Raw genomic sequence first — 72,089 nt, 5'->3', positions numbered from 1 at the left:
CTTTTGAAACAACTTTTTTCACAGTTTTTTCTCTTAAATTCTTCATTTTTGTTAATTGCCTTTCTTGATCCTTTTGGCACAAATCTAATCCCCTAAGTATCATTGTATTTTGGCCAGAGAGAACAGAAAGCTCTTTTCCATCTTTGATTATTATTCTATTTTCTTCTCACTGCATCACATTTATGGTGTACGCTTTCCAGTCAAACAGTGAAGCTGAATCCCATTAACACTTTTAAACCCAAAACTTGTTAAGGGTTCCTCCTTTTGAGGTTTTCTCTATGAAGCATCCTCACACCTCATTGAACTGAAGACACAGCTGTAATTGTCAGCCTACCCCTGCACAACAAATAGAACATTATGAAAAACAGGTTAGAGGAAAATATAACAGAAATTATTCATTTTTAAAACCATTTTTTTTATTTGTTTATTAGTTGTTTTTTCTTAGCATTGAAATAAAACATTACTTGCCTAAAATACAAATAAGATAAAACATTGATTAGTAACGAACACAGAGTCATTTTAATAATCAGATCTGACCCATTCTCATGCTGCAGAAATGCAGTAATTGATAAATCATGGTTTGTATTTTTTTAGTCTGTTACTGGATTTTCTTCAAAGTATATGCATATGTAGTAATGTAAGAATCAGACTTCCTGTTATTTTCAGAACATCCTGTTTTGCTTTGTTGCTTATAGCCATAGGAATATTCCCATAGATGCCGCCTCTGGCCATTGGAAGGATGTGTCAACATGGCCACTATCTTCGACCGGGAGAAGCCGTCTCTGTTTAAAGCATTAGTCAACAGAGGTAGAGGTCTATCAATGATTAAAATCACTATGACTCACACACCTACATGCATACATATACTGAATTTGTTCTACAATACTCCTGGTGATTAATATTCTCTTCAATTATACAGAGGATAAAGCACATGGACAGTTTATTTAAAGCACTTTGAGTTAGTCTTGTACATGAAATTTGGTATACAAATAAGCTTGCCTTGTCTTAGTTGTACATCATAGGCATTAATATGCTTCAAAGCCTAGCTGTGAAACATTTTGATAAAAAAATAAATCTCTTTAACCACAAGCTGTGTACCATGAAAAGTACTTTTTAAAAAAATCTATAACTAGCATAGTGTTTCGCCACAACAATCTGACATCTCTGTACCTAAGTCCAGGAAGTGTGTCTTTCACAGACTGACCTCCCTCCAAATTATTCTGCAAGCCTGTGAAAAGATATTTTTCAGTTCTTCTGAAGTGTTTTAACATTTACCCTCAAGCTCTTGTAGCAAGTCTTGAAAGTTGTTATGAATTCATGCCTCTGCTCCATGCTTCCATAGTACCACTTTCACTCATTGGGGCAAAGTGTGATACAGTAGGATCACCAAAAGAAAACACCCAGGAAAAAGAAAATATTTGTCAAAGATTATACAACAAGGGATAAAAAATGTCACATATATGAATGTAGCGATCTGCATTATCTAATAAATTTAAAGTTATATTGTGGTAACAGACTAACTTATTCTTATCCATCAAGCTCTAAAGCAGACAAGATACTGGACCATCAAATTACAACAGAATGAAAGTGATATATTTATTTTGCCAAATGTTTTACCCTGATCACAGATTAGATAACGATCAGTCATAACCGATGATTAACTCTCCCACCTGGGTCTGCCTCTTAGGTTTCTTCGGGTCTTGCTCATGTCCCATGGTGACACATCAATCTAAAGAGAGATTTGAAAGTTTAAAACGCTGACAAATTAGCTCCTTTGGGTGATAACTCAGTGAGACTCCACTGGGTCCCATGAGTAATTAGCATGCATGTTAATGACAAATGTTAGAACATATACCTGCATATCTAATCAGTAATGAACACAGGCCATTAGGATGAGAGAGATGTAGCGGCTACCATAGTCCAGAACCTGCTGACAGCAGAAAAAGATAGAAAACACATGAGAAATGATAGCATGGGCTTATTTTAAAAAGCTCAAAACGCTGTTGGCACTTTCCAGTTTACAGTCCAGTGTTTCACTGCACATATTGTCTTTGGAGACTTTGGAGTGTACAGTCACAGTAAATATCAAAACTGGTCCTACAAACCAGCATAACAAATAAACTTAATTTCTTTTCTGTCACAATTTCATTATTTAACAAATGTTTTTACTATTAATTCACTTTAAATGCATTTCTAATCACATATTGTGACATACTCTCTAGACATGTATTTCACAAAAATGTGTAGATGACATGACTGATTAATCTTTTAACCACAACCATTTTAATCAAAACTGATCAGCGAGACAACCTATGTCAGCAGGTAATGGTACGTTCCGGTTCAGAGTGGCTGAGAATACGTGACTACCAGGTAGCTGGCGTTCCAGCTGCACCAACTTGGGAAAAAATGGACGCCCAATGGACGTTCCAAAGACAACTGGAACGCACAACAAGGTTTTGCAGGTATAGCTGGCGTTAGCCTCTTAGCTACAGATAGTTAGTTGCCCAGAACCATGTTTGTGAGTTCCTTCTGTAACCATTGAGTTAACAAAACAAAACACTACTAGGGCTTCCAAGATTAGTTGTTTAGTCAAGAATGCATCAAATATCAAGTACTCAGTGACAAATTTAATAATCAACGTCATTGTTTAGTGTTTTAAGCTTTGTTTTTCTCTCAAAACTCCTGCTGTACCTTCCGCTGCCTTATATGCCTGTCTTTGATGCAAATGTGTCGTAGTGGCAAACGGGGTTAGCCATGATGTGACTGGGAAAGTTATGACCAAACAACAGTATCATGGTGAGCCGTCAGTTGAGGTCGAGAGTTTTGGAGCATTTTATAAAAAAACATGAAGAGCAGCATGTGCAGTGCAAAATCTGCAAGGTAGAACTTGCCTTCCATGACAGTATGATGGCGATGCACTAGCATCTTAAAAGGAAGCATGTTGTGACAGATTTACTTTCTGACAAAGAGGGACTGTTGTCTTTGTAAGCTAACTGGCTAATGTCAACAGTGAGCTACTTACTGGTACTGATAGTGGTAATGTTAACAATAGTGATGCTGATTTTTATTACTCTTAGGACACGCTATGTTTGCTGTAATGTTGTAACAACAGTTTAATGTTTCAATAGGAAATGTGATAACACTAACATTTTGTTTTATAACTTTACATTAGTGTTAAAAAATGTGTTCCTCTTCAATGGACAACTTTGTTACCGAGCTAACAACATGTACACCTTTGCAACTGTGAGAGAACCATGATAACCCTGTCCATGGTTGGAAATTAAAGAGATGATCAAGCAGTTCAACCCAGAATACCATGAAAACTACCTACCAGAACAACTTTTAAAATTCAAAGTGAGCTATCATCTTAATTGTCTTTATCGTTAGAAAGCACATAACACTTAGAAATAACACTTCACGCTGGAAGCTAATGTTTGTTATTTAAGGGGACTTTAAGCTACAATTTACATATCTGATTAGTCGACTAATGGGCAAAATAATTGGTGATTAGTCGATTATCAAAATAATCATTTGTGGCAGCCCTAAACACTACCAACACAGCCTTCTAAACACACACTTCCCCAAGTCATTCAAGATATTTACTAGCCAGATGCAATAACTTTAAATGGTTTTCCAGGTGATTCTCACCTGGAAAACAAAGGAGAAATGATAGCACAGGAGACGTGGTCTCTGCTAAACTAAACTCTAACATTTTATAAGCAAACCAGTAACTCACAGTCTCTGCATGCTGTCTACTAGCGCAACATCATTACTGCATCTGTCTAAATAAGCCAGTGTCAATAATAAATTAAACACATTTTTAGAGAAAATCACCTTTTATTTAAAGCTCAAACCACATTTGAAAAAAAAAAGATATTACACACTATGCACACATTGGTGGGCATCACACAGATATGGTCTCTGCACCGGATTGTTAAACCAAAACAGTCCCTGTAGACCAGCCTGGTCCTCAAGGGCCAACTATCCTGGAGGTATTAGATGTTTCCCTGCTGCTAATGAGCCATTAATTTGAGTCAGGTGTGATGAAGCAAGGAAAACATTGAAAATCTGCAGGAGAGTGGACCTCGAGAACCGGAGTTAGGGATCCCTACTGTAGACTAGTAGTATGACTACTTTAGATATGAAGTTAGCCAATGTGATCAGGTAAAAGCAGATATGTTTATAGTAAAATGTTGCTTTATTTAACTATAATGGAACTCAAAGTGTCTATATACAGACAGAATATATGACCAATACTCACTTTCGAACTTGTAGGAATTCACAAGTGTAAAAGAGTGAAGCAGTCTTGGTATAGCCACTAGCCTTGGAGAGTCCATTAGCTAACGCTCCGTAAGTGACGGGTCAGTGAACTGTGAGGGCAGCTGTAGCTCAGGAGAAAGAGCAGTCTGCTAACTGCAAGGTTGGTGGATCCATTCCAGGCCTACCCTGACTGCATGCCTAAGTGTCCTTGGGCAAGACACTGAACCCTGCATTTCCTCCCGATTTGTCTATCGGGGTATGAGTGTGTGTATGAATGGGTAATTGTGACATGCAAGTGCTTTGAGTAGTCAAGCTGACTAGAAAAGCGCTATGTAAGTACAAGTCCATTTACAATTTACCAATAAAAAAGATCACTGTCCAGTAGGAAATGACTTCTCAGAAAACCCTTCCACCCATGGAAGAAACACAAGTCAGGGAGCGCAAAGGAGAGAGTCAGGAATTGTAAATGCAAAGATGGCAGCCAAAGCAAAACTGATCAGCGAGAATGAAACAGAGGACATGGATAACAAAATGTATACTGTCAAACAAAGAAAACAAAGACTTTACGCAACTGATAGTAAGTTTCACTTTTGAAACAACTTTTTTCACAGTTTTTTCTCTTAAATTCTTCATTTTTGTTAATTGCCTTTCTTGATCCTTTTGGCACAAATCTAATCCCCTAAGTATCATTGTATTTTGGCCAGAGAGAACAGAAAGCTCTTTTCCATCTTTGATTATTATTCTATTTTCTTCTCACTGCATCACATTTATGGTGTACGCTTTCCAGTCAAACAGTGAAGCTGAATCCCATTAACACTTTTAAACCCAAAACTTGTTAAGGGTTCCTCCTTTTGAGGTTTTCTCTATGAAGCATCCTCACACCTCATTGAACTGAAGACACAGCTGTAATTGTCAGCCTACCCCTGCACAACAAATAGAACATTATGAAAAACAGGTTAGAGGAAAATATAACAGAAATTATTCATTTTTAAAACCATTTTTTTTATTTGTTTATTAGTTGTTTTTTCTTAGCATTGAAATAAAACATTACTTGCCTAAAATACAAATAAGATAAAACATTGATTAGTAACGAACACAGAGTCATTTTAATAATCAGATCTGACCCATTCTCATGCTGCAGAAATGCAGTAATTGATAAATCATGGTTTGTATTTTTTAGTCTGTTACTGGATTTTCTTCAAAGTATATGCATATGTAGTAATGTAAGAATCAGACTTCCTGTTATTTTCAGAACATCCTGTTTTGCTTTGTTGCTTATAGCCATAGGAATATTCCCATAGATGCCGCCTCTGGCCATTGGAAGGATGTGTCAACATGGCCACTATCTTCGACCGGGAGAAGCCGTCTCTGTTTAAAGCATTAGTCAACAGAGGTAGAGGTCTATCAATGATTAAAATCACTATGACTCACACACCTACATGCATACATATACTGAATTTGTTCTACAATACTCCTGGTGATTAATATTCTCTTCAATTATACAGTCATTTAACAAAGGCTTTTCTTCAAAGCGACTTCCATCTGAGGGTAAGCACAAGCAAGAAATCAAATAAGAGGGGACAACGTAATTAAGTGGTGGTCAGACTGCTGTGAGTCTTGGGCATAAATGCATGCAGTTTATTTAGAGTTGAGTTGTGCCAAAGATGATAACAACAACAACATAATTATTAATATTATTAAAATTATTATTAACATTGTGAATAATATTATAAATATTAATATTAATAATATTTACATTATTAATAATAATAATATTAATAATAGTAATAATAATAATAATTTTCTTTATTTTACCAGCCTAAGTGGCCACTTTGTATTGCAGAGATAATTTTGGTTAATGAAGTTTATTATATATAGTCCACTCACACCCCAAACGTTTAATGTTTGCACAATTTATTCTGAATACAGAAAATTTCTGTTTGGGAAATAATGTTTGCAGAATATACATTGCTTCTCCTCAATGATTTAATTTCACACACAAAAACATTACATGTCCCAACTTTATTTTCTTTATTTCTCATCACTTTTTGAAAATATTGCATGTAACTTCATCCAGGTCCCATCATTTCTCTATTCCCTGTCACTGTGATCACTTATATGTCATACTGTAGATCTGATCTCCAAAGAAGCCACCACTTTCTCCATGTGACTGCCCTATAGGGCAATCTGAATCCTGAGCAAATGCCTCTGCAACAAAAAAATGTGGATATTTAAAAGCAAGACATGCAAGAAAAGAGACTGATGTGAGACATCAGGAGTGACATATATTAAATGTTTTTTTAACACAGACTCAGACTGAGGGAGGGGATATTTGCTGGCCAACAATTGTTTTAAGGGAAATGGTTTAATAAGCTCCCGTGATATAAGGGAAACCCATCCCATTCCATACATGATAAAAAGGCACAAAGGAGCTCATTAAGAGCTTCAGTCCATCCCTGCTAACCTGCCATCTCCTGCCCTGTCCTGCTCTATCCACATCTCTAAATGAAGGACAGGACTTGAGCACTGCATCTCTCTTTGGGCAGTACATGCTAATGAAGCTCTGAGGGAGGAGTTTAGGTGGATGTTTGTTGGCAATGCTGGTGTCTAATTGCTTGTTCAGTAGAAAGTAGGACTTTTGATGGTTAGCATCAAGCACTTTGATATTTTGAGTGTGTTTCCTTCTCAGGTGGGTCATAATAAATTTATGGTGCTTGCAGCATGAAGCTCTGACACAAACATGGACACTGCACTGTGGTAATGGAAAGAGACAGCTGCCATCAGCAGTGAAAAAGGAACACAAACAAGATTGTCCTCATTATTGCAAAAGACTTGTGAAAAAATAGTGCAACTTTCCTCCTTTATCTAAACTTTTTTTGTTTTGTTTTGGTTTTTTTTTAGTACTTTTATGTGAGGCAGGGTTCATGGTGATTTTTTTCCAGTTGAAGGTTTCTTTCCACTTGTGGCTTGCAAACACATTTAATTGCATGTGTCATATGATATTCAGAGGCTTGTGGTAAATTGTGAAGAGAAAATTACAGTTTATCATTTTAAAGTGGGTGTTTTATTGTTGAGTTTTTTTATACAGTATATTATGCAAGCAAGGGCCTTTTCTTTTATATAGAAACTGTTATCATATGGACCTCAGCATGTACACTCTCACATAGAGGTCAATGCTGCTGTTTTGAAGAAACTTTTAAGATATTAAATAAAACATTATTAAAACTTAGTTCCCATGCTCTTTGGTGAAATACAGTCTGTCTAATAATTTCCTTTATCTCATTCTTTCATCTGATGTTTAAGTATGCCTGATTTGACCATAACATGATTGTGTAATCCATTAACCAGTTAATATGATCCATTGTAACTAGCTGGTTTTTATTATGTGTCATTCATTTCTTCACATAATATACACAGTTATAGACACAGTATACATTTAAGATTTTAATATAACTTTTCTGACTTTCTAACGTCCTTTTTTTTTTAAATATTTTCATTCTTTTTTTTCCATTTGTCTTTTCTTCCCCTGAAGAGTAATAATGAGGACCAGGGTGTCACCCAGATCTGTTCCTAGCTGCCTGTAGGGGAAGTTCACACTAATCAGGCTGGTGTGAAGGTATTACCCTTGCCTCTGTGGTTCAATTGCCTCATTAAACACTTCATCTGATGGGTACAGCCAACCAGAACCTTAAGTCTCTTAACTTTTCCTTCTTCTTTCCTGAATGTCCCTCGGCATTCACAAGCTCTGTAGTCCAGTAACCAGTTCATGCAGTGGACGGAAGCATTCCCCCAAAGCCCCACTCTACAGTGATGTGTTGAACATCTAAAGTCTTCATCTAAAGTATTATAATGAAAGGTAAGATTTAGGCATTATTGAATTTACAGAGGTTTCCACACCACAGATCAGACAAGTATTATGTTTTTCACTATACATTAACATCTGCTGGTACTACATTAATCACTGCATCTTTAATGTGATGGCTGCATATGATCAAATAAAATTAATCCACTTGGATAAGCCGATTGTAAATGCATTATTCACAGACTCAGCTTGTCTGATTAAACTGTTTAATTATTCTGAGATGTCAGCAGCAGCACTTGGACACAGTCCTCATCCCAACTGAGATCCACAAAAGACGAAGAAATGACGGTGAACAATATTTTGCAGCTCAGATGAAATATAATGAAATATAAAAAGAATGTGTGGCAGCCTTGATACTTATGTGGATGTGTTGCTAACAGGAAGTATATCCCAGCCCTTAAGAGTAAAACTACTGAACTTTGGCAGATTTTTACTATTTAACGCCCACTAACAAAGTCAAATTCAGGATCTGTCTTGCATCCTGTCTCTTCTCCAAATTTTTTCCATTCAAAAAAAGCTTATTCAATTTTGATTTTTGTCTTAATTGTTCTGTCACTTTCTCTCTTTTTTTCTTTGTTTCTTTGTTGAATCAGCCATTGTGCAAGTCTAAAATGACCAGTGTGTTGATACCCAGTTGCTGGCGTGTGTCACGGTACCATAAAGCAAAACACAGCTGTCACAAGTGAGAAAAAAAGTCTTGGGGTGCTGCAGGGCATTGACAGATCCAAGAATGTGCATAATGAGTCATCAAAATGAGTCAGATGCACAGGGTTTTAAGGTTGGAAAATTAAGTATTGTTGCTCTAAGATTCAGGCAGGTTTCGGGCTGTTTCTATTTTAAGGAGGATGCACAACATTTAAACACATTTTTCTAAAACTCAGTACGGGTTTTAAATGGTTAAAAGAAACAAATCTTTAGAGCAGACATAAGGAGGACATACCGTAGATATGTAGCTACACAAATGCAAAGTTATGCTTCAAAAGATAACTGCAACTCTTAAAATTTAGGGAACTCACATACAGACAGTTGCTTAAAATTTAGAAACTCAGTTTATCAGATTGATCAAAACGTGCAAATAAAGAATGTCACCAAACCACCAGAATCTAACATCTACAATGGTTTCCTGATCAAAGAAGAATAAACACAGACATTTGAAATGAATTTTAGCTGAGGTTCAGGTGAAGTACCCAACCTTTAAGACTCCCCTTCCAATCATATTGTTTACAAATGCCTCCCGGCCCTCTGCTTCTGCATCCCCTTTGCCTCTCAGTTCTAAGGTCAGCAAGTCTGAGAGCTTGCCACTGATTGCTAAGAATCCTTCTGATTGATTCTATCCTATCATCATTGTTACACCTTTGATAAACAATTATTTGCATGTCGTTTATAGTGCTGTCCTTGCTTGTGAATTCAGCATTGAAGCAGTTAAAACAGTCCAGCAGTATGATTGTCAACAGGAACATATTCTATTAGATTGTGATAGCTTCCAGAAGCAACATAACAAAAGATGTCCTTGCTGTAATACTTTTTTTTTTTTTTTTTGCACAGGACGACTGCATGCACATTGACTTTTAATTAGTTTTGACTTCATGTCCCTTTCTTTATAAATTATGAGAGGCTATACTAGAGAAAAAAATGTTTTGGATGTGAACAAGTCATACAATGTTTATGATTAAATGTTTCACAGCACATATGAGGGGGGGTACTAAACCTATGTGGAAGACAAAGGGCAAACTTTCACCCTGTAACAGTCTATGGGGATAAAGCAGTAACCCCCCCCCCGCCAAAACGCTGCTGTGTGTAGCGGTGTATTTACTTTAAATGGATCAGGAGTCAAGTGGCTGGATTAATTTGTTGGAGTGCTGTGGGAGTGCTCAGAGTTAGGAGTGCAACAAGAGAGGAGGAGTGGAAATGGGTGTCAGAGGATAAAGAAAATAACAAACTGTGGGAGGTGAGAGGTAGATAAGCTTGGGAAGAGAAAAGACAGACAGACTGAAAGCAACACAAGTAGGAAGAGGACAAGTGAGAGGGAAAGAGAGGCTCTTTGACAGGCACTTGTCCCCGGAGACTTCATATCTGCAGGGGGCATCTTTGACTTGATAATCCTGCTCTTCGTCACCTATATCACCCTGAAACCCTCCTCTACACACACACACACACCTTCATCTCTGCAACCCTTCCCATGAGACCGAAGCACTACCTGTCACTGTGCCTATACCTCCAGGCAGCTTGTGGGGCAGGATGGCGAGGGGTGGGAGGGAGTTGACACTGTGCCCGACTAAGAAGTCACCTTTCGGGGATATGAATCTTAATAAGGTGAGAATGAAGGGGGGCAGAGGAGGAGGGAGCAAATGCATGCTGCTGTTGTTGCAGTATGTGTGTTTGCCTGTGTGTGTGTGACAGATGGGGAGTCGCAGAGCTCTGACAGGCCCTCTATGCTTCCTGGCTGCCAGATTATTTTTGGTAATTTATAACTATTGTTGCTTAAAGGGCCTTTTATTTCCAACGGTTACTGATCCAACACTCCAACAACAGCTATGGAACCGACTCCAGCAGACTATGTCTGCTTATTTGTGTGCTTATGTTTTTTTATGTATTTTATGCATCTTGTGCTTGTTTTTGTATGTAAGTTTGTGTTGGCGGTGGAAATGGGGCACTAAGGATGGGAATACTCTTTCTCGTAGAAATCAGTCTGTGAGATTGTGTAGAAATAAACAAAGTAGCTGAAAATATGCTGTAGTTTATGTGAAAACATGAACAAAGAGACCAAAATAATAAAATCTCCTGAGTTTAAGTGATTTGTTTATTTGAAACTACTTTTTAATTGTATGAAGCACAGCACCAAATTCAATCTTGACTGACATGAACTGCTTTATTTATGCATCACTGGCTTCCTCAATACCCCAACCACCTCATATTAAGATCGTGATACTGATTTTTCACAAAGTATTTATTTTCAGGTATATGTTCAGTCCATCCTCCCAAAAAAACTAATGATACAGAAATGTTTGTAGTGTGTGTCAGTGTGTAATTTTCTAACCCCAGCCATGTTTTTTTTTTTTTCTTGTTTTCTAAACTTAATCGTTTTTATTAATTGTAACTCTGCACACACAACACATCAAACATTGAAGCAGATATAATATGGCAGCAGAAGACCACACTGGGTATCTCGTGTCAGCAAAGAACAGGAAAATAATGCACCATTAACACAGGCTCACCAAAATTATACAAAAGAAGATTAAAAGAAGAGTGGTCCAATGATATTTTTGTTTCAGAACAAGCAGATGGTAGAGACAGAATTTGGTGATGTATACATAATAAAAAAATATATAAATTGTCCCCTTGCCCACCGTGGGCGGTCTCTCATCCATCCAAGCTCGGGTCCTCTACCAGCGGCCTAGGAGCTTGAAGGTTCTGCGCAGTATCTTTGCTGTTCCTAGGACTGCACTCTTCTGGACCGAGATGCCACTCTTCTAGTTTGGGGGTTACTGCCGCTGGGTAGCTCAGTGAGTAAGTCACTTTCACGTAGGGTTCACATCCCGGCCGGGGCAATTACCAACACCTAGTGTGGGTCCTTAGGCAAGACCCTCTGCGCTACTGCCTACCTCATATGATGAGAGACAAGGGAACATGAGACATACCGGCTCAGACGTCGCCCGGCCAAACAAGGTCTGCGTCAGGTGCTGGGGAACCAGAGCACCCTGGCGAGAAGTGGGCCACTGGAACAAGTCGGAAATGGACAAGAGGCAAGAACAAGGCTCTACTGGTCAGAGGGGTAACATGCAGAGAATGTGGGAAATATGTATATATATATATATATATATATATATATAAGCAAGGAAATCAAATAGATAAACCTTTTGACATATCAGTTGCATCTTATCTGAACCATCAAAATGTACTGGTTAACACACAACTGGTGGTCTTTAATCATTCCAACATGTCATGCAGACGTTGGTCATCCCTGCATCAGTGTGTTCTTACGTAAAATCAGTGTCCTGGAATCAAATAAATAACACAGTCATTGGTTAGTGCATGTTCTGCTATTCCATCTTGTCCTCATACACTGTTTTGTCCTAATTACTATTTCCCCTGGTAACTCAGAGGTGCATCAGTGGCTGATCAATTTTGACCCAGTATATAACCTTTGCAATTTCAAACATGGCAAAATGTTGTGGAATCAGTCTTTTAGCCATTGTGGTGCCTGATCTTCTTACTGACTAATCATGTCCTCTTTTTAGTCATGCATTATCAACATGTTCATCCTGCCTGGTACCAGCTTTGCTTACCTGCAGACCAAAAGCTTACTTGAATAATAAAATTCAAGTAAGAAGCAAGGAAAGAGGGTACATGGTACCTTTATGTGCAGTGCTTTTAACAACTGGATTTGAGTTTGAGACCATGAAACAGCAACAATTTAATCCGGACCATGTTTTTATAAATGTGTTCTTTTCTTTAATTTTAGTCACATAAAACGATCCTATTGAGTTCAGGCTTTGCAAATAGAAAATATTAGAATATTTGGAGAAAAATGTTGATTTGCAAAAACAATAAAGGCTTATAATGTATACTTTTAAATTCGTTGTCAGATACATTAAAAACTAAAAACTTTAGATAATTAAGTGCTATGTTTACTCATGCTAGAAGTAGGTGCTTAACTAAGATTTTTGCAAAAGCAAAACAACAAATATTCATAAGGTTTTAATAAATCAGTCAATCAATAAATAAATAAATAAATCTAAAACAAAAGCTGAAGCTAATGTGCATAATAATGTAATTCCAAAGAAATGTAATATTCCTTACCATAATTTTGCATGTGATCACAAATCAAGCAGGTAGAATTGCAGGAGGAATAGTTAGATCAACAGAATTTATCCTCAGTGCACCACATGTCTGTACCTCATTTCCATGTTACATTAACTATTTGTTGTTATTATTGTTTGAACCATAGTGGTGGACTGAGCAATAGACAGAAAGCCAGTCAGACATTCAATCTCTTTACAGCCAAAAGTTTTCCAAACAGGACCAACTTCCCAAGAAGTGATCCACATTATAATGCTGTCAAAATTATTCCAGTCGCATATTATACACTATCCTGTTCTGACAGATGTAATGAAACCCAATTATCCCACTCCTCAATTTGCTTCCCATTAGTGTTCACCTCCCATTCTCTGCACAAATTCCCATCCTGCAACAAAACATTTGAATGACAATGGCACAGTCCTAACAACATCCACATGGCTCACATTGAGGCACACTGTTCATGCTCTTCTCTCATGCCTTTCTCACCCTCTCTCCTTCCCACATGTTCTACTTTCTGAAATGGACAGAAAGGAAAACAAAATGACAGGGTTTCATATCAACGCTGTGATACCCTGAGACTATACAGGGAAATGACTATTTCCACACACAAAAGGCTCCATTACTGCCAGGTGACCTCTCGTCATTGTGTTCCTTAACCCACGAGTTAGACGCTCCAGGATCTGCGCTTCAGAGTATGTGGCACCAGGTGTGTGTGTGACCGTGCAGTGTAATTGCATTGGTACTAAAGCCCGTCATGGAAAGGAATGGAGAATGGAGAGGAATTCATCCTGTCATTCATACTGTTTTTCCACAATCTTTTTTTGTGTCATGTTTGTAATGACTTCACAGCCTTCTAATTTTAAAATTTAAACTTTCAGCTTTGAAAAGTTTCACGCTTGCATGGCTAATTATATTTTTCCTTCGTCCATTCAGACATACTCGCAATCACCCACAATTACCCTAGATTATTTTTCCTCAACAGCTAAAGGACTATTTTTCAGACTCAGGATGGCTCTATGATTGGAGGGTGTGTAGCAGTCAGTGAACAAGTGCTTCTTTACATGCTGACACAACTTTGGGTGGTGCATTGGTTTCATTGTCCTAGTAGATGGTTTCATTGGCTGCAACAACGAAAATGAGGATAAAATAGGAATGGCCTAAACAGGAAATATAAATAATTCTACTTGTATTAGTACATTGTTTCAGCCAGATGTGATGAAGTTAAGAATTAGTATAAGTCAGTGTTTTTACGAATCCTAATCCCCTATGTATCGGCCCAAACTATCGGTGGATCTGCTTAGTCTGTGGGACTTAGTTCGACTGAGCAGGGGATTCAGAGAAATAATGCACCTTGGGGCTGCTCTGCGATGAGGGTGGCTCTGGGTCTGGCCCTGTCGGGGGCTGTGGGGGCCAGCGGTTGAAGTCGCCTCGTGGGGGGGGGTGAGGCCACTGGTGGCGCCTGGGTTGGTGGGCGTCGGTCCTGGGCCAGGCTATTCCGGGGCGGGCTGGGCGGGGGTTCTGGGCTCTGGTGCCTGGGGGTGGTCCCCCTCCCTCCGAGGTGGTGGGGTCCGTATGTGCTGGGGGTCTAGGCCTGCCTGGATGTGCTGCCATGGTGTGGGTTGGTGCATGCCCTGGTGTCTGGTTGCCACCCTGGGACCCAGGGTATTGCCTGGGGGCAGGAGGGGTGTAGGGGTTTGAAGGAGGGCTGAGTGGGATTCGGGGGATTATAGGGGGAGGTGCTGGGGTATGAGACAGGGATGCTTGTATGTTGTGTGTCTGTCTATGCTTTGGATGATGTTTGTGTGGGTGTGGGGGTATGTCTGTGCGCGTGCGCATGCATGTGCTAGGATGAGTGGGAGTGTGTAAGATCATAGGTGAGTAGGTGGGTGGGGAGGGATGACATGACCCTGTGCTGGGGCCTGGGTGGGCCTGGGGGTGGTGCGCCGTTGATCTGGGCTCTCCCACTATTCTCCTTCCGCTCCTCTCATTCCCCCTTGGGTGTCTGGTGGGTGGGTGTCTCCTGGGGTTGATGGCGGCTCGTTGGCTGCAGTCGCTGCTTGGCCTGGTCGTAGGAGGCGGCTGCCTCTGGCCTGTCTTGCCCTGGGGGACCTCCTGGGGAACGGGGGTGCCTAGTGCTGCTGGCAGCTCACCATCCAGAGGGAGGTTCTCTTCCCTTCGGACTTACATCCCTGGACCCCGCTTCTTCCCCACTCTCTCTTTCTCTCTTACATGCACACATAGACACACACACACACACACATAGGGATTTGGGAGGCGTGCACGTCATGCGGGGTGTAGCCGGGGGGGCCACCCAAGTGGCTTCCTTAGCTGCACCCTGTGGCGACTCGCCTCTCGGTTTAAATTACACTTAGACATCAAAACACCAACACAACACACAAACAACTTCTAGGGAGCGTGTCATGTGGTGCATGGAGGGCGGGAGTGGGGGGCAGTGCCCCAGTTTTACTTGCAAAAAACACACTCACCACAAACAGTCATGAACGGGGGGAAGGAGGAGGACAATAGGGACACCTCACACCTCTCTTCCCCGGGGCGCTGCCGGGGGCAGGTAGGGGAGGTGGTTGCCCTGGGGGCTGGAAACCGGGGCGGCTGCGCTGATGAGGGGGATCTTGGGGGATGCCCAGTCGGCCGCATCTGGGTGGGAGGTGATGGGAGGTGGCTGGGGATGGCGGTAAGGGCTGGGGCTCGCCATTCTCTGGTCCACCGGGATGTCTCCCACAGGGCATGGTGGGAGGGAGGGGGGCTGGGGAGTGAGAGTAGGAGGGTTGTATGCTGTGTGAGTGTTTATATTGTGTGGGTGAGGGTGAGGAGGCATGTATGTGTTATATGTGTTATATGGGGTGCAGATTGGAGTAGGTGTGGGGTGGGGGGAGGGGGTTGATGGCGCTCTGGTTCCCGGGGTGTGCGGATGGAACATCGGGGTGTGTGGATGGAACATTGGGGTGTGTGCTGGCCTACGCCGGGTGGTTGTCTGGGGGGCCTGGTCCTCCTAGGTATGTTGTGGGCCCTCTGCCTTTGGGAGGTCGGGCGGCCGCCTCTGGGCTCCTGGGGCCCTGGGCCCTTCGCTTGGGCTGCCCTGGGTGGCCGGTCCCTGGCGGAGCCGGCGGCTGCCAATCTTGGCCCACTGGGACCTGTGCCCCAAGACCGTGGGGAGTTCTTGCTGGGGCTCTCCTCTGCCGCCCTTCGAGTGGGGCTGGAGTCGACTTCGTGGTGGGGTAGCTTGGGTTAGTGCTCCGGGGCTGCTGCTGAGGGCCCAGGTCTCTGGGCTGCCCTGGTCTGCCTCTGACCTCCGTAGAGGCATGGTCGCATTTGCACAATCTCACTCACCACTCTTCATCCCTGATCACTCCTTATTCCTCATGCTCTGTATGCTGACACAGTCACTGAGTTGTCCAGTGGGTCTATATACTAAGAGATAATTCTTTTTTTTATTTTTCCTGTGAGTTAGTATCTGGTCGCTGTTATGCTACTTTCATAATATGTCTTTTTGATTTGGTTATTATTTAAAAACTCTTAATGACTAGCAGCTCTCTTTTGTTTTTTTTTTTGTTTTTTTTGTGTGTGTTTGTTTCTGTTTTTGTTTTTTGTAAAAGTTGTAGGAAATTTTCTGGTGTGTTCATGTACAGGTGTAACAGTTTGTTGTCTGGTGATGGTGTGGATTTAAGGGTCGTTTCCTTCTGTCTGTGATGTTTTTGTCTCCTTTCTTCTTTCCTTTTTGCATCTTTTTGCTATTTTCCATCTTTTTCTGTCCCCTCCGGTCAGGTCCAGCAAGATTACATAGATTCCGTGATTCAAAGTAAATAAATAAGTAAATGAATCAGATTATCAAGAGGAGCCTTACCCATAGGCCTCCCCTTGGCAGAGCAAATTTGTTCAGCACGATACAGCAACCAGATAATCATTTTGCTTGCTATGATGCTGGACAGGACAAGTTAAAAAAAAAAGAAATAATGCATCTTAATTTAGTTTGGTTTGCTTAACTTAAGCGAACTAAACTCTCTGGACAACATTACATAGTTACAGCAACTGCTTGTTTGGCGAGGTATTACTGACCAAGAAGAAAAAAAGTAGGAGGAAGAAAAACACCAGGCTCACTGAGTGGCTAGAAACAAAAATGGAAATCTTTTGCTTTGGCTGGCTCGTTCACCGAGTGTAAACAATGAAGAAATACCAAGTTTATGCAGTCTTGGGTTTCTGTTTTTATTCAGGTGTTCAAATCTAAAATAGTTATTATAACGGCCCAATATGAGCAGCAGGAGAGGCAGTGGGCGTCACAAGTAGCCAGTGTGAATGCACCTTTTAGCCTCATTCATGCAGATGGTGCCCTCTGTCCTTCTTCTGTGTTTTTTACATTTGTATCTAGTCCATTTTTAGACAGCTTGCAGATACATGTCTAAACATAGCAAATGGAGCAGTACCACCAGAAACCAGAGGGGCAGTGTTTTGCAGTATAGCAAAAGAAAAAAAAAAAGCAACAGTAATGCATGAAATGGCCACACAGGCCACCGCCACCTACTGTGCTGCTTCTCGCTCCATTTGCTTTTACATTTTAAAGATGTAGATATTTGTTTTGGACTTGAAATTGACTGTAAGTTTGAATTTGAGCGCTGTGATGCCTAGTGACCCATCCAACAGTTCTGTGGACAGGTCTTTCATAACCCTGAACAGATTTGTATAGGTGTCTGGATGATACATTTGATTAATTAGAATAAATTAATTTGATTTATTAGATTAGATTTATCTTTATCCCTACCTCCTTCTTCTGTGTTGTGCTTGCACCCCCACAACATCCCCCCCCCCATCCCTTTCCAGTGCCTGTCCTTCTCAACCATATCCTTTGTGTTCTCTACTTTTGCTTCTAATCATTCTTTTTCCTCTTCCATCATACCCTATAGGCTGTCCTCCCAATTTATCCTTCCTTACCACTATCTTTTCCTCCACTTGCATTTAGCTCAATCCATCAGATAGCATTAATACTGAACTGTGTTCACTCTTTTCTACTTGGTCTTCACTGTAATTTATTGCCTTTAATGACACATACCTGTTCATTTGTTTGCAAACACAGAGATGATAAACACAGGCTGCCTATGATGAAACTTTCCCCTGACATTCTGGGAGGCAAAAGAGAAATAATGATGTGAGGATGATATTTGTGAAAGTAGATGCACTCAGCTCTTGCTCAGAGCATGTTCATTCATTTACTATAACCATGCAGCGACTGAGTGACTCGGAATAGGAGTGTCGCTGCTAAGTGGAACAGAGACGAGGAGCAGCTGGGCGAAATTCACCTGCCACTTCCAATGTGGATCAGAAATTGCGCTCATACCAGCAAACCCTCTCCAATGGTGGGGAAAAAAATTAGGAGAAACAGGAGGACAGAGCGTGCTGTGGCCATACAAATCACAGACACTAGATTGAACGAAAGGCAGTGATAGAAATAGGAAATGGTCACATCCTTTAAGACCTGCAGTGTTTGATTGACAGGGTTTCATGGTCTACTGAAGATTAAACAATGGCTGTAACATTGATTTACAGCAGCTAGGAGATTGTCTGAAAACATAAAGAAAAAGTTGCTTATGCCAATTAATGTGGGCTACCTGACTGTAAGGTAAAACTCTACCTTTAACTCTACCTCTAACTTTACCATCCTAGCTGTTAGGTCTGCTTCTAAAAATGAGGAATGTGTCCACTACAGTTTGCAGCTTTAAACAGCTAAGTTCAAAACTAACAACAAAGCCTGAAATCTGGGAGTAGTCATGGACTGAATTTTAGCAGTTATATTAAGATAGTTGTAAAGTTAGCCTAGTATCACCTAAAGAGTATATCAAGGATTAAAGAACTGGTGACTCAGCAGGATTTAGAAAAACTGCTCTATGCATTTATCTTTAGTAGACTGGACTACTGTAATGCTGTCCTCACAGGTCTCCCTAACAAGTTTGTCAGATAGCTGCAGTTAGTCCAGAACGCTGCTGCTCAAGTCCTTACTAAGACTAAGAAACTGGATCATATAACTCCAGTCCTCAGATCTTTACACTGGTTTCCTGTCTGTCAAAGAATTGACCTGCACTGAATGGTTTAGGACCAAAATATATTCAGGTATTCTTCTGGTTTGTTTTGAACCAACCAGATCCTTCAGGTCTTTACGGTCAAATCTACTTTCTGTTCTCAGAATCGGAACTAAACATGGAGAGGCAGCGTTCAGCTTTTATGCTCCTCACATTTGGAACAAACTCCCAGAAAACTGCAGATCGGCTAAACTTCTCAGCAGTTTTAAATCAGGGATAAAAGCTTTTCTATTTGCAGCCTTTAACCAAAAAATGTTAATTCTACACACTGTAACTTTTATTTCTTGCATTTTATCTGTTTTGCTGAAGCGTTTTCTGTTTTTAATTCCTTTCATTTATTTTTAAAGTTTTCTTTTAATGTACTTTTTATTGCTTCCTGTACCCCACTGTAATCCTTTTAATGTTTCATGTAAATTACCTTGAATTGTCTTGTACATGAAATGTGTTATTCAAATAAACTTACATTGCCTTACCTTATTGAGATAACTTTTTTTCATCAGTCTTAGCCGACAACCGATACGGGCTACCAATTTTCTTGAGCCGATATTTGGAGCCATAACTGCTTTTGCTCCCTCAATTTACACCATAAAAAAAGGACACAATCATAACAAGTGGTATGAGCCTCAATTTTAGAAAAAGAAACATTTATTGAGTTTAAAACAAAATTCCTCCATTCCAGTAAACCAGGTTAAAGTCTAGTGTGACCTTGTTTTACATTATACAAGACAGCTCCAGTCTCCTGATTCCCGTGCATGTTTTTTTCTAGTCGTTTAGCAGACACTTTTCTCTCAAGCAACTTTGTTATTGCAGCTTTGAGACTCATCGCTTTCTTTGTTATTGCAGTTTTTTTTTTTTGGTTTGAGAGAAGCAACAAAAGCTTCCACGCATTCTTGTCATCCATTTCTAATTTAATATAGCTAAAGTCAGCTAAACATGTTGCTAAATTTAAGATGCTGCATGCTAATCTGCATATTGGTTAAATCATATATGGACCCTGCTTGACTTCAGCCTTTCTCATTTCTCTGCTTGTATCCTGCTCTCTGTGCTTACACTTCCTATTGATAAGAATCCTCAATAAAGCTGCTTTCATTCACATATCTTTTTTGTTTTGTTTGTTTTCATTGTTAAGTGGTGAAAACTGTAAAAAGTGTTCCATTTAGGACTTTCCATTGGAAAACATTGTGAGGTTGCTTCTCTGCTTTAATAAAATCTAGATTTTATGAAATCAATTTCAGCAAGTTGTCTTGACCATGTCTACGTGGCTGCCTATGTGACTGGCTGATAACAAGCAAACAACTGTGTACCTAATGAAGTGGCCTGTGAGTGTATATCAAAGTATTGTTTGTGATTAAACAAGATTTTTGCAAATTTTTGCAAGTTTGCTTCAAAATGAGTGTCATTAAAAAATAAGTTTGACAGTCTCTTTTTGATCGTGCTGACCTGTCTGAAATTATCCTAATCTATTTTAATCTTGATCTCTATTCTCTTCCAAGTGAAAACAGGGAGCTCAGTGGTTGATTCCTGTCAGTAATCATGTTTACCCCTGTGTGCAGTGACTCTTTGGCTCACATGGAGGCAGTGCTGTGTCATCCACACATTGCAAAGAGCCTGCATCCAAAGACTGATGACAAATACTGATGTACAATGTACAGATTCAAACAAATCACACAACTGCTTGTTGAACAGAAACACACCTCTTCAGCTACAATAGTACGGCCCTACTTTGCCACTTCTGAGCCCATCAGCATAATGTGCACTTTAGCCAACTGTTCTGGGCTCTGGACTTGTCTGGTCTGAGTACAGCACATTCCACAGGTGAGCAACAAAACATCATGGATCTGGCGAAGAAAGAGTTGCACTTTCCATGTTCATTTACAGATTCACAGTCAGGACCAAAAACCTTCTGGTCATTAACAGATTGCATTCACAACATGGCAGACATTACAAAAAGAAAGAAAAAAGTAAACTAAAGTTAGTGTACTCTCAAGTATGCTGTAAATCTTTGAGATGACTATGATTCAAGGACAAAAAGCCAAGACTCATATTTCACCTCTATGTAGTGCTGTCTTTGATTATATGATAGTCAGACAAACACACATTAATTTCCACATAAACTAACAGGCAAGAAAACATTGCACATACCAGATCAGTTCACTTTGAAGGTGGGACAATCTGGCAGTCACAGCTGGAACTGGCCATGAGGGAGAGATGTAGGGCCACTCTGCCCCAATATATCCTCGCAACATTAATATTTCAAAATGTTTTTTCTGGGAATTTGCAGTCTGTTTAGCTTAGGCGGACGGCCTACATCACACGCAATCAATGTTTGTTTTTTCTTTTTTTATGTGTAAGTCTGTGCTTCTTTTCTGCCACTGAAATGGTCAAGACACATTACGGCTTATCTCAGAATTATTGGCAAACCCTGAATTTCAAGGTTATTATGCAGAATATTCTCAGAAATAATGCAAATTAACCAATTTTAATTAGATTTTTGTTTTAATGCACAAGGTTACTGAACAAAATAAAGAAAAAAACTTGTGTGGTAAGGAAAAAATACATAAGTTTCTCTTTTTTTAACCACACAAATGTGCTGGTTTTATCCACTATTACTTTATTACCATTCATGAAAGGGTGTAAAAGGACATTTCAGTTTTCTCCAAGGATTTTCTACAGGGTGTAGATCGGTTTTCATTTCAGGCCACTTTAAAACAGTCCAGTTGTCCTTTCCAACCATTTTTTTGTGTGGTTGAATGCGGGTTTGTTGTCCTATCACCAAGGTAAAATAGTCTGCTTTAAAATGCTTCAATAACATTATTTAATCACTCTTTTTTAACTCCACAGCAGAAATGACAGAAGTTTCACCATGTTTTACTGAAGATATGCTTTCATAAGGGAATTTTTCTCTCTCAATGAAGACAATTCTCCTTTCCTGTCTAAATACCTCATTGGTAGTCTTGGATCATTTTCATATATGAACACCTTAAATGTTCAGGAGAATATGCAGACAATTCGCTCTCAGCACATGCTTCACAGTAGCAGACTTTCTGTTAAAGGAAGGAGAAGACTGAGCGTTCAGAAGGCAGGGCATGATGCAGGAATACAGTCGAATTCACTGTCTTTTCATTGCAACACATAAATAGCAAATGAGGCTCCTTGTGTTGCTATCACTGAACACGGAGAAAGTGGAACATTACCTATAGGTCAGCAGTAAAGAGGATGAAGCAGCATCTTCCACCACTGTATACATCAGCTCACTTGATTACAGGTAGAAAACACTCCTAAAGATTAGCTGCTACTTTGCATGTTGTCTCTTCCACTCACCATTCAGATATTTTACTTGTAAACCGCTGGAAGATCTCAGCAAGAAGTTAAGAGGGGATATTGTACACTTTAAAATGAGCTCATCACTGCCTAAAAATATCTCAAGAACATATCATACGCCCAACAAACGTATGAAAATGGCTTAAGTGTTTCATCCTTTACTGCATGACATCACTATATAATACCTGCCATGTGCACATGGCTGCTTTGGCATAACTCAAAGCTTTAGTAGCTTTCTTGCACCCCTCTATTTTTGACCAATCAAAGCAGAGTGGGTCTGTCTGCAGTGGGATCTTAAAAACGAAGGAGCTATAACGGAGTATTTCAGGACAAAGAGGGCAACAGGTCCTGCAGCAACTTAGAGAAAGATATTTTTATTTTTATTTTTATTTTTCTTAACTGCAAAATTTTTAGTGACTTTAATCAACATTATTAAAAATTTGTGAAAATAAACCTGCCTGAGTCATCGCTGCTTGGTTTTGTAAACATTAATTATTTTTTATCCCACTTTTGTTTCTTGTTTTGTCCATTTCACATTGTCCCCCCAATATTTTTTTAAATAACATTTAATCTTATAATTATTGCCCACAGGAAGAGAAAATAAGGTAAAAACCCATTTTTATCTTGCTTTTTTCTTATGATGCAAACATTGAAGGGCTAAATAAGAATGATGGTCAATTAAAAGCAAACTGAGGTGCAGCATTGCCAAAGAGGTCCATCTTAAAACAGAACATGATGCTTTTGTATCTTTTAGCATTGACCCTCCGTTTTGCAATTTTTTTCACTTTTTTTTGTATCAAATCTTGGAAGCTTCATAACAGTAAGGACTCAAACTCCTTGTTAATATCAAACAGTTGAACTGGCATGTTAAGATCTTTGGCATTTTCTGTGGGGCTTTTTAAGTGGTATTGATTTTTAATAATAGCGTTTCCCTTTAGATGTGCTCTTTTGAGACATTCAGTCCCGTTTTTTTGCTGTAAAATCAGAATTCATTGGTTAATCCAGGTCATGTGAACACTGAAAATTCAGAAGGGGTGAAGTTTATATATATATAACTTTTCTTTATTTTTAAGAAACTTATGTAACAAACTGCTAAATTATTTAGTCAATTTTGTTATCTTAAAGCTCTTTCTATAAACATAATAAAAGGGCGATAAAAAAAAAAAAATATATGACATCAGGCTTCATCACTTTCCCTGATACAAAAAAAAAAGATATTCATTACCACCACTTTTGAAAAACTGAATCTAGTACAATAATGTCATAATGTCATCTTCATCACCAAGATCACTGCTTATATATTAATGAGTAAAAATTATCACCTCATTATCTGAAGACCGGCTCGACCAAGTGATCTGCATGCAGTTGTGGTTAGTGTGGTTTCCAGTAAAAGAAGCAGCTGTACGCCGTGACGCGCGCGTGGACAAAGGGAGGGAGGGTTGGAGAGGCAGAAAGAGGGGATGTGCTACAGATCTCTCAAAATTAACCAGGCAGTATCCCAAACTACAAGAAGCGCTCGTGGTCTTCAAACGATCCACCCCAAAGCTGACCTGGTCTTCGCACAAACTTCCAGCAGAGACTCCTGCAATGTCCAGCGGAGGCAAACACCATGGATGCGCCACATGAGGCGGACTGGAGAAACTGAAACTACCGCTCAAAGTTTGTCCTTAGAGACCACTGTGACACTTGCTAAGAATACACGTAACTTTCACTGTGTTTTTCTGCTTCTCTAACACTTTTCACTTATCGCCTGCCACTTGGGATTGCTTGGATTCCGCGGTGTTTCTTTATATGTGCTGCCGGGGACACGTATAGTTTTTTCGGGGCGGTCCGCTTTTAGGAAGGTGACATGCAGGTTCTCGGTTGGACCATAGTTTTCCTCTGCCAGTGGATCCAACAGAAGGTGAGTTATTTTAATTAATAGAGGGGGATAAAAACACATTACCATTTCCAGCCACACATGCTTGAGGTGCTGTTTAAACGCACCTGCCTCAATCTTTAGGTTTGTAATTTCTTCGAAATCACCTAAACAAATCCACACGTGCATTATTGCATTTCATGTATCACACAAAGATTATAATAGAAAATGACATCCAATAAATGGGCAGTTTCTGTTTATTTTAATTCAGCCGTTTTCCAACGATAGGTATAGATGAAAAAAAAACATTTCTCGCTGAAACTTGTTTTAAAGTTGGTTTATCTTGATAACAGCTGTTGAAACATGAAACAAACTACAGCAGGGGTGTTTTTGTACCTTCATTTGGATTTGACTACCCGTTTTCCAAACGCAAACATTTATGCTGCCTGAGCGTTTCCCTTCTATTCCCAGTTAAGCAGCTCTCCTTATCCATTTATCTATTTGCGCTCCCAGCAACTTCCTCTAATTTTTCTTCAGAAGTTTAAACACGCCCGTGGCTTGCTTTATTATCTCGCCATCGCTGTAGCGGAGAGTTTGTGCGCTCGTACTGCTGCTGTGTGTGGTTGATGCGCGCGCGTGAGTGCGCACACGCGCATGGCTATTTCCGCATCACAATAGAGCTCTCTTAGAATCTTGACACTGACAGTGTTAATGCTCGTATTTTATCTAGACCGCCACAAACAGCAGAATACAACAGAATACAATGGAAAAGGCTGACTGTCCCAAACACCGCACAGTGTTAATCAGCAATATATATATATAGGCTATATATATATATATATATATATATATTTTTTTTCCCCCCAAAAAATTCCCCAGATTTTTCACCAATATTTTCCAATCTTCCTCACCCTAACCTCTTAATAATCTTTCTCCCACTTGTCTTTCATTTTTTTCCAATCTAGATTCATCTCCTTCCCTTTCATTTATAAGCCACTTATTCTACTTGCATGCATTGCCATTACTGACTTTGTAAATCCTCCATTTATTCAAGGCTTAAAGTGAAGGTCTGAAGTGTTAAACAAGTCTTGTTAGGAAATACCTTATGATTCAAGTGACAAAGTGAAGTGTTATGGACTATAATGAGCTGGGACATGGGGAGACCTTTGCCACCGACTGATTTGCTAAGGTGGCACACAGACAGTTGCTGCCTTTCTCTTGAAAGAAAAAAATAAAATAATAGAAAAGAATAATAAAGGCAACTTCAGTGGTTTATGTGTGAGGTTTTAAAAACACTATTGACTGATGGAAGATTGGGGTTAGCTTATTTTGTGACAGGTAATAACGCATACACCTCTTTGAAGATTGAATGCAAATCACTCCTCAGGCCGAGCTGGAGTGCTCATCCACATAAAAGTGACACTGGGTTCGAGTGTAAGGACTGGTTCTGTATTAGTTTACATGAACCGTTCTTGTCAGTAATGTTGAAATTGTGATAGAGGTTCTTTTTTTATAGGAGATGGAGGACAGACTTGTTTATTTTATCTCTGAGGTAAAGTTAACACAATTATTTTGGCTGTGATAATATGACAAGTTTCATCCCTGAGAGCAATATTAGCTTGAGGGATTATCAAGTGAGGAAGTAAAGGATGAACTGAAGAAGTGAAGGCAAGTGATAAATTGGGTAAACAGAGAGGATGTAGGAGAGAAGAAAAGAAAATGCTACTACTTAGATCAGCCATGTAAGCTGATTTGATAATCTCTCAACTAAATCCACCCTTAGTGGTCATTTAGAGCAACTTAGATGCCTGTTTACGTGCACGTGTAAGTGCATCAGCATGTGTTGCAAGAAAATATGGGCAGACAAAATGAGAATGACTGCAACTAAAATGTAAAGCTTACAGATTATTTTTAAAATGTCTTTTAAAGGGAGTTTGTTTAAATCTTTTTGGTTGTCGCACATTTTTAATTGGTAAAATAGTTCATTTTCTGCATATATGCTGCGTGTCATAATTTTTTACCCACCTTGTGCTTTGAAATGATATCTACAGTAACAGCACTACAGAAGAAGAAAAGATGTGTGAAAAGCCTCTTTGCTCTTTTATGCTCCCAGTAGAAACAATAGCATTAGCCAGCATCTCAACCTGACAAAATCCTCTTATCTCACCCTCATAAAACAAGTAGCTGTATACCCCAGGGATATTACAGCAACTGAGTCACTTTAATTTCATTGTATGTAGCCCTACTTCCTTTCCAGTCATGTCTCATATATTCTGCATAGCTTTGCATTTCAGCAGTCTCTGTATGTCTTGATAAAGCACATCTGAGTGTTTCCCAGGCTCGTGTTCATGCCCACATGTTATGCACTTATTCAAGTCCTTGTGGGGGGCAGAGGGGGGTGTAAGCCATCAGAAAACAGCAGGATCAGATGTTTTTCCATCACGGACTGAGTCAGGTTGGTTGGTGGTTTACCTCCAACTCCTTTTTTTGTCCACCCATCTGTCCATTTGTGGATCATCTTAACTGTCAGTCTGCCCAGTTTTGAAAAGCATTCAGCACCACGCTCTGTAATCTATGGAAATTATATTCTCTGTTCTCTGATTAGATGTGTACTCTGTGGAATCGTGATGACAAAAGCAATCACATTACTGCTATATCTGTTGTCTCTGAAATTGCTCCCGGAGATCAAAGACTTTTTTAACCCCCCAAAAATAAAAAATACAATTGGCACAGTCATGCAGTATTTTAATGAATTCTGACAATGGTTTGCTTGAGGTTAAGTAACAATCTATTTTATTAAATTTTTTTCCCCCCTTTCAGCAACACTATGTCCCATTTTTGACAAACCTTTACTTGTGAAATGACTCATCAGTCGCTTTGTGAAGTGCATAGTTCCATGTCAGGCTTTGTGTTAGCCTTAAGGAGAGGAATTCTAATGTAAATATGTGAAGACGGTACATATTTTAGACCAGGGGCAGAAAAAGAACATCAATATAGATACAGGCAAGTAACAAATCAAAGGAAAAAACTCAGCATGATGTTGGGCTGTCACGTGCCACCAGAAGAGCTTCAGTTCACCTTTGCTGTTATTAATTCTACAAAGGAGATGGATTATTCTGTGTTTAGATGTGGTGGAGACGAATGTTGAAAACATCAGTTCGAAATCGCTCTCAACAAAGTGACTGTGAAAGCCACGGCTTATGATGTTTATCATTTTTTATAACATTAAGCCATTTATTGATCCCCTGTGTATGGGAGCATTACCATCCTGAAAGAGACCATTCTCATTAGGATAGAAATATTTAACATAGATTAAAAGTGATTGCGCAACATTTTTTATATTAATTTGCAGTGACATTTCCATCTGACAGGCTAGTTAGAGGGAATTGTCATGGTTTGGAATCCTTTACAAGGATTAAAACAATGCCAGCAAAATGGCCCCCACGGTATTACAGAACCAGAAAATCTCTTATTATTTTTCCTTAAATCTTTTTCTGTCATGGTAAACATAACACTGTTTAAATAAAGTGGCTGAAATTGGACTGCACATTTTAAATACTACATTTTTAACTTAGAGGTAGTATTCTGTGACTCTAGATGTTCACATTATAGGAAAGGAAGAAAAAAGGAAATGGAAGAAATAAAAACTGATAAATTATAGTTATTGTGCCAAATTCAATTATCAACACATTTTTTTATTAGCATGTGAACTTGAAGTTACAAGACAGGCATCAATGTATGTGAAGATGATGGTATTAATTTAAAGACAAAGAAGAGAAACGGTATAGAAACTAAGAAGTGTGGAATGACATGCTGCTGTCATTGCTGAACAGGTGGGTTCTTTTCACGTTTTTGCCACCTGTTCATGCTTCAGGTCCTGATCATAAAGGTGTTCCTGGGTCAGACATTCAGCTACTATTCATGCATCATAAATTATTTCATATTTTATTTTCCTCTCATGTGCAGTTACCCATAGTGGAAGGAGTATTCATATTCCTAACAACACACAGATTGCATAAAATTCCTGCACTAAAAGCTTTGCATGTCTTTGTGCACATTATTAGTATAGAAAATCCTCATGCTTAGTTATTTTTATAATAACATTGCAATATCGCTATAGATACATTATTGTGTAGATAAAATTTTAGAGATATAAATTGATTGGGAGCTAATGTGAACAGGTTGTTTTAATATATCCTAGAACTGTATCATACTTTCAACTATGAAACACAGAGGAGGGAGCATTATAGTGTGGGTATGCTTTGCTCCCCTCAAGCCTGGACACAGTGTAGCCCATAAATGTAATTTATAAATACAGTTAAAATACAAACCAAAGGTAATGCACAGTACAACATTTCAATTTGAACTTAATTAGCATTAAATGAAGCAGAACAAAGTTAGCATGGTTCTCAAGCAAACTGCGTTTTACCACTAATCCTAATCTGACTAAAGGGCAGTTGTCACAGTTTCAAAGATTTTATTTAATTTTTTTTTATCCACACAAATTAATAACAGTTTGGTTTTTGTACCACAAATTAAATTAATTTGAACCCTTTAAAGCGCAATCCAAGAAAAAATGGGGAGAAAAGTCTTTTTAAAAATAAATAACACCTTTTTGTAAATTTACCATATATTACTGTGTGATGTGTCAAAATTGTTGTTGTGCATCATTGTTCTATTATTATTGCATCCAACTGGGGCAAGAAGTAGGACCCTTACTTATAAGCTATACATAGCTTCTAGGGAATCCAGTTTTACAAAAAACAAAAACACTAATAAATGTAAACAAATATTATTTTCTCTATATGTTGTCATTGTCAATAAATAAATAAAAAGAAGAAAGGTGTACAACAGGGTTTTGAGCCAAGTTTTTACTTGGTCGGGGCGGTTATTTTAGGCTTAGCCTCAGGCGCTCACCCCGTGCCCCACCTCAAGGCCCAATTGGTGATGTAAATATTGATGGAACATATAAGTAGACTTTTGTTGCTGGGATGCAGAATATTTCTTTCAAAAGTATTAAGGCATAAAAATGTACCAGTTTTCCAGGCTGCTTGTACCATCACAGATACCACCTGAGTGACAAAATATGAAGTACGCACCTTTTTGGGATCCCAACTACACCTTGATTTCTTAGTGTGCAGGAGTTTCAAGTCTCATATTTTGTGTTTGTAATGCCATGAGCTTGTTCATTTCTGACATCAAGTGGATTTGTGTTCAAACTGTTGGGTGCATGGTGGTGTGGTGGTTAGTACCGCAGCCTTACAGCAAAAAGGTCGCTGCTTTGAGCCTCGGCTGGGGAAGGTTAGAAGCTGCGGGACGGTGGCCTTTCTGTGTGGAGTTTGCATGCTCTCCCCGTGTATGCGTGGGTTCTCTCCGGGTCCTCCAGCGTCCTGCCACCGTCCAAAGACATGCATGTTAGGTTAATTGGTCGCTCTAAATTCTCCCCAGGAGTGAGTGCGTGTGTGAACGGTTGTTTGTCCCTATCTCTGTTGGCCCTGTGATGGACTGGTGACCTGTCCAGGTTGTACCCTGCCTCTCTCCTGCTAAAAAGGCTGGGATAGGCTCCAGCTTACCCGTGACCCGTAATGGATTAAGTGGTTCAGAAAATGAATGAATGAATTGTGTAACACAGCATCACTCTGGTTTAGTTGATTACCAATTTTCATATTCAGTGTTTAGAAAACAATGTGGATTTACATGTGTAACCTAAAATTTGCTATGCCTTACCTTATGAAATCTTCCTGTCTAATTATTTTGTTCCTGTGTATCTTCATCATAAAATTACCTGAAGTGGTTTGCACAGAACATATATAAGAAGATCTAATAGAGGTTCAGGTCCCTGCTGTTTATTTCCAGAATTAGCGTATGAATGGGTCTCATATGGTGAGAAGCACAAGTATGAGAGCTGGTGATAATAAGAAGGGAAGGATAAAAGTGTCAGACAAGTTCCCATTTACTTTCAGACAGCTTCTTTCCAGCCAGTCTGAAGCAGATGTGTCTCAGGTTTAAATGCAGACACATGTCACACTTCTTTGAACAGAGCAGGAACAGTTGGAAAAACAGGGGGCTGTGATGTTGTCACTGTCACTTGTGAAACCAGCTTTTGAGCTAATTTTAGTTTTGGGTCACTAAACGTTTTTGAATTGAGATTCAAACTAGAACTTTGTCCCACTCTGGGCCTTCTGACTTGTCGAAAACAGATTTTTCTGCCCTATCTTTTGGATGCAAACTCCCATTGAAAAAAAGCACGGGGACGGTACAGTGTTACACATGCATCAGCATATAACTGTATGTCCAAAAAGATCATTAAAATAAAAGGTAAAGATTAGGAAATCATTTTAACTCTGTATTTTACAGCGAAAATGACTGACATTATATTTTGTTTATACTAAAAGACAACTTTTATGTTATGTGATGTACTGAAAATTAAATATAGCAGCTGGTTACTAACTGGGCTGGAACAGAGTGTTGAGTATTTCAGACAAAACGATTGGGAGGGATTCACCTGTTCAGAGTGTAAAAGATTGTATGGGCAGATAGTTAAACATTTAGTCTGCGTTAGAAATCATGAGTGATAGTCGAGATGAAAGAGAAAATGGAGCATCCAGTTTTTATTAACATACAGTTTAAAAGATAAAATCTGGTCCTGAGGTACATTTGTGGATCACTTGGGTTACTTGGGTAAAAGGAAGAAAAAAAAAAAAAAAGAATAAGAATATGTCAACTGGACTAAACAAGCTGGACTAACAGACTAACTGCAAAGACAAGAATTAGCTAGTAGTCATGTATGCCAAGTCACCCGTCTTGAGAAAAAATCCTATTAGTTTAGTTGTCTGCATTGACTTTGATAACTGTTTTACAGAAACATTCACAGATCAATCACTCAGCGGTTCCCAAACTTTTTCTGCAGGCCCCCCTTTTCATCGACAAAAATAATGTCAAGCCCCCCCCAATCCCATTGTCACATGCACCCCAATGCTTACAAAGAAACGTACAAAGAAATGTGCCACAAAATAGTCTTTAGTTAATTGGCTGCTACTTCATTAATTATAGTTAAAACCGTGTCAGTGGCAGCCAGGGAACGATCACTTCCTCTGCTATAGTGTGAGGGAACTGCTAACTAAATGAGACAGATGCTGCTTTAGTAAAAGAACTCTGCTCTTTATGACAGTTGAGTCATTTATTTCTAAAGTTATCAACAGGTTTTGCTTTGTGTTCAGGATGAGAAGTCTGCAAGTAGCTTTGTAACTTGTTTGGCGTCATTCTGTCAGATGCTGATATTTTAAAACATATGACACACTGTGGTCTGTCTTCATTACCCACCTTTGACCATTTATTGACCATTACCTGGTTAAGCCTAGGGTAAGATATGCCAAATTTTTATTTTTTTCTTTATTTTTTTTAAATGTCTGTTGTTAATTCATCATCACTTAATAAATGTGTCCATGTTTTGCTAGCAGTGCAAAAACTACAAGTTTTATTTAGTCTAGCTGCACCCCCCTGTTAAAAACCTGCCCACCATCCAGTTAATCACTGCTTTAACGGAAGTTTTAAGAATACAATTACATGAACAACTTGTATCATCAATGGTACAATATCCTACTTAATTGTATTTAGGTATAATTAGTACTTTCACTGCTGCAATAAGAAAAAATGTTTTTGAATTGAAAAACAAAAACCAAAATAAAATATAAATATTTATTTATTTATTTTGTTTTTAATTATTATTATTATTATTATTATTATTGTTATTTATTTATTTTTTTTATACAAACTAGCCTCCGGCTAACAGATGAGTCTTGGTTTGGATAGGCTGGGTTATGAATGCCAGATGGTGTGCTTTCACATAAATGCAAATAACGCTGCCAATTGGTGGACGTTTATTCACCTTGAAAAGGAAAACATGGAAATCTGAGGAGCAGCGGCTTGTTGCCTCCCTGCTCCAGAAAGCTCAAGCTACATAGTGTTTCTCACAGGGAAACGGTTTATAGCATAATGGCAGCGTTCATATACAACAAAATGTGTTTCTTGTAACTTACTGTTTATTTTTCTACCACTTTTGGCTACTGTATTGAAAGTTTCTGTCTTTTTTTTTTTTGGCATGTAAATTTAGTAAATGGGACAGAGGGATTTAACAACAGTAAAACTTAATCCTGTTGGAGATGTAACTGAAAGGAGGGCAAGTGTTAAAATGAGCATTCTCATCTTTAGAAAACATTTTAAAATGACCAATTTATAGTAAATTGTTTTGCACTGTGAAGAGTCTCCAGTGGGAGAAGTCAGTGTGCATAAAGTCACAAATTAAACCAAAAAGATAATCAATAACAAAAAAAATCTTACTGTCTGTCCTTGTTTAACAATTGATGTCATAAAAAAATATTCACTGCATTTTTTAGAGGTGAAATTAGGAAAGTTTTCACAGCAATCACAATTAATAGAAATCATGTTTTTTGTAGTTGTTATTTATATCACAGGAGGAAGCTGACAGAAAACAACAGAAGACAACAAGGTGACTAGTATTACAACAGTAATTAGACAGTGTTAACTTTAACGTTATAACCTGTTCTTGTAAAAGAGCTTTCGTGAGCTTCAGAGAAAATGCGGTCAGACAGAGAAGCAGAACACTGGGCTCCACATCAGACCATGCGACCCAGGTTTGACTGCCAGGATAATCTGGAAAAGAAGGCCTGTGGACAGCTGCTGCTGCAGCCCCACGAGGGTCTCGTGTCTCATGGCCTGACTCGGTCTTCACCCGCCAACTTATATTTTTGTGTAACAGCCTCCTTAAATGGTAGAGGATGAAGTGGAAATTTGAAAGTTGAAAATTTTCTGGTTGAGCTAAAATGGATCTGCAGCTAATGTGATTGTCCATTTTTAATTACTCTGTTTCTTTTTAACTTATATCTTCTTTCCTCTGTATCATCCATTTGCACAGCAGGCAAAGCACATATGGAGGTCCAGGTCAAGATAACCAAACCTGATCTTTCTTGAACTGAGTTCTACCTACACTGCAGAGCACACACTCACATAGCATTTTAATACACCCCTGCCTACCCCAATGGATGAGCTGCCTTTACAACTGTGTTTGACTCACCAAGTTTTATAGAATGACTGGAAAATTTTTCCATGAGATGAGTTGGTAAAGGCAAAAAGGGGAATGTCTGGGGAGATGATAACACAGGAGAAAGAATCAGTTACTCATAATGTGTTTGCAGTAGTGATATGTCACACACGTGCATGTACTGAATGTATTTGTGTTCATTTGAATTATCACTAAACAAACATAAACATGTTCACAGGAAATGCTGGGAGTAGTCTTTGGATTGCTTTGTGTTGCAGTGACCAAGGTGGACTAGACAAAGAGTTCATTTATCACACAGCAATTACTAAATGGATATATTATAGCAGGGAGGAGAAGATGAACGCTTAGTCGAAGCCAATAAGGTGACACTGCAGTGGGGCGTGTCACGGCCTTGTACAGTCCGACAAAAGGACAAACATCAGTCACTGCACAGAGTCCTGTAAAGATCAGAGGCTAAAGTGAACCCCATAATTTCATCCCTCATTACCCCTTTTAAATGTAAATTTTATTTCAAGTGAGACCAATTTGCTGGAGTACATCTTTTTAAATTATTGAGCTGCCTTTACTTATTTCCCATACCCGGTTAGAAGTTATCTTTTTCAGTACAAAATGGCATTAACATTTAATGTTTATTTTGGTTTGTAAGTATTTTTTAATTATTACCCAGACGATGTCTGATTTAAGTTGATCATCTGTAATTTATAAACTGTATTACATAGACCTAGACCTTCCCAGCTACTTTTTTGTTTCCCTCCTTCCAGGGACTCCCTTGTTCTGCTGGGGCTAACTTCAATGGGCAGTGACAGTGAGATGGGGAGAGGTGTGATCTGAATCCAAGTGGTATTTTATTTGACTTCTGTGCTCATCATGGATTGTCTATGGATTGGCTGGCGGGGAAGGAACTTAAACTGGTACGCAAGGTTGAGTGGTTCCAGGTAGATATAGTTAAACTCAACTCAACTCAGGCTTGAGCTTTGAAACCAGTGTCTTTAAGAAGGGCTGGCCCCTTTTCCATTGTAGAGTTGCTCCCCGTGAAAGGTGCCATGTTGGTGTGGGCATACTCATTACCCCCATATTGGTCCTGGGGTCCACCCTGGTGGACCAGAGGGCAGCCTTGCTCCACATTTGGGTGGGGGGACGGGTCCTGACTGTCGTTTGTGCCTGTTTACTGAACAGCAGTTCAGTGTATCCATACTTTTTGGAGTCCTTGGACGGAGTATTGGAGAGCACTCCTTTCAGGGACTCCCTCATTCTGCTCAAGGACTTCAAAACCTGGAGAGGCATGATTGGGAGGAATTGCCCCCCTGATCTGAATTTGAGTGGTGTTTTGTTACTGGACTTCTTTGCTTGTCACTTATAATTTGGCAGTGATAATGTGGAGAGTTTGCAAAGACAGTGGCCGACCACTACAGAACTTCCTAAAGAGGCCCCACCTCTCAGTCTTGCCGTGAGTAGCAATGCATCTTATGTAAACAAACAGGAGAGAGCAGGTTTATAAAAATTTAAAGTTGTCTATCTGGCAGTGACAAAAGAAAGATGAAAACAGGAAGAGTACAGAAGAGGGCAAGACAGATGCATGTAGTGCAGATAATCCTGAAGCTAATTTAGCTCATAGCAGCTAAGCCTGTCCTCCTGATAGCTACCTAGGTGTCAGGAGGCTGAAAATAAAAACACATAACTGGAAATTAAGTAATTAAAGTTGTCTAGTTGAGTTACATGTAAAGCTAAGAATGTTAAATTATAGAATTCGTAGGCAAGAAATCTGATTTGTACTACTAAAGTACATAGATGAAAGTTATTGTATGTAAGTGGCGTTTATATTTTATTTTCCAGTCGGCTTTATGCTTTTGAAAACTAAGTATGTGTGTGTTGTATTAGCTGTAAATGTAATCCTAAAGGGTCACAATGCAGTTTTCAGCACATAGTTTAATCTTTTGTATTGGAGCTACATTAAATCATATTTTCCTGTTTAAATAAATGAAAATGATAAATAATTGTGCAAAAGTCAGAAGAAGCCGTCAAAGAACATTTAGAAGTTGCAGTTAAAGAGTTTAATGCTGTAACAATAAAGCCTTTAAAGATAAAATTAGTACAATATTTTAATAAAAGGGTAATGAACACTGGTTGAAAGGGCCCCTTGTGAAATTCTGCTTGACCCAAGAATCGTCTTAGGTCACGGCTTGTCCATAATGAACACCATGTTCAAGCATGAGGGTGTCCACATGTGCACTAGGTACCAGGACACTCTAGGCTGCAGTTCCATGATTTCCTTTGTTGTTGTATCGTCGTACTTGAGGCCGCATGTCTTAAAGACTCGGGTGAAATGAGGAGCGGAGCTATTAACAGATCACCACCTGGTGGTGAGTTGGCTCAGAGGATGGGTGAGGATGCCGGACGGGCCTGGCAGACCCAAACATGTTGTGATGGTCTGCTGGGAATATCTTTAACTTCCACCTCCAGAAGAGCTTCCGGTGAGGCGGGAGACATTGAGTCCTAGTGGGCTGCATTCTGCATCTCTATCTGTGGAGGCAGCCAACCAGAGATGCAGCCGTAAAGTTGTCGGAGCCTGTTGGTTCAGTTTGAGCATCAAAACATTATCTTAAAATTAGAAGTTAAGTTAAGATTACAACATAGTGTCAAAAAACACCAATGTGTGTTAGCCTCAGATTTCCCATATAGTATGCTAGGTCTTGGAGCTTTTTCATTTCATACATATTTCATGTCACTTTCTAGCTATTATATTCTTCTGCTTCTTTTCTTACTTCTTATTTGCATAGCACGTTAATTTTAGCAGGGAAGTAAATCAATCAGAAAGATGTACTGACTGATTTGCATAGTTTTGCTGCTCTGGCAACAACATTTGGTGAGTATTGACAGGCTAAGAGCCAAAATATATCACAGACATGTTGCGTCAATGCTGATATGAATAAGGGGCTGCATTTTTATTTTTTTATTTTTTATTGATTTATTTTTTTGTATGGTTTTCCATAAGGGGTTCATTGTTGTTATTCTCTTTTGCATGATTTAATCAAATAAAGCAGCGGAGGGAGGCTCTGGGTGAAGTGGTCAGCCCTACTTTGAATTGGTCTACCCATGTTGCTCCACTTTGAGAGGTCCCCAGTCATCTTTGTGATGTGAGCAGTGTGTTAATCTCTCTCGCTCTCTCTTTCCTGGCTGCGAGGAGTACAGCTGAGCTTTGGAAATAGATCACATCAGAGGGGACGGTTGGCTCCCGATGATGGGCATGATGTTTGTTTCATACATGCATGATGAGCAGCTCAGCTCTCGGCAGGGACCACCAGTTATGGCATAACGCCACTGCTAGTGGTCAATGTGTTGCCTAGTCTAGGCTCCCCTGGGGAGAAAACACATGCTGTGCTTCTTACTTTTCTCTTTAATACAACAGTGTGCACGTGTGTTTAATGGTGTGAGAGACAAGCATTGAACTCACACAGAGTAATGAAACTTCAGAAAGCAGAAGATAGCGAATTGTACTTGTTACACGATTCTGTTGATGTTTCATAGTTTAAGTATGTAATTACCTGTTTATGCATACACTCAGCTACCCTAAGAAAACCTATACCATTTTATGTAGTTTAATGCAACAGTTCTGACTCAAAGTTTAGTTTTGCTGACAGAAAGGTAATCATTGTACTTTCTAATTATTATTATTATTATTATTATTATTATTATTATTATTATTATTATTATTATTATTATCATCATTTCTAATTATCTGTTAACAATAATTCTGTGTTATGGACCTATTGTATTTAGGGGATATTTGGCAGCCTTTAGGCAGAATTTCATAATCTCTTATGATTAATAGCAACATACCTGGGGGAGACACACAGAACAGGATTTCGTGCATGTAATGAAATATTAAAGTGTAATCTGAGCGACACCTAATATCATAACTCATGGTGCAGATGGTAGCAAATACTCAGGGTCAGCTCAGTGTGAGGACCCTGCCCCACATGGGAGTGAGGAGGAGGGATTAGTTTTTATCATTTTTTTAATATCTCAAGCATAGCTTGTAATGCATTAATTCAGACAAGCATAGAATTTATTGGAAAACTGAGGCAGGATGAGCAGGTAAAAAAAAACACAATGAAACACAGCTAGATTATTGACCCTTTCGGTAAGCCTCAGTCAGCACCGAAGCGAGGCAAATACACAATCTTAATAAATAAAAGATTGTTTGTAAATCCACTAGACATCAAATCTCACAGATCTGATGTTGTGACTTATAAGAAAACATGTAATGACAGAGTCTTGTTTCCATTCCCTTTAGTCCATGCAGGATTCCAGGAGCTACATGGGATGCATTATTCAGCAAGACAATATGCTTGCACGTGTTGTTTTTACAGTTTGTTTTTGGTAGAGGGTTTTCCAAGTCAAAACATTTTTTTCAATAAATTGTTTCCTGAATTCGGACTTAATGGAGAGTAGTGATCCAAGCTCTCTGCACAACCATTTGGTCACAGATGCCTTGCACATCTCTCAGTCTGTTTTTCTGTGTTTTTCTGGCTGGCTTTCATCTTACACCTCTCTCACCTGCCACCTGTCTGTCAAAACCTTTACAATCGAGCTTCTATCTTTCACTTTGTTACCCCATTTCTCCTCTTGCAAGCTTTCCACTGAGTCTGGTAATTTCCAGCTCACATTTACTTTGCCAGTGTATGTGATTAAAATGTAGCCCCAGAAGAAAGAAAATATAGCATTCTTAATAGTTTGTGCTGTGAAGACAAGACTTTATTTTATTTTATTCCGCTGGTGGTTTCTGGCTTTAGTCACCATGTTTCTCTCTGGGTGTTTTTGAATGAAGACATGCAGTTCTTGCTGCTGAATTATATAAAATCTCTGCTTGGTTTTTAGTTAATTAGTCCAAGCAGCAAAGAAACAGGGGGGGTGAGAAGATTGATGGCAAAGGGGAAGAAATGGTGTGTTTGGAGGCAGTGAGGGTAGACTTTCCCTCCTTTAACTTGGTCCAAGTTGGCCCAAAGGAGGCTGCTGGGGAGGGACTCTAGGTCAGGGCTATGGAAGGAGTGGAGAGGAGAGCACAGCAAACTTAAGGTTGTGTGGGCAGACAGCAAGATCAGAAAATCACCCTAGCTGCCCTCACATTGACAAATTTCATTATGCATCTCATGCATGGCTAAACTGTCAGCGTGACTTAGAGACTCTTCAAGTGCATTTTACTACTTGCACTTGGCATTACATTTTATGTTTTTATTGATGACAGCTCAATGTTTATTGGTTGTAGCTATCATTAATAGCTTATTCATTTGTAATTTGCCTACATGTTCCATCCTTCATGTTTATATTTTGCTCAGGGAGTGTTTCAGATTCGGAGTACATGCATTGGACATAGTATTTTCCTATGAAAACAATAAGTCAGACAGTCGTGGACATTATGGATCAAAAGAGCCAATGTTTCAAACCACCACGGCAACTTGTGAAACTTTAACAAAATGTTATTTGTTCACTCTTGTCTATTTTCTTGCTGTATATATGAAAGTAACTACACAATAGTAAAATAATGGTAAAACAATCATACAGTAGTCATGAAAAGAGTTATTACCTGTACCAACAGGTAAAAAGTCCAAATTTTGGTGACTGTACCTGACAGTAAGAAGTGGTAGTTTATTTACTCACAGTCATAAATGACTTTTTTCCACTGGATTTGCTTTCATATACTAATACACTTCAGCTTAACTTGCCATTTGTTATCTTACTTTTAAACATTTAAGTTATCTGTGATGATATTACCAGGTTCTCCAAACCCTCCTACAACATCTGCCAAATAATATAATTCCTGTCCCAGCTGCAAACATCACAAAAGCAGCCGAAAAATGAAAGAAACCTTCTGGTTAAATAGGTTAGTTTAAAAGTATTATTTTCAGCCTAAAAAGCAGAACTTGTACTTCAGCATTATTACAGTTATTTTCCTTCCAATCTTAATAGAGATCTGTATTGACATTTTTTGACATTTTGAAGTACATCATCTCATTTGAAGTTAAGGAGAAAAAAATTACAATGCTGTGTTGGAATCTTTAAGAAAATGTAAAAAACATGTCTGAAAAAATTTTAAAAAATTTGTTTTATGCTCATTTTGCATTTTATCTTAAGATTGGATTGTACGTAAAGTAGATCTGGTATATTGTGCGATAAGAATAAACTAAGCAGACATGTCCATGCAACAAACAACAACAACAGCAAATTACCACATTCTTCCACAAAGAGCCTCTCAAACAACCTCACATCACATTAACCCCACTGGCCCCTTGCACAGTGAAGGATAAGCAAATTATAACATAGTTGTAAAGGTTTTCTGTGTAGCTGTTTTTTATCACCAGCTAAAAATGATTTTGGTTGTGCTGCTTAGAATCATGTCTGGAGAGATCATTTACAGACTGACAGGAGCAGCTCTTTATAGGTATGTAACTGGCTTTTCAAAAGTGAGAACTAGGGGATATTTTCATTTATATTTTGAATTAACACAGTTTGATTGGTGATGTCTAAAATATATGTTTTTTTTTCCTGGAGAATTGGACTATGGACATGTGGAATTATTTCACATGCCTCGAATCTTACCTTCTTATTTCTTCACTATGTGACTGTAATGAAAGATATCATGATTTTTTAAGCTGTGTAGTTATAAATGGACTGTAAAACCCTTTTACATAGAATCCTGTCTGTCTTTGGACCATTAAAAGGGCTTATTATATCAGGTTGCATGAGGTACATGGGTGCATTGGTCAGTTCAAGTACATTTTCTCTTTATGTTGTTCTAAAAAGCAACATTTTTGAGGTCAGGGTGGTTGTGTGGCATTGGACTCAACAATCAGTATCCCTCCCTGGAGCAGGGACATAATCAGCAAACTCGTACAGCCTATTCAAATCCCTCTTGCAAGAAATAGTTCAGTTCTCTTTAAATGTCACTGATAAATCTCTGGTCCACACTCACACTGTTTTCAAGATCATGTATAAAATGTCGCTAGGATGCTGACAAATGATATGTCAATAACTGAAATTGGAAAACAGGGAAAAAGAAATTGCACTTCTCTTCAAATCTATTATTCGACACAAGAACTAGCTGGTCATTAACATATAGAAGCTAAACACTTTTAATTTACTATCAGACCACAAACACTATGTTGTGAGATTCCTGGTCAAATAACTACAAACACAATCAGTTTCCTGGAGGCTCAGTTCACTCTGCTCAGCAGATGTCACCCTCCCCTCAGCAAATACTTGGACCAGACCCCAACCTGCATGTAGCAACATGACCAGTCAGTGACAGTGACATAATGTGGCACCTAGAGAACCAGACAGACAGAGAATAAGGAGTAAAAGGTGATAGATAGGGAGAGAAATGGAGAAACACATATGTTCCACCAGCGAGAGGCTGGACATTTTTCTGTATTGGGTCGTGTTTCAGTGTGTTCAGCTCAGGAGAGTGTGAACAATGTAATGTGACTTATAGAAGGAGGGCAACAGCAGAACAGTACGATCCCTGAAGGACCAGCCTGGAGTCTGCTGATCATGCTCCTCTTTGTGCACAGAGAAGCTGCCAACATGAACAAACTTTATGGTCCAAGTTGAAATGGCAGACTGCATGACGTTCCTTACACTACAGTTTGGGATGAAGTGCAGAGAATGCTTAAATAAACGGAGTTAGCTCGATCCAGTTAACCCATCCTGGATTTATGTAGGTTTTTAGTAGAGCTTTTTTTTTTTTTTTTTTAAACACACCATCTTATTTTGTTCAGTTCAGGTAACTTTTTTTTTGCATAGCACCATTTCACAGCTGAAATCATCTAGCTACTGACCTCCATCAAGGATTTAATGTGAAAAATAGACCAAAAAAATTTCCATATACAGGGTAAATTGTCAAAAAGAACAACCAAGTTATTAATTCAAGGAGTAAGACAGGACCTGCAAAGAAATAAAAAAGTAGAGCCTCTCTTTTTATATATATAATGATAAATACACATGAAAAAAGAAACAACTTTAACTGCATCTCATAGCTTTGTACCTGAAAAATCTAACTCAGTACAATCATGTCAAGTGTTATACTTGTGATCAAGCAGCCAACCACTGATGGAACATGGGCTTCTTGTGTTTGTGTACACGCTCACTGCACTGGCTTCCAATCAAATTCAGGATTCAGTTCAAAATCCTCCTTCTCATCTATAAGCCTGTGGAAAATCTGGCTCCAGGGCACATCAGTGAACTTTCAACTCCTCATGTTCCTTTCTCTGGACTGGGAATACAAGGGGACATGTGTGTTTATTGTATTATTTTTTTATTATTTCTTTACTTGTTTTCTCTTAATAAATCTTATTTTGCCTTATTTATTTCTTTACTTACTTAAATACCTGTGTTCCTCTGTAATTATCCTTGTCCACATTAGCATGGGAGCTTTTACAAACAATCTTTTTTTGAGGTATCCTGGGTGATGGAAAAGTTGAAAGCTTGCCCAATTTAGCAGACAAGGAGAAATAACGCATGAGACTTGTCAAGGCAAGTGGCAGTAAGGTAAGTAGTGTATGTACCACTTGTTCCACTTGTGCCCTCCATATTTATATAATCCAAATATTTGCATTTCCACATTTTTTTTTTTTTTTTTTTGTAAATAATGTATAGATAAGATTTATATGAGTATAAATGAAAGAAAACTACCTGCATAGTTGTGCTTAATTTTACCCTTTGTCTCTAGTCACCTTTGTTGCTACCTCCTCTACTCTTGAGGTTATAACAACTCTTTTTGTTTTTTAGGTATTCATTTCCTTTATATTTTTCTCTGTCACTCTGTGTGGTGGGATATTTTTGTGCAGTCTAGATAAGGAGGCCAGGGTGATCTCACATCTTGCAACATCAGGCAGCAGAGTATTGAGAGGGCAGCTTTGTGTCCCTATGGCTTGCTGAGCCACATAAATCAAACACATGCACACAGAAGGACAGAAAGAAAGAGATTAAAAAGATATCTGTGAGAGATTGACTACTCTGTTACCTTGTAAAATAAAATGGCCAAAAAACATACTACCATATATATATATATATATATATATATATATATATGAACCTGTGCATGAATCTAGTATCAAAAGTGCCCGTGTGAGACCTTGAATGAGTAAAGCCCGACTGGAGGTGCGACGCCCGTGGAGAATTTATGTCATAGCCGAACATCATTCTTGTGATCGACTTGAGGGCTTAACCTTAAAGTAATATCAAAAATGACGTGTCCACAAATTTTCCTCCAGTGTAATTGTGTGCCTCAAGGTTTATCACATCTAACAGAATCTCATCAAGCAAAGCAATTTCTGTTTAACCGGATGTGCTTTATGTGGAGATTGCCACATCCACTAAATCGAGATTAAAATGAGATTTACAAATGAACGTTGCTGATAAATGTTTTATAATTTTTAATCCACAAGGTCAGTTCTTCTTGTGAGCCCCTCCCATACCACCCATCTCATTATTAATATTTTTTAGTTTTTACATTTTTATACCAGAAACACAGCTATATCTAATCATTATCTTTCACAGGGATTACATTACAAAAGGCTTAACTGCTTAATGTGTTTTTTTTTTATAGCAATATGACTTGTAAGTCGTGTTGTTACCAGTTAGCTGCTGCACCCAAACATCTTTTGTGTCTTTGTGCACATTGCCTCCACAAGGATTTCTGTTTTGGCAAGAATTGATTTTCGTCTGATAACAAATGTTCTTTGTTAAGATATCAAGGTACCCTCCTATTTTCATTTACTACATCTGATGTAGCAAAGATTAGATTCTGTTGCCAAATGATTTATTAATGATTTCATTCTTGTTCTTCGCTGAGATATCATACCCTACTGTGTCCTTTCCATCCACATTTCCTGTGTTGTAGAGATTTCATTCTATTGGCAAATCATTTCATACTTCATACGTCTAATAGATCAGGTTGAATTTAATGTCATCTCTTTTTTTCTGTAAGTTCGTCCGACAGTGAAGTTATGTTGTGTTTGTTACTCATATTTATTATGTTTTTTCGTGCTTATGCATTTCTTCTTTAGGTGTCATTAACAAATATTTAAATTAATTCTGTGTTTTAAGTTTTGTTCACTGCGTAGACATGTTTTATAAAGCTGCTGTCAGGTGCAAACCTCCTATGTCCAAAACTGTTATTTTTCAAAAAGTGAATAAAACTGTATGGTTTTTGTAATAATGGACATAATGTCATCAAACTTGGTATTGTGTTTTACATCATATATCTTTGGTTAAATATTTGTAAAACTACAGACAGACATAAAGGGTGACCAATAGTACTGATTTATGCAGGAAAAAGAAAATCACGAATTTTGGACATAGGGGTTTTTTGCCTGACAGCAATGATAAGGGAATTATTTTTTTCACAGATTTGCTCTACATGGTGTTGTCATCCAAATTATTTCAGCCATGAAAGCAGCTTCCAATAGAAATCCTGTGATTTGCTTTAACAGTTCAAGAAGAGTATTACCAATAATATTAACAATAATTACTATAGTTTGATATTTGTTTTAAAAACATTGAGGATCATGATATGTTTGCAGGAATCATATTTTCTTTTAAATAAAAAGGCTTGTTCAATTAAAACTACATTTATCCATCAAATATACCTGCTTATTCCAATGCAGGGGGCTGGAGCCTTTCCCAGCAGATACAAGGCGAGAGGTAGGGTACACCCTGGACTGGGTACCAGTCCATTGCAGGGCCACCACAATGAAACAAACAATCATTCATGTTCACACACACTCCTAGAGAGAATTTACCATTAATCAACCTAACAAGCATGTATTCGGATGGTGGGAAGAAGCGGGAGACAACCCACGCATGCATGTAATAGTGTACTTACTTTAATTCAAGATAATTCACACTCTTTAGTGTTCTCCTTTTCACCCACAAGGATAGGGATCCTCAATCTGATCTAAACCCTGCAGAACACGGGCCCTTGAGGACCAGGATTGAGGATCCCTTCAGGATGTTCCAGTGAGGATGTGTGCATCTTTAAAAAAAAAACACAGACAAATGCATTAATAATTACATAATTCATCAGTAATAATTATCCCAACGTAATTTAATTTCACCTGCACAGTTGGAGCTTTTACCCCTCATTTTAAGCAGAGGACTTTACAGTTTGAATCTGGCTTGGAAGCTTTGTCACATCTTCCTTTGCCTTTTCTGTTGTTGTTTCTGGTCTACTGTTAAAGCTTAAATGACAAAGAAAAACTCTTTTGGATTTTATTTTCATGCTGCAGCCATATCAACTTTATCATGTTTGGGTTAGATGAATTACCTCAATGTCCAATATCTCAAAACCTAAATAACATGGCATCTTTATCTTCAGTTTAGAAGGAAATATCATAAGCTATTGCAGTCTGATGCAAGAGAGTTGCCACAAAGGGTGCAACAAACCAAACACACACATGGATATCTACAATATCCATCCATGGCTCTCTCTTTTACAGGCTCGGTGCAGTAAGGGCAAATCCAATTGCCAGAAGTTAGTGTTTGCTTTGCTGAAAGCTTCAAAGTGCAAGACGCATAATGTCATTACTGATTCAGTCGGCAGAGGGGGTTGTCAGGAAGGATGGGGGAAGGAGGAGGAAGAAGAGGGTGTGCAAAGAAAAAAAACCTCAGCTAAAATTAAAAAAAGCCACAAAATGAAATAAAGATGAGTGCTCCACTGAGCCACAGACTGAATATAAAAGACAATCCTGTGAAATATACATGGCCAGCAGGAGGGCTGAGTAGAATGCTAAGCTCTGAGCTCTACCTGAAACCCCCAATGTGGGCCCTGATCCAGAGCCTGTTGATCACCTCAGAACATTTAGGGATCATGCCAGGAGCTGTGATCTGTCCAATGGAGATGTTTTCTCATCATACAGGCAACAAGAGACAGGAAGACATGGAAGGGAAGAGGCCATCTCCCATATTTAATAAGATTTGATGTTATTTTTCCCTGTTTGTAATGCTTTTATTATTACAGATCGGCTTAGCGGGTGAAAGGTATTGATTGTGAGCCAGAGCATCAACTGGGACTAAAAGAAGCAGAGATGGGAGGTGTGGGCTGTTAATGGCAGGTGATTTGTATTTGTTTCGTTTTGTTTTTTATTTTGTTTTTTAAACATGTTTCCTTGTTTTTCACTGCTTTACCTAAACTAGAAAAGTGCATCTGTGTATTTGAATAAATCAAAGCAGTCATACGTAACTCACTGAAAATCTGCCCTTTAGAAGAGTTTGTCTAACAAGATCTGTCATGTAGACAATCTAACAGTAGGAGTAGGTGTGTGGAGCATGTAATAACAGAACCAGTGAAAAACACATCTATCTAAAAGAGGCAGTCTGGTAGAGGAAGTGGAAAATGAGAAGATTATTCTTTTGTTTTAGTTGGTTTATTTAAATAACAAAAAAAGATGCTGTATCCTGAATTGACTTGGTGGAACAGATGTTTATATTGTAAATGTGCTCAGCTGAGAAATGTCTTTTGTCTTTCTTGTGTTCAACACCGTATCACTTAAGTGAAATATTCATTTTCATGTTTCCATCAGACCCTGAAAAAAAAAGAAAGTGAGAAATTGTTTTTGTGTTCCTATTGGAAGCCTTGCAGTGGGGAAATGGGACTAATGATTCTTCCTAACCTTAATACCTAGCAGTCAAGGTCAGCCCTGCTCTGATGTATTGTGGGCAAGGTGTCCTGGCTGCTGAGGAGCACTGCTGGATTGAGTCTGTGGCTGTTGTTGTTTTCTTTGACTTTGCCCCAGAATTTATCACTGTTCTTCTTGAAGGAATGCAAGAAGATACAATCACAGAACAAGTTATTCATCCAGCAGATTAGTTCTGAGAGAACAAGCAGCTCTTTTTCTGCAAGTTATACACCCGACATGTCACTGTTTCCTCAAGTTATGCATTTAATATTTTAATACTAATGCTAGTGGAAGACTAGAGCAGGTCTTGGAGATTGCCCAAGTTTAGCAAAACCCAGCTGGGCAAAGTTTTTTATTTTCTTGGTGGTGGACAAATAAACTAAAATAAGGCAAAGAAAACTTGGTTTTTTTGCTTAGGAATTGTGGAGAAAAGATACAATAGTTTTAAGGAGGCAGATTCACAATAACCTTAATAATATTGGGCCTCATTCCTCAACTGCTCTTTTGAAAAAAAAAAAAGAATTGTTTTGAAATCCTACTTACAAGCTTTTTACAAGGATTGTGGCATTCACCAAAATCTTTGTATCTTGGATTTGTTCTCAGTTAAAATAAAGTTTTACGAACCCTCAGGAGTACTCTTACGAACATCTGAGAGCCAACATGTTTGAACAGTCAGCTTTTGTGTTGTTTTCTGTTGCTCAGTTCATTAAAATACAATGATAAAACTACTCTTAACGTTTTTTTTTTTTTTTAGTATTTCAAATAACTTTTGGTAAATAATAAAGTATTTTTTTTTTATTTTAAAATAGATAGCAAGCTTTGCAGATTGTGTCTGAACGTAACAATTTCCCTCTGAAGAAAATTAAACTATTTTTCATCCATTTTGTTCATTCAAGAACAAGAGGCGGATTTAATTCTATTGCTGGTCTAAGCGAACCGCATCTTAAAATGATGCCACAGCAGGTGGAAATTTGCCATTAAGCCATCTTTGTATTATTTAAAACTCATCATGTGATTGTTTATAACTGAGTTATGACTTGAAAAATTAGGAAAATCAGGCTTCATTGCACATCTTTATTATTATGATTTGTTTTCATAAATGCTTTTGGCGTTATGTTTGCTATTTTTCCTCGACTGTTGATCCTCTGTCTTGTAGTGCCCCTTGTGGTTGAATGATGCAAAACCGGTTCTTTTATGAAACATGTTAAGATCTTTCCTTCTGTGACATATCCTTAGTGGCATTAGCAATGTTTTAAGGGCTACTATTTCTGAAACCAAGATTTTGGTATTTGCTGTCACAATTATTTGTCACCAAGCACTGATCTGCCAGCCAGCCAACTTTATTTATAAAGTATTTTAAAACACAGCAACCACTGACAAAAATGCTGAACATGGGAATCAAATGCTTTTGTAATAAGCAACATTTATAAAATAAATTAAATAAAATACATAAAAGTGTCTGACATAGAACCAGAGGGCACTACAAATCTTTACAAAGTATAGACCACAAGCCCCATCTGTCACTCTTCACCTCCCTCCATAAATCTTGTTTTTTTCATTTTAAATGGGTGAGTTTCATTGAAACATCTTTTCTGCTGTAAATCTATGTTTTTTTAACATAGGTCTTTGTGATCTCACAGAAATATATCAAATATACTTGATCCATTACATAAAGGATAATAATACATTTAATTTCCATGTTAGTATTATGGTAAACTTTACTTATTATGATGGGGGGGGGGAAACAGATTCTCGCACTCAGTTAAAGAACACTGAAGAATCTGAAAAACTTCTATTAATGTGCAAAAGAATGTATAGTGCATCCTTCCAGACCGAGCCGGCAAACAACATAACAAAACGGACTAATTTCTTTCCAGATATGAAACAAACTCTCAGAAGTTCCCAGAGATTAAAATAATTCCTAAAGTAGAGATGTCTCCATTTCCCTTAAACATTTATTTTTTCTAAAATTCATTTATTTACTAATTTGTTTGTTTGTTCATTTGTTGTATTTTCTTCCTAAAGGTTAGGACAACAACTATTAAATGTGGAGCCTGATGTCTTTGCTTCAAATGAAACTGATTCATATTTTTATTTTTGTAGCTTTTTAACAGCTTGCTTCAGATTTGCTCTGAGTGAATGGAAACCTGGCTGTTATTTTTTTCAGTTGTACTGTTCAGTCAGGTACAAGAGAACTAAATGCTAGCAGGTGGGAATTAATTGAGCTTTACGAACAGTAATTAAAGACAGACTATAGAACTTTTAAAATGTTCTCAGCGATGCGCCCCCTATCGACGGCTAATCCAGCGTCCATCTTGCATCTAACCTGTACTGTGAGATCTCGTCAGCCAGTAAAAGACTTATCTTGACTCTTGTCTTATCTCTTGTTTTTTCTCTTTCTCTCTTTTCCTCTTTTCTTCCAATAATGTCTTCTTGCATATCTTTGCTGAATCAGCCACAGTGCATGTTCAAAACAGCTGCTGTGTTTTTATACTTTGCTAGCGTGTGTGTTGCGGTGCTCAAAGCAAAACTCGGCTGCATCATCACACGGCGTCCCAGATGAAAAAGTTGCATAGTGCCGTTTCTCAGTCTCGTTTGCCGCTGGGCAGCCTCACATTAGATGTCATTGTGTTGTCAAACAAGTCCAGAACGCGGAGTTTTAAGGTCAGAGTTGCGTAGTGCATCTTTAATAGAGCAAACATAATCTTTTTGTCTTTCCCACATTATGCAGAGTCAAGACGTCCTGCCCATTTCACACATTTCTATGAGAGCAGAGTGGTGGAGACTTTCTTTCTTTTTTGACCCGCCTCTAGTGCAAATATGGCCTCTATCTGCAAATATGGAAACTTTTTGCTCATTGCTCAATCCTGAGTATGCATACCAGTTTTGTTTTAGGATAGCTGAAATATGGCATCACATTCAGTTTAACAACTTCAAAGTAATTTTTTAAAAGCAAATTTTTTTAAAAAAAAGAAAAGAAAGTAATAAAGCATTTGATGACTCTTGTTTTCTTAAAATTATTTGTGAAACACGAGACTGTACAAGAGGAATATGGGTCTGTGAACACAAGAAAATAATGAGTGAGCAACAGTGGAGCCTGGTGACCTGTTGTCATATTTCATTTTTAGTGACTCATTTGTGAGCATCAGACACAAATTTGTTGAAGCAGTTGATTACATTACACAACAGTCTGTTCAGTCTGGACAAAATTCAGTTTAAAATTTTAATTTTATTTAAATTTAACCTTAATTTTAATGGGATTCCATATCTGTATTTCCACATGGTTTTATTTTGGATGCTAAAGTGCCAGAACATGAATGTGCACATGATGCCAGCTTTTCCTAACTGACAGATTAGGAGCAGGATATATTTGCATTCGATTTGTGGAGCATTTCTCTCACCTGTCTTGGAGGAGCAAAAAGAGCAAAGAAAGAAAATATGAAGCTGGTTGAAAAGCAAAGACAAAAACAATGCAGACGAGGATGCAACTGTGGGGAAGGCTAAATGTTGACTAGAAGGAGGGAGAGTCGAGCTGTCTCACTTGCTTGGATCATTAATTTGTGTTCTAATTAGCAGGAATGCCACAGTTGGAATGTGACGCCTGCATAAGGACGACGGGAGTATGTGAGTGTGTGTGTGTCTGTGACCTGCACAGGCTCCAAGTCTCCTGGCTTGTTAGAAATGACAGATTGACGCTCTCCTGCTCCCCCCACCCACCAGGCCCACCCAACTTCTCTACCCAACCCACCCATCTGCTCTGGAAATACGCCAGATCTTTAGACCTGTCTTGTGTCCCTGCCATGTGGGTGTTTGTATGTGTTTCAGTCAGTTCAGTTTTGTCATTATTTGACTGGTTGGACAGTAGATGAGCACAAAAGAAAAAAATTTAAGTCATGCTTTAGTGGCATCCATCATTTTGCAGCTGTGAATGCCAAAGCCAGGCTGCTTTTTTGTGCTGTTTTGCCTTACTGTATAAGTGCATAAATGCAAGTATTGTTCTTCAACACAGAACACCAGCATCCTCCAGTTCACCACATCTTTTTGCTAAAGATGTGGAATATTGCAAGTCTTTATATTTAAATGTACAAGGGACCAGTTTCCAGCTGAGTGAGAGATGAAAATGGGCCCCACTCAGTTCTGTTCAAGGCTGTAATAGACGGCATAGGTCACTGTTCATTTCCTGTGTTTTTCCACTCATGGTGGATAAACTGCTTTAGCCGAGCTTTTCATCAGCTGTCCCCTGATTTTTAAAGACCCAGACGATGCAATGAGCATTTGGTTCTGCAGGGTCTGAAAACATTCATTTAGATAGTGCCAATATCCACTCTTCTAATACGTTTCTACTGGACATATCTTTAAGGAAGAAACCAGAAAAATGTATCAGTGCTGCCATCCTTTGGTCAGTGACATCACATTTATTAAGGCTGTGTGTTTGCCTGCCTGCTCAGGGGTGTTTTTCACTTTGTGTGTGTGTGTTAGGTATTCCAGCAAAGCGTCTAGCCCAGGGACAGAGGAGTCCTGGTCCTCGCGGTAATTGAACCACAGATCCTGCCAGACTGTTAGTCGCATGTCTTGCTCCGTCCAGAGCCTTTTATCGTTGTTGAATCAACACAGTCTGTGCGAATGAGAGGGGGTCAGTTACATAAATGCAGCTCTACACTCATTTTTCTTCGCACAAACCTTATACTTTAGTTTCACTATACTGGATAAAAACTTTAAAAGGCTTTCTGTTACACAAAGAAATTGCAAAATTATATCTTGTGTTTAATCTATTTATATATTTTCTTATATTTGTGAACCTTTCATTATATAACCCTTGAAGGTAGTATGCATTAACACGTAAATGTCTAACTTTCTCATTTATGTGCATGTTTACATAAGAGTAAGCGGTAACAGGATGTAATTGTAATACCTGTGAGGACCTGTTTTAACAATCACTGCAACTATAGTTCTGGTTACTGTTCACAAATATTGCATATTAGCTTGGAAGAATTTAATAGAATTTCTCTGTGTAGAGCAGCTTTAAATCTGTGATGTGGGTGGGTTTTCTCTCTTGAACTGCAACTTTTTCTTTTGACCAAGATCAGGACTTTGACTGGTCATCATCCCACATGAACTTTGTTCTTCTTTATGTCAATATTTCTGTCAATGTCTATGTCAAACTTATTTACAGAGCACATTAAAAACAATTCATTTAACCGGAAAGCTCTTCAATGAAACAAACCAAGAACAATAAACCAAACACGCTGGGTGGAGTCAACTGTAAGAAACGCAGCAAGAAGAGATGAGTCTTCTATAACACTCTTTCATGTTATCACTGGTGCGGTTTAGGCCGTTGTCTTTCTCCTAAGCCCACTTTTGAGATTTGTTTTAAGCCATTTTTTCAGTTGAATTCACTTGTATAACCCAAACACCATAATACCACCACCACCATGCCTTATATTTGGTAGAAGTCCTTGTAAAGCCTTTCATTGATGATTAAATAATAAATAAATAGATAGTGTCTCATCATTTTTACTAATGTTCTAAAAATAAATTAAGTAAAAAGCCATCAATGAATAAATTGTTATGACATGTTAAATCTGCTTTACTTTACATCACTGTGAGTGTTGTTAACTTTTAAATAGAAACAGAAAGATAAAGGCAACTTTATCATTCATTTTATCTTTAAATAAACATTTTTGCTGTATATGGTCATTGCTGTCTGTCTTTATATATTCAATATTCTGGTTTGTTTTGACAGAGAAACTAAATTTATCAGTCTTGTTCAAGGTTCTAAGAAATCAGACTGTTTCTCCTCCATATTTCTAGATTTTGCCGTCTCCCTAACAATAACATACTTAGGTTGTGACGGTCGAGTGTATTAACCTCTAAACACAAAAACATATTTGTACAGCTTGGTTTGATTTTGCTTTGCAAAATTTCCAGTATATACCTTTTTTGTATACATCTGTCCACTTTTGTTCCTCTGGATGCATAGCGTGTTCTTGTGAGCATCTATGGTCAGTGGTATCCATGTATGTGTTTATTTGTATCCAGATAAGTTCATGTGTCTGAATGTTGACAGTGACAAAGTAATGAGCTGATGGGTAGAACGCAGCAGGTGAGATAACCTGAGCTGAACCAGATTGTCCTGTCTGGTATGAAGGAGAGACTAGTACGACTGCAATATTTTTGGCCAATAGAAACATGACAGGCACACAGCCCAAAGAATTATAGGCATACTTACACCATTAGCTAGCAAGACAGAAATAACTGCAGTGGCCATAATTGTTTGTGAAAAGAGAGTCCAGGGTTTCTCTCTCTCTCTCTTTTTTTCTTTTCTTTTTTTTTTTTTTGTCCACATATCTTTTTAGATATTGGGCTTTGGAGTGTGAAACTAAGTTGAATGACGGCGGACCATGATCTTTGCTGAAGGGCGAGTCAAGAGGACAGAAAGAGTGAAGGAGCATGTGGATGAATGTTTCAGACTGTTCTGGATGAGCAGAGATGCTGACAGCTCCTATCTTTTCCTTTTTTGTCTGACCTGGCCTATGTCTGTCTTATTCTCATTCCCTATCAAAATATTATTACACTTCTCCACATATCCAGATAGGATTTTATATGAAGTCCAGTAAGACTAAGCAGTTGTTGGATTGATTAGGTTTCTATCTACAGAATACCCCCCCCTCGCAGTTTATCCTGAAGAACAGAATGAGAGCAGGGCCGCTGGTCAGCACTCTGACTTTCTGCATCCAGATGGTAGATGTGAAAGATCCCAGTTAGGGGTCCCAATGCTGCGTCCTTGAAGCTAGTGATTTATACACTGGCAAAGGCATCCAAAAGGCAGTTGAGGAGAAAACTTACTATACGTTGTGTGCCTGTGCCTGTGTGCTGCATCATATGTTTTCTATTGTGTGTAATTTTAAGTTCATTTTAATAGAATTCAGAGTTGATTCATTCTGGAGCTTAACCATTGCTTTGTATCATTAACAGATGTGTGTTTCTGTTTTTGCATAACCTTGAAGTAAACAGGGGAATGTTGCCTGCTGCATGAATCTCCGAGGGTTTTTTTATTCACTAGCACCTCCTACTGTTTCCCTCCGACTAACTGCCATCGGCCATGGTACAAGCAGTTTGCCCCACACTGGTGGGCCGTGTACTTCCTAACAGGCTTTAGCTCCCATTCAGTTCTACTCAGCTTAGGCCCCCCCACACACAGAGAGCATCCTTCACAACAGGAGAGGACCAGACAAGGAAACATTTAGTCTTTTCATCTATTCATCCTATTACATCCCAAAAGTCAGCTGATTCCCAGAGCAGGGAAGAGTGACTGGGAGGATTTGGGCTCCAGCAGCAAGATTAAAGGAAGTTGGGGAAGGAAGGAACAAATAAAGTATAAAAGTAAAGCATGATGAAATATGAAGGGATAAGTTTTTATGAGGAAAGAGTATTTAATGTAAGGAGCTCAAGTTTGGGTTCTTAGCGTTGAGGCTGGAGGAAGTTTGAATCTTATTCATCATCGTCTTTTCCTCCTCCTCACTTCCTCCTTGTATTCCTCTCTAACATTTTCGGCTGTTTGTATTTTTCTCTTCCTTGTTTGTTCTACTTCTCTCCCTCCTAATTATGATAACTTGTGGTTACATGTAGGAGCTAAAAGGATGCATTTAGCTTGAGAATTTGTTTTCATGGTTGAGTCTAGATTTAAAAAAAAATAAATTATATATATATATATATATATATATATATATATAAAATTTAAGTTAGAACAGGTAAAGTTACAAGGGCAATGAACCATTATGCTCATTGGTTGAAGTCCCAGTTTTGAGAGCTAGATTCTGAAACTACTAGTTTGCACATGTGGACAAAAGTTAAGTATTTTACCATTTCCGGTGAGACCAGGCTGCCCTGGAACTGGAACCCCGTCAAGGATGAATTAAGGTTTGTAGAACTGGCACTGCAAAAAAGACCAAAAGGAAACTTTATGGATGTTAAAATGATGGGAGAATTTATGGATGATGCAAGGCAAGAAAAGGGAAAAACTGGAAGAAATAGGAATCAGAAATGAGAGCAGTGTTGGGAGCTACTGTGAATTTATGTTGTGCTATGATTCTGAATGGATTGAAGAACTCCGAAACAGTCATAAAAAGGGAAGCAAGAGGGTAAGGAGATGGGAAAAGACACTAAGAAGAAAGATTAAATGAGAGCAGTCCAAGACAAGAAACCTTGGTCATGGCTGAATTAAAAACTTCCTGGTTCCAGATTTGGATAGGAAGCACCATCAACAGTTAATCAGTTTAAAAGTAAGATTTATTCTTAAACATCAGATCACTGCAGAATCTGAAGGGAAGCCTCTATCAGTGACTTACACCCATGTGAACATTTGTACTTTTCCAACGTGTATCAGTATGGCTCTACACTTAGACCCCCAAAAGACCTATTTGGTGTTGGGGCTGCAGACACTGCTTCAAACGATGACTGAAAAGAAATTAATGCAGTCTGAAATGAAAATAAACTGGTTGCAGGAAGCAGAACTGCAGGTGGTTGGAATAAAGAAGAAGCCAATGGAATGAAAAAGAACAGGTCTTTATTATGGTGAGTAACTTTGATACGCTCGCGTTGTGCCCAGTGCCAGTCCATCCGTCATCCAGCTCTCCTACTGATGAGCACTGGAAGCAAATCTGAGGAACCCGAGCTTTATTTTGCTGCCTGGGTGACTTGTCTGAGTCGTCACAAGCGTGTGTCCCTGCATCCCTCCACGACTGACGTCTCCCAGGCTTGGTTTCATCCACTGGGAATCTTGCCTCTTTTCTTACTGCTCCCTTCCATCTCGCCTATTCATTATGCAGATAGGTTTTTTTTTCCTTTTTTTCTGTGCCAGTTCTTCATGTTTATTTGATCTTTATTTATCTCAAATGTTGCTGCTGTTTATCTGTTTGCAGAGCGTGTTCGTATGTGCTCTGGATAAGCTGTGAAACACAAAGGGCATCAATCACTGTCACTTAGCTGCTCAACATGTCGCTCATGCCGACAGAACCCTCCTCCAAACCTTTCCTGCTTAGTCTAACCTCGATGAATTTCCAACTCCTTCGATACATAAATTTACGAGGGGGTAGAAAGAGTGAGAGAATAGGCGAGAGAGCTGGATGAGGACAAGCAGTTTTGTGCTTTTGCAATCTGAGTCAAATATATGTTTACAATTTTACAAATGAGAAATTCAGAAGCGCGCTGTCAGTTCTCATATTCTCCAGGCCCATGGCAGCCTGCCCGGCTCTGTGGCCCCTCCTGTAGCACACTTCTGCAACACTTATTTAGATGAATGATTAAAGTTAAGGCACAGCCAGCAAGAGTCTCTCCATTCTTATTTAAGGAAGAATGGGCAAGCTGTCATCTTTTGATGCATTGCCCGCTATCCTGCATGCAAACAAGACACGCTCTCTCCACCGATACCGTCTCACTCCACAGTCCCTCCCTTCATCTCAAATGTGTCCCCAAAGACCTGCCTTGGTGATTGATCAGGTGCTACTGTGGCATCACATGTGGGTAATCTGCCTACCCAGAAAACCAGGCAAAAACACCCCCGCATGCTGATCTGTTGTGATCAGTGAGATAGGAAGAATAAGGCAGGACTACACACAGTTGATCTATGGCTGCAAGTCTGGGTCCTAAGAAACCCCTAAAGCAGTGCTTCCCAACCCTCGTCTTCAAGGCCTGCTTTCCTGCAGGTATAAGATGTTTCCTGCTGCAAGACACAAATTAAATGGATCTCTGACAAGCTCTGCACTGGTCTGAAATAGAGCCATTAAAATGACAGGTGTACTCCAGCAGAGAAACATCAGAGGTTTGCAGGACAGTGGACTTTGAGCTGAGCTGGTTGATCCCTGCCCTAAAGGATTTATAGATAAGGTATACAGTGTCTGTATTAACTGCCACTGTTTGTGCATCATAGAGAAGTTGTATGTTAAAAAAGATAGTACAAGGGATATTAGCAATTAATCTTTTTAAAAACTTTTTCCAAGATTGTGATAAATAGTCAAAGCTTTCAGGGAGAAAAAGAGGTAGAAAACTGACCTTTACTAACAGCCAACAGAGTGGAGATTAAGTTTAAAAGAATACTTCATTGAATCTAGATAATGATTGCGCCTCAAATATTCGATGATTATAAACACAAATAGATTAAATATACAAACACACACACCTTGCAAATATCTCGAGAGGTCAGTTTTCTCAGCGCCAAAAAATCATCAACAGGAAGTGATGCTAATCAAGATGATTTAGTACTAGGATAAATATTATTCTTAAATAATTCGAAATAAAAATTATATTTAAAATAACTTAAAATAACTGATGCTTCTACAATCAGCACTTACTCAGCCAAACATTTGACTTGATATATATAAACCAAAAGCAAATATAAATTATAAAAATAATAAAAATGCAACAGCCAAGCTCCTTAGATCCCGCCTTTATCCAGAGTTGTTCAAAGATGAGGTGATGAAACAGAAATGTATTGCTGGCATCACATTTAAAATGAGCATACAATCATCAAATTCCAGTATCCCAGTTTGGGAACTAAAATGTTGTCCGTCATCCCAGCTATGTTAAAAATGGTGTCCTATTTGAAATAAAATATCTTTTTTTTTTTTTTTTTCATTGACAGAACTCTGATTATTTTTTAATCTTACATTTGTAAGGGTACAGACATGTCTCTTATGTATGTGCATGTTTTATTTATATCAGATTAATAGCATTTTCTATGTCATCAGTTGTTTAATATTGGCAGTAAAGCAGCATTGCATCATGATGGGACACAATGCTGCACTGAGTCCCAACATGTTGTTAACACTGTATGTTTATTTGGCTCTGGTGACTGCACAGTCTCTCACATAGCTCCATAATCCCTTTGCATTTAACAAAAGATGGTGTTAAGATGAGTAGAATATTATTTTATTAGTGCACTGAATCTCCAGGAGTGCACATCCTCGATTTAGAGCTGGAGGTATGCTTTTCCAAAAGGAAGGGACAAACAGTTCATTAAGTCTTATCTGAAGCTTTTGGCCACACCTGGCCTTTTCAAGTTTGAGTCGCTGGGCTACAAGCAACGTGTTTGCTGGAGAATTTAAAGCTGAGAGTCACAGATGGAAATACTTTATATTATGATGCACAAACAAGTAAAATTTGGAGTAAAAACATGTAAACAACATGGATCTTGATTAGTAATTGTTAAAGGGATTATGACCTGATTGTCTATGTTTCATCAAGATGGTTTGATGCACTTTTTACAGGTGAACGGAAGAGATGCCTTGAGCATGAGTAAGATAACGGTTGGTTTGTAGTACAGGATGCACTCATGATAAATATACAATCCTAATGCAGCACCATTAAAACAAACAAATGAACAAAATTATAAATATAAGTTTTAATGATTTCCTCAAGGGTGAACATTTGCAAAACTTGAGAAATCTGTTTTTTGATTTACAGCAACATTACTTTACTGCAAAAGTAAGAAAAGTTGTTCTTTTGTTTTGGCTGTCTGACATTTTCACAGTTGTGCTTGCAGTGTTTTGCATTGTGGGAGTTAGTAGGAGAGGAAGACCACTTTAATGCATAATGAACACTTTTTTCCAGCATGACATAGAGGTATTTCTTTTAGTATAATGCTGAATCTTTTTTTATTATTTTTTTCCATATCTTTGTTGCAGAGTTAATGCCATGCCATATATTTTGACTAAACTAGTCATAGTGGCAATTTTAGATATTTATCAAACTTGCACAATAATATTTTCCAGACAATTAACTTAAAGTTTTAATTAATGGAAGAACAATAAAAGGCCTTGTAGAGTGATCTAAGATGGAAATCTGTGGTTTGAGTCCTAGCTGGTCAGACCATCTACTGCATGTCATCCCTTTCTCTCATTCTTCATTTACTGATGATCTTGGCAAACTCAATATTACAAACTTATTAAAAAGCCCCCAAAATAATCTAAAATAAACAAAATAAATAAAATACTGTAAAGAAAAGAAAATGAAAGTATATACGTATTTTCTACATGTAGTATAGTGAAACAGCAAAGAGGCTTACAGATAATATGTTACCAGTTCTGGTTATTTTGCCATTAGTATGAATAAATGAATAAGTGAATGAATGAAAAACATTCCAAATTCTTCAATGTTACACCAAAAAAACTTATAAAACAATATTTGTAAATATTTGTAGTTTCCAGTGAGTCAAGACATCTACTTGAAATTGTCACGCTGAGTAGCATTGATAAACCAAACAATAACATGACAATCCTTATTTAAATGTACAGTTTAATGACTTGTAACTCCATGTTGCATTTATAAACCAAGTTTTAATAATAATTTAAAAGTGAAATATAATTCAACAATGTGCCAGTGGGCAAATCTGGGTTCTGGTAATACAGTAGCCTATTAGCTTGCTTCTTTCAAAGAAAAATCTAAACAAACCAGCAGGAAATTGAATGTGTTGCACTGTAATAGTATTTCTTTCAACCACCTTGTATCGGTGCTGTAAAACAGTAAACCACTGCAGAGTGAAACAGTTGACCGAGCCAAAGCAGGCACTTGCTCACTGAGAAGTTGTCAGAACTGTTTCATTTTTATGTTTTCTTTCTGTTTAGTTTTCTTGAGAAGTACTTGGGATTTCTGAATTTCCATCTCCCTCCAAACTCTTGCAATATTGCCAGCATATTACACTTAAGCCAGCACATAATATCTTCATAAATCTCTCTTCTCTGTTGGCTTCAGATGGAACAGGAAAGTATTGAGTCTCTCTTTTTTCTTTCCTGTTTGTGTTTGCTGTAACTTTTTTTTTATTATGGAACCACAGATTCTTTAAAGTGAAACTTTTTCCATTATCACTAGAATATTTATTAAATTTAGTTTTAAGTATGAATTTTTTTTTTTTTTTTTTTTTTTGTGAAGCTGAAATTATTTCAGAACTAAGCTGGTCTTCTTGAAACAATATTACAGTTATTACTTCTCAAGAAACCTCTGATTATTCTCTTTGGGCTGAAGTGATTCTCATTTTTGTCTTATTGCACTCATAATCTCACTGGGTGTTGTATATATATTGTCTTTTTACCTTTTCTTTCTGTCTTTGCACTTTTGCCTCATATTGTCTTACAGACCTTTCTGCCTTCTCTACACTCGTCCTCTTATTCGTTTTCTTTTTCTCTCTTGCTTTGTTATCTGCCTCGGCTCCATTTCCCTGCTTTCTGATACTCCCTGACTCAGTAGCTTTCATTTTCATGATAATCCAGCGACACCACTGGACTGCGAAATCGCTTTTACTGCCTTTTCTTTTTCTCCTTGTACCCCCTCCTCTTTTTTTTCTCTCTCATGCTCATACTCTCCATTTTACCCCCACTGGTTTATCTTTTTTCCTCCTGGCTTTATTTTGCCTTTTTGTAATTAAATGTCATTTTCCCTTCTTCCAGTTTTTTTTTTTGTTTTTTTTTTTCATGGGGTGGAGGATGGGGGATAAAAGTAAGAAAAAGTTTTGTTTTGTTTTTTTTTAATGACTGTCAAAGCCGAGTGAAGTTACTGCTGGTAAAGACAAGGATATCACCTTCAACTTCATCTTTTTTTTTGTCTGCTCACATTCCAATTCCACTATTATATCCACTGAGGTGCTTAATGTATGAACATAGGTCATTAATATGAGTGATTTTTTTTTCCATTGTTTAAAGTGCTGACTGGAGAAAGAGTCCAAGTTAGATCAGACCTCTGGCAGTGAATAAATAATCTTTGTTTCATGCAGTAATTCATGGCAATTCCTCATTATATGTAACTTTTTTGTTTATTACTAAACATCTGTGGAAAGAGAAGATGTGGATTTGTAAATAAATGGAGAGTAATTAACAGACTTGGTTGTGAAACATCTTTTCTTTGCTAAAGTTTTAAAGAACTTCAGAATTATTTTGAGCAAATTTCCAGGTCCAAGCAACCCCCCCAGCAGCAATCAGAACACAAGGTTGTACAATCTAAAAAAAAATGTTTGAGGAAATGTAATTGATACCCCAGCAGTTTGGCAAGAACTAGTAACATGATGCCTCCTTATGTTGGGGCTCAACAAAGTGGAGGCACAATCAAACCAGATCTTGTTGCTGTCTGTGCCACACTTTGCTGAGCTCCTTAAGATTGCTTTTTACATACAGTAACACAAGGAAAGCAATAACAATATTTAGTGTGAGTTAGTGTTTGATGTGATATATTTCAAATGTTCTTAAGATCACTATGTGCAATTCTATGAATATAAGCAAATATAAGTTTTTGTCCCGGTTTTGCCCCTTCCCAACCAAGGACGGTAAACGCCTGATTATCTTACGTCTTATAAGATTTTCCTATAAAATTATTATTTGGTCTGAGGTGTGTTACGAGCGAATTTGTCCTGACAATTGGCTCCAAAACTGGTCATGGCCGACAATAAATATTGAACATGTTCAATATTTACGACCATATTTGGGTGTGTGGAAATCTGACGACTCCTGAGTTGTGACCGTGTGGATTTTGATGTGGAATGGAATTTAGCGAATCAGAGAGCGAGCTGACTGGAGAGCATGGAAGGATATAAAGTCCATGTTCATGCTGCTTCCAGTCTTATATTTTTCTGTTAACAATAGTTGCATGACCATCATCATTACCTCGCCTTGTATATCCTCTACCATGCTGGGTGTTGTATTTTTCAGTTGTTGCCATGGTTTTTCTTCTTCGTTTTTCCACTTGTTGCTGTTTCTTCTTCTTCGTTGTTAGATCACATTTGGTCCTGTGAGATTTTTGGCTCAGAGGACTAGCTTGTAGATCGGTAGCGGGACAGCATCGTTATGTGTGTTTTGTTTTGTGCTGAGATTATCGGAGCACACCCCACACAGTACAATCAAAAACTGTTAATCTCCAAGTGTGAGGTCTCAAACAGATCAAATATGTCATCAGATTTAAAAAATCCTCATGTGTGTACCAGTCTTTAGGCACCAAAGTTGCAAAATTGCGAAAGGCACCTGGCTATATCTCTAGAAAGAGAGTATAAACAACTTAACACTTTCCACCACTAGATGGCAGACATGTGAACTGGGTCGTCAACAACTGGCTGCCTCCACACCACCTGCTAGGATGGTAGGAAAATGGGGTCTGGCAAAATTCTTACATGAAATCTGCAAGATGAACTCCAACCTGGTTCTAACATGCATCCTGTCTGATTTTGTCATAAGTGGATATTGACTTCTCAGGTCACCAAATAGTTTGGATGACCCTAAAGGACAACGTGTCTACGTAAAAATTAGAAAAACATAGACTAAATCACATGACATGACTCATTCGGAGGTGATCTGGACACTTGTGGTCATATCCTTTTAAGAGTCTGAACAAAAAATCTTTCCCATGTCACACTGAGTTTCCACTAGCAGCATATATATTCTTGCCATATTGTTTCAATGTAAAAATCTTTTGATGTAAATACAAGTTTGATTTCACCAACAGACTCTGCTGACAGTTCTTTGTTGGAAAAACAGTGCTTTGTTGCTTAAAGTAGTGATTTCCTGAAAGGGAGGAAATTGTAGGCTGGTTTAGTAACTTATACTTTATATTTGTGAATATTATGTTCATTAGATTACTCTGTGAAACCAGCCTCTGGTGGATATTTAAGGTCTCCTTCCTACAAACAAAGTGAATATCTCAAAAGGGATTTTGAAGCAGCTTGAAGCCCAGATAAAAGTGGCCATTGAAGTTTCTTTGGATGTTTACATTACAGGAAAAAATATTCAATAGTTTGTATGTAGCACCACAGTGTAAACAGACAGATTTCATCACAGAGATCACAAAACCCATATGGAAATGCAGTATGTATGTAGATAAAAAGACAAATGTGTGAGCCACAACTATGAGCTGAACAACAGGAGACAAGGAATAGATATCTTTGAACAAAGCTGTTAACAGAGTGGAGATGGTAATCATTTATCTACTGGTCACCATCCACTACAAAGTGCTAATCACTGAAGGGGCTGTACAAGAAGGAGACAGAGGAAACTGAACTATAGGTGCTAGTTTTGAAGTTCTGTTTAATCTTTACTGTCTGTGTTTATGTATTACAGTATTTTAATCGTCTTTCTTCTTCCTCTCTGTCAGTTTTTATTATTTTTTTGCAGTTTGTCCATGTGTTTCATACCTGTTATGAATTAACTGATCTCCACGTATCTGCAGCCTTTTAGTCAATCTTTTTGAATTTTTACTCCCAGGTTTTTTGGTCCTCATTTGCCATTTGGACTTCATACTCTAACATTTGAGTGGTTCAAGTATTTTTCCCTTTTGTAGTGTATTTTGCAGATGACCTTTGCTGTCTTCTTTTTCACCCCTGGATACTCCTGCTTGCTTGGCAGCTTTGCCGACTACTTAACACACTGATTAATAAATGTGAGATTTAAGATTTTACCTGTGTTTATGTTATTTGGCCCGCCTTCCTGTCACATTATCACACTTTACCCAAAGTTACTTCTTTATTTTGAGAAAAAAAAAAATCAGATTATGAAGATTCACTTCAGTAGCAGTACTGTGGGGCTTATTTGTGATGTGACTTTCAGTGTTCAGACTTTTAAACTCATGAAACTTGATATTAGGCTGAAACGTTGACATTTCACAAATAATCTTTGTCATGAATTAAATAGTTTGGTTGCATCTGTAACAAATGACCTTATTAATTTGGTTTTGGACTTTGAGTTTCAAACCTTACGTTTCTGCTAAACATTACAACAGCATGCCCACTATCACAGCCTAAAAACTGAACTCAGTCCGTAAAAGACATTGAAAGATGTTGATGTCAATTTAATGCTAAAAATGGAAATGAAACTGAAGAGATCAAATTAAAAAGTATTACATTCTACAGACTTTTCAGTGCAAACAGTTTGTGGCAAGACATTTTTAAAAATGTCACTTCTGGTGTTCAAAGCTACAATGACTATCTTTACTTTTAAGATGTTTCACTTGCCTCTGGCATAGATTTTAATTGAATTTTGTATTTGTCTCCTCCAGAAATAGTGAAGAGTACTTAAGATAAGAAGGACTGAAAACTAAAACTGATGTACCTTCAGTTTTGCAGCATCTTATCCCCAGTTAGTGTACCCTGACTGCTGAAAGTGTGTTAAACCTTTAAAAAGAGAAAACAATTGGTAGAGTCTGAGCTTGTGGTTTGCAGTGCGGTGGGAGTGGAACTGTACATTTGACTCTTCTGTGTGGCAGCAGATCAATGCAGCCTGGAGCACAGATAGAAATGAATTGATTGTCACCAATAAAACTCCAATTAAACAAAAGAACGAGCCTCAGAGAGGGGCTCAGAGACAAGCGGCTCTCATCTCCTCATCACTCCATGGGGGTGGTGGGAATCAGATGTGTGCTGGGGAGCTGGTGAGCATTGTTAATTTCCTCTGACTTCTTTTGCTATTAAGGAGGTGTGGAAGTTATGGATGAATGTTATAGTGAGCAAGCTGCAGATGGCGGTGATCAGAAAGCAGATAAAGAAAGAGTATGAAAGAAAGTGGAAGCAGAGACAGAGGTACAATGATTGATCCAAAGCATTCTTAACAATGAAAAGAGATCTTAATTGTGGTGACATGTGATATATCAGTTTTAGCAGTCAATTGTGGAGCTCATTTAACTTTATTTAATAAGTTACTATATCTTTCCTCACTAAACCCTTGCAGAATCTTGTCACTTTTGCATCTCTATTTTAGCTGCACTTGTAATCTTCTCATTGAACATTCCCCACATTTCATTCTTGCAAGTACTTTCAGGCTGTTTATAGGCCTTCCATCTAGGCAGCAACTAAGTATGCTTTTTGCTCAGATGAAGGTCTTAATGAAGTTAAAAGATGATTCATGTTCCCCTTTCCTAGAAAATGTACAAGATCTCCTTACCCTACCCTCTCCTCCTCGTACTTCTTCACTAATAACATTTTCCTCACTATATCCCTCTATCTTCCAAGCTCCATAATCTGATTGTTCTTTCTGTGATTGTGCTTTTATTGAGTTGCCTGGATCATACATATGTATAAGTCCACCACAATACTTATTTCACCTTCTGCTACTATTTCCTCCAGCATCCAACCAAACAGGAATATTCAACCTAATGCTATGTTAACACATGTAAAGCTTCACTTCACTGGGGAGCCTTGCAAATATCCATCCACTCAAGTTTTTACTAACATGTACTTTCAAAAATGTTTTGTCTGGTGAATTAGGGGGTTTGTTTTCTTGGAGGTAAAATAGATTTTTTTCCTCAGCTAGGTTCAGCCCAGTTGCCAAAGTTTCTTGAGACTCTGGCTTGATCGGTATAACCTTTTTTTTTTTTTTTTTTGTCAGGCCATGACTTTTTCCAACCAATGAGGGAGGTTTGTTAGTAAGTTAATGGCATGCTCAGGCAGGATACAGGCCTTTGCATGGGTCCTGGCTCTGTGATAATTTAACTTTTGGACTTTTAATGACTCACTCAGCATTTTTTGATAAGTTTGTTATTTCACTTGGTGACAGCCAATATGATATTTTGTCCTGTTTTGTCACTGATTCACCCAGTTTCTCCAGGTTTCATTGAAACGCAAAGTGCTTTGGTCAGAATGTGAGAAGGATACAGTGCAACAACTCCTTTCTAAACCCTGTCTTAGTGACCCTATTCGTGGCAGCTGATTTTAGCAGGTGGAGTGAAAATGCCATTAAAAGTTTCAGTTGCTTTCGAACAGAGTACAGTAGGAGCTGTGCTTCACTTCTTAGCCTATTCATGTTTATTTGGTGCGCAATGCAACAAACAATTTGTGCATTGCCAGGTTGGATGTGCTAACAGTACGCTCTGCATTGAAGGTAAAAGTCCAGCATTGGTGCAGCACTCTCTGTTTGTTTATTGGGTGATAGAAGTTGGTTCCTTTTTCTCCAAATTCATATGAATAGGTTGTCAAATATTTTCCCACTAAGCTTGAACTAGGCCAGAACGAGGTCACTGCTCACGTGTACCTCTTGAATAAGCCCAAACTGATGTCTTGCCCTGAGGATATTATGAACCTCCACCCTCTGCTGCTTGTATCCTCATCCTTCTTAGTAACAGCAATGCTCAAGATTTCTGCAGATACATCCTGCATCCAAGTCTACAGTTGGAAAGACTAGCTGCTTCCTGGATATTTTGATTGGTTACTTGGCAACTGGTGCCAAACTTGGAAAGGATGTGTGTCCTTCTCCCCTACACCCTTCTCTTGCAGACAGTGCAACACATACTATTTCACATGTGAAAGCAGCTTACTGTTGTCTGACAGTAATGTCTGAGCCTGCTGCAAATCTCAATGGTTCACAGAACGACAGAGCTTTAAACCAACACAGCACCAACCAATGTGACAGAGTTCAGGTACCTAAAGATATATGTTCTATAAATCTGCTTACACACACACACAATTAAGTCCTCTTTAAACTTGAGGCTACAAAGAGATTGTTTGTCTGTTTATAAATAGTTTATTATTTCAAAGCTTCATTCATGGTGGAATTTGTGCTCTGCTTTGCATCATTATCTTCTCATGGAAGCTGCTTATGGTTTCAGTTCTTGACTGATGGTATTATATCTACAGCCATCAAATTCTGAAATTCCCAAGCAGTAACATCTGTGCCTGCACGTGTGTCCATTTAGCACATCACCTTGACAGTATCCCTCGAGCTATCCCTCTAAAAGTTACTTTTCACTTATTGTAACTTACCTGAAGAGCATTTGATGTTGAAGAAAAGCACAGTGCTCTATTTCTCAATCGTCAATCTTTTGCTGGATGCGGCAGCCTGATATGACCTTATAGCAAACATTTGCTGTATCAAAAAGTCCATAGTTTATGGATTTCATGTCAAGAGAAAATATCTGATATTTCTTCCAACAAACACTCACCCTTTTAAATGGATTTACTGTCAAGCACAAAAAATTTCATATTTATGCTAATGGTAAGTCCATCTATTTATTGGTTTCTGTTGGCATTTTATTACATATGTGCTACAGACGAAGAGGCCTTTCCTCTATACTCATCTTTTTCCCTTCAGTCAATGTTTGTTAAAGTTGCTGACTGTGAACAGTCGCTTCTTCCACTTGTCGAACAGGTCCAAATTAGCCTCAGATATATCAGAAATTTTGTTTTAGCTTCATAAAGTTGACCATGAAGGTTAGGTAGAGGTGCACGTTGTGATTCTGCTTCTGAGGATGGTTAAGGATTATGATGATCATGCTAGTTTGAGCTCTGTGCCATACACCAGAGAAATGATTAGGACTGCACCAGCAGAGTGTTAGCCTGACAGATGGCAACACATGGAGCGAGCTGACAGCACTGCTGACAGCGCGTTCACAGGAAGTCCCCATATTGCATGCACTGTGCACACTGTTTGTTGCTGTATATATTCTGATGTTTTTTCTGCCATCAACTGAAGCTTATTTCTACCTGTCAATGCCAAAGTCAGCTCACATCACACATCACCCAGCTTAAAATTGAATGACCTATGCAGAGGCCTTCTGTCGTGTCACCAGAGGGAATAGTTAAAAATATGCAATGAGACATTATCCCAGTCACTAATCATTTGTCAAACCTTTCTTTTTGGCAATTAATTCCTCCAGTGGTCAATAAACTTTCAGTTATTTTTTTTTCTCCAATCAATCTACCAGCTCTGCAGCTGTGTTAATGGATAGCAAGCAGAAACAGGGATACTTTAATTGAATGACTGAATACATAAGGGGCTGTATTGAGTGCTGCACTTTTACCTCTATGAATAGCAAAATGTGGGTGTTATTAGGTTCAGTTATTTATGAAAGATGGAAAAAAAGCTTTGGGACAAACCTGTAAGCTACACTGGTCTGGATAGAAATAACAGAAAATAGCAACCATCCGTTCATGAGTACATAAAGTACAAAGTTACGATCCTGTAGTTTTATTAAAATTTTTGTTTTTTTATGTGTGTGTGGGTGTGTGTGTGTGTGTGTGTGTGTGTGTGTGTGTGTGTGTGTGTGTGTGTGTGTGTGTGTGTGTGTGTGTGTGTGTGTGTGTATGCATATAGATGACAGTGACAGTGATGTGATTGATGGTACATGAAAGGGAGCAGACCAAGAATTCCAGTCAATTAGCCCTGTGAATAACCACCTAGGCTGTGGATTAAAGGCAGAAAGCTGTCTGAACAAACAAAGACTCGCATCCATTACCTTACATGCAGAATTGTTTTGCTCTCAAGTGTAACTCTGACAACAAAATTAGAGTGTGTTAACAAAAATAGATGGTTTTGTTTTCTTGAATTCTGGAGATGAAACACAGCGACGTCTAACAACTAGAATGCTTGGGGATATAAAACTCGTGTGAGGTAAAAAAGAATAACATAGAAGAGTGACCTGTGCAGTGTTTAAGAATGAAGGGAAATGTGTTAAATGAAATGAGAAAGCAATGGAATTATTTAACATAATTGTAAAAGAAAAAAATACAAGGATGGATGGATGGATTGAAGTACTAAAACTGCTACATATAGCATCTTTTATTTTATCTATACAGGTTTTGCTCTATTTGATATGTTCATAATTGTGACTATGCATATTAGCACCACCTCTATCTGCACTACTGGCTTGGCTGCAATTACCACCACCCTTGACTCCTTACGTTTGGATCATCTGCTTGTCTTGTTTAGCAAGCCACCATTCATGTGTTGTAAATGTTAGATAATTCGTCATCACTTTTACATGTTCGAGCCTGCAGGTTGATGAGATTTGTTCCTGTGTTACATGTGAAACCCCATTTTTCTAAACCCTTGCTGATACGCAGTAGCTCAGCTGTCTCTCTGACATTTTTTTTATGTAGTGTCTTGCATGGGAAAAGTGTCAAATGCATACTTAATTAAGTTTCACATTTGAAATACTTTGGAAAAATTGACCAGAAACTGTGACTGAGTACTAAGGCCTTGCAGCTATACATCATTCTGATACTATTACCTGATATTACTGGCATATTCATTTGTGATGGATAAATGATAAAAGGCTTCACAGCTTGTGCCACTCTTCCTAAAGCAAAGTGATTAGAAACACATCAGAGCTTGTGTCAAAACACCACTGTCACATGAGCAACAACGTTCAAATCTTTGGACATCATCATCAGCATTTGAATTTGAATTGAATTGAATTGAATTGAAAGGTTTATTTGAACATAAAAACAACAAATTAACAACAGGAAAACAAAACCAAAGGAATATTTAAAAAAAGGGGAAAAAAATCTGCTCAAACGAGATGGGAAGAAGCCAGCTCTTATTCAATCTCACCCCCTCGCCACACACCATGAACTCCCTCTTTAACGAATTAATTTATGTAATGTCAGCTTGAGTTAATGATGTATGTGTATTAAAATGCTGCTTATACTGAATTTTATCATTTAATTTATGATACAAAACTTTTCTCCCATGCAGTGTCTGAAGCTGCATGAGGCCTTTTGGACATACTGTAACTTTTCTATATGGCTGAAGCTCAAGATTTAAAATCCTGGACCAGACTGAAGCAGTGTCAGTGCTTCAGTTGTGCTCTTGAGAGGTTGCTATGGCTTGCTTTTGTCCACTAGATATCAGTGTCACTGAAGCCTTGAAGCTTTGAATCTTTTTTTGGCACAATTGTAAGGAATGCCTCAATACTTCATGAGGGTTCACCTACTATTCATCCACCCTGAAATCCAGTTTGGGACTCTTTAACATCACATTGTTTCCTCTGGTCTTTCTGATGTACTGCAGCTTTAAATGCCACATTGTAATTTAAATTAAATTAGATTGTTTACTTGTTTGATTGATTGTTTGTTTGTATGTTTGTTCTTTAGGTGCTTCCTATTGTTGGTATTTATTTGTTTTTGTTTTTTTTTTAAGTTTTTTTCTTTAGTATTTGTTTGTTTTATGTGGCAGTTTGACCAGAGCAAAGTATCTTAATTGTGAGAAATTTAAAAGAATTTTGGAATTTTTCAGTAATATTGTCCTCTTACTTATTTGTCCTTTCAGGTCCAAGGGTTGGAAAAGCAAGTGGAATTCTCAGATTTGGGACCAGTGGGTTCAGTGATGAAGACCCTTCCATATGGCATGGGTGGAGGCACAGCTGGAGGAGTTGTTAAGCCTCCTTACCAAACCCGCATCTTCTCCACATCCATTGACCAGACACCCACGAAGTCCAAGCCACCCACCTACAGCTTCTTTAATCCATACGACTCAGGCCGAAACCAGACCCTGCTACTGGACCAGACAGGTTACCGGTCCAAGCGCAAGCCCTCACTAAAAACAAACATGAAGACCAAGAAGATGTTTGGCTGGGGAGATTTCTACTTCAGTGTCAAGACTGTGAAGTTCAGCTTGCTGGTGACAGGCAAGATCATAGACCACATCAATGGGACCTTCACTGTTTACTTCCGCCACAACTCGTCCAGCCTGGGGAACGTATCAGTCAGCATCGTGCCGCCAACCAAAGTGGTGGAGTTTGAGGTTCTCCAGCAGCAGCAGCTGCACCCTCACACCCAGCAGGACATCCAGATCCAGGACACGCAGCAGTCAACTATCGACCCCAAAGAGGGAAAAACCCTTAACTGTAGGATCGAATATGAAAAAACCGACAGATCAAAGAAGTCCAAAGCCTGCTTGTATGATCCGTCCAAGACCTGCTTCTCAGAGCACACCCAGTCCCAAGCTGCCTGGCTCTGTGCCAAACCCTTCAAGGTGATCTGCATCTTCATCTCTTTCTTAAGCATTGATTACAAGCTGGTTCAAAAAGTGTGCCCGGACTACAACTTCCAAAGTGAGCGTCCTTATTTCGGATAATTAAATGAGACTCGAATGAAAAAAGAAGAAAAAAAAAAAGAGACACTGTTAACGACAAAAACGATGAGTATGATGATAATAATGGAAATGATACTCATATTGATTATGGTGAAAAAGCAGGGGACAGTTATTTTTGTTGCCTCTGAACTGCTGTGAATTGTGGATTTAAATCATGTATAGTCAAAGTTATGGATGGTTAGGATATGGCTGATTATATTTTCCAACTTTGTATTTGTTAACCCCTGTTTTTATTTTTTCCTTTCTGTAAATACTGTACTCAACCTCAGCAGACTTATTGTTTTTAGATATATGTTTCTCAGTGTTATTACTTTCTGCAGTTGGAGAATTTGGTTAAAAACAGCTGGAATCTGTATTTTGCCCTCCAAGTACAGAGTGGCAGCTGTGCTGTGCCATCACTGTGTGGCAAACATGATGTTATGGTAGACTGACTGTTAATCATCCTCTCAGCTCTACATTTCAAACCATGGATATAAGAGAGTTATATGTATGAAAAATGCTATGCTGGATATGCATACAATATACTGTATGAACAAGCAAATTAAAATTTCTATAACTGTCTGTCTTTGACTGGGCGGATGGTTTCACTCAGAGCTTGAAGCACGATCGCAGGGCACAAGCTGTGGAGAGTAGTCATGTTATCTGACTCTGCAATGACGCTTTTATGAATTAAGCCACATTTTCTCTGATTAGGAATTCATACTCAAGCTTTCAGTAAAGATATGCAATTTTAATTTTCTAAAATATATTGGAGGGAAGCTTGTTATGGATTGAATTCGAACATGAAAACCAACCATGAAACATTCTTAAGATGATAATGTTTTTTTGGGGAGCTGATATTTACATTAATAAAATCCAATGGAAGTATCTGAAATGATTTTTAGTGACATATGAATATCCTGAAACTGAAAAGAAATGTAACTATTGTATTGGAGTTAACGAGCGACAGATTTCTGTATGTTTGATCGTGCAAATAAAGAAAGTATTGCATACCGGAGTGAATTTTTTTTTTTTTAGTTGTGCTTAAACTGCCAGATGGCTTCCTTACATTTTCCTGACTTTCTCTGTTATCTTGATCAGTGAATAACATTAATTATATCAGGGCTTAATCTTTTTATATTCAGAATATGAACTATTAGAATAATACCAACACAATACAATCATTTAAACCAGGGGTGTCCAAAGTCTGTCCTCGAGGGCAGCTGTCCTGCAGGTTTTCAATGTTTCCTGCTTCAACACACCTGACCCAAATTAAATGGATAAATCAAATTACTCCTTAATTTGAGTCAGGTGGTTTTGGAGCAGGGACACATCGAAAACCTGCAGGATTGTGGCCCTCGAGGACCGGAGCTGGACACTCCTGCTTTAAACATACGACTTAAAGGTTAAGATGGCAAACAGGAACCAGCCCCTTCTTTTCTACAATTCTAGTGTCTTGTCCGCAGCCTCCCTTTTGTTTTTGGGGGAGTCATTTTCTCCCCACAACTTTTATCTGATATTAGAGCTGGGAATTTAAGTAGTAAACATACACTCAATGCTAACTTTATCTACATCTTACCCTGGTCAAATAAAGAGGTCCAAGGACATCTAGGATTGTTTCTGCTATCTGTAATATTTCTTAGAAAAATGCAGTTTGATAAAGGTTACAGGCCCAAATTAATATTATAGTTTGGCATTGAATATTTAGATACATTCTTATAAATTCATACACACCTTCATACCACATCTTTGGAAAGTGACAGTCTTATTTAATTTAGACATAAACATTATACTGGTTGGCTTTGGCTTTCTGTTTTGGGTCAAAAGTGTGTGCTATCAGCATGCTAAAATCTAGAGAGCTCTCTTTGTTTCTTAGGCTGTGGATACTTAAATGGTCCTGGCAATAAATTTTTAAAAATCTCCAGTTTATCTGAAATTACGTTATTTTGATTTTTAAAAAATAGAAGTTGAGTAGATTTTAAACGTCAGCCAGTTTGATGCCCAATTATTATCAAGTAAATTCACACCGAGCGTAGACTGATGCAGAAAGATCTCCAAATTTTATCCAGCCAAGATGCATCTAACTCCTGCAGCTGCTGGGGTCAAAGTGCTCTGTCTATTTTCAGAATGAGATGACACCAATATGACCTGCATGGGAAGCATGTCAGGAAAAACCCACCAAGGTCATTAAAGCAAAAACATAGTTAAAGACTTTGCCTTTTTGGAGAAAAGTGACCTAATCATCAATCTCAGACTGCAGTTTACACTAACAGAAGATGTGTTTTGCTCAAAATAAAGACATATTTGCAGAAGAATTCCTCACATCAGATGTGAAGGGT

The 72,089-nt window shown here is 38.4% G+C and overlaps 1 protein-coding gene across 3 annotated transcripts; it reads left to right on the top strand.

Moving 5' to 3' along the window:
* Positions 1-23,832: 23,832 nt before the first annotated feature.
* Positions 23,833-69,806, top strand: LOC121635491 (neurexophilin-4). 3 transcript variants are annotated; one of them, XM_041978700.1, is made up of 2 exons: positions 23,833-23,988; positions 68,947-69,806. In XM_041978700.1, the coding sequence occupies exon 2, from the start codon at positions 69,004-69,006 to the stop codon at positions 69,751-69,753; it is 750 nt and encodes a 249-aa protein (XP_041834634.1). In that variant the 5' UTR covers positions 23,833-23,988; positions 68,947-69,003; the 3' UTR covers positions 69,754-69,806. The 3 variants fall into 3 exon arrangements, with proteins under 3 accessions (XP_041834634.1, XP_041834617.1, XP_041834626.1); XM_041978683.1 differs by having other exon boundaries at positions 23,833-24,232; XM_041978692.1 differs by lacking the exon at positions 23,833-23,988 and adding an exon at positions 45,302-45,379.
* Positions 69,807-72,089: the final 2,283 nt, after the last annotated feature.

This window comes from Melanotaenia boesemani, chromosome 3, assembly GCF_017639745.1.
Source record: "Melanotaenia boesemani isolate fMelBoe1 chromosome 3, fMelBoe1.pri, whole genome shotgun sequence".
NCBI classification, from domain to species: Eukaryota; Metazoa; Chordata; class Actinopteri; order Atheriniformes; family Melanotaeniidae; genus Melanotaenia; species Melanotaenia boesemani.
This window is presented reverse-complemented; position numbering and strand designations above follow the sequence as displayed.

What these genes read in the sequence shown, in the direction of transcription:
- LOC121635491 (XM_041978683.1), top strand. Translation starts at nt 24,179, where the DNA reads ATGCAGGTTCTCGGTTGGACCATAGTTTTCCTCTGCCAGTGGATCCAA. An exon ending in GCCAGTGGATCCAACAGAAG is followed by an intron (nt 24,233 to 68,946) that starts GTGAGTTATTTT and finishes TTGTCCTTTCAG; the next exon opens with GTCCAAGGGTTGGAAAAGCA.